Source organism: Ostrea edulis, chromosome 5 (assembly GCF_947568905.1).
Source record: "Ostrea edulis chromosome 5, xbOstEdul1.1, whole genome shotgun sequence".
NCBI classification, from domain to species: domain Eukaryota; kingdom Metazoa; phylum Mollusca; class Bivalvia; order Ostreida; family Ostreidae; genus Ostrea; species Ostrea edulis.
Genome location: NC_079168.1, coordinates 84,366,223 through 84,426,979, shown reverse-complemented (window position 1 = coordinate 84,426,979; position 60,757 = coordinate 84,366,223). Strand labels below are relative to the sequence as shown.

The 60,757-nt window shown below is 34.8% G+C and overlaps 1 protein-coding gene across 1 annotated transcript; it reads right to left on the bottom strand.

Moving 5' to 3' along the window:
• Positions 1-6,730: 6,730 nt before the first annotated feature.
• On the bottom strand, positions 6,731-41,590 carry LOC125651615 (collagen alpha-1(I) chain-like). The gene is made up of 13 exons (XM_048880300.2): positions 40,681-41,590; positions 17,877-17,928; positions 17,071-17,160; positions 15,321-15,428; positions 15,038-15,127; positions 14,640-14,720; positions 13,931-14,002; positions 12,532-12,558; positions 12,165-12,227; positions 11,772-11,828; positions 8,700-8,726; positions 8,204-8,315; positions 6,731-8,037 (listed from the first exon to the last, which is right to left on the bottom strand). The coding sequence occupies exons 1-12, from the start codon at positions 40,963-40,965 to the stop codon at positions 8,215-8,217; spliced, it is 1,053 nt and encodes a 350-aa protein (XP_048736257.1). The 5' UTR covers positions 40,966-41,590; the 3' UTR covers positions 6,731-8,037; positions 8,204-8,214.
• Positions 41,591-60,757: the final 19,167 nt, after the last annotated feature.

Here is a 60,757-nt window from a genome sequence, read left to right as displayed (position 1 = left end):
TGTACTTTATACATTTTTACATGCACAATATTTTAACGTTACTGTTTTGAAAACCCTGGTTTGAATGTATTCATAGAATTTTAAACAACAACAAGAGAATGTAAATGAAAAATAGATGACAAATACTGTCAAACAAAGACAAGCATCAATTCATTTAAACATGGTCGAGCGATATGTTCAATTCATCTAAAGTTAAAATATACATAACTTTTAAGGTAGACTTTAGAATTGCAAAATATTTAGAAAAAAATTATTTTTTAAAGAACTATTCTTAAATTTCGCACCACAAATCACCGCCTTCCTTAAAGACTGGCAGATGAATAGGTAGATTGTGTGTTTTGTGTCGAATGAAAAGTTGCAGACGAATTCAATTATATATTAGAATGCAGTGCTTTGTCAAATATTAGAAAAGAGTACCTACACAGTAGGTATTACACAAGACCTAATGTTATTAAATTTCATGAAATTATGTCAACCAGTAAGATTAAAACACTTTAAAAACTCTGTAAAAATCTATGAAGTTGTCTGCCCTCCTCAACATATTTTGTAAATAGGTTTTCACTACAAACTACATGGGGTCAGAGTATGTACAAATACACAATATACAGGATCAAATAAATGAACTTGAACTTGACAATATAACCAGTCTTGTATAAAGGTCTGTTTCTTTTGTTCACTTATTGGACAGTGTCGGGCAAGTTATAAAGGGTATCTTGTGCTGCGGGATTTTTATATTCACTCACTCTATAATACTGAGCCATATCAACATGTCTTCCTCTGGTGGGGAGAGCATTTTCAATAAGTTGACAATTGCTGTCCATTATTTTTGGTAATAGGCAGTACCTGTCCTTTATTAAAAATAATGGATAGTAATTGTCAACTTATTGGACATCTACATGTAACTTTTTTTAAAAATACAAGTGTATCTAAAAACCTAAAGTAACAAAGGATTACATAACACAAATGTTTTAAATGGTTCAACCTTGACGCTTTGACATCAATTAAGATTAAGAATTTGAGTGGGATGTTATAATATCTCAGATTCAAAACTTAAGAAAAATATAAAAGCTCGCAATCCCTATAACCCATGCTTTCGAGATTAAAACTGTCGCCATAGAGAGTTACACTCGTACATAGAAGAAAAAATATTATGCCTCGTTCACACGAAGAATTTAATTCGCATTAAACGTAAGTTAATGCGAATTAAATCTGAACCGCGTTCACACGGAGATTTTAATGCGCATTAGTTTACTACGAATTAAAATTGACGTCGCGATTTAATGCGAATTAAATTTACTTCGCATTAGCTCCGTGTGAACGCTAAGCGAAGCTAATTCGAATTAAATGTAGACGCATGCGTAATGGCAAATTTGGGTCACATGCATCATACCCATGGCCAGCTTTATATATTAATGTTAGTTTTGTACGAAAAACGAAGCAAAATGATAATAATCACTAAAAACATGTACAAACAGCATGTCATTAGATAATGTCAGACGTAAATCTGTGCTCTGCATAGGCATACTGAGTAATACATGTGGAAGGAATTGTTTTTAAATACGACAACAATGTTTTAAAACAGTGATAATATGATTTTCTTTTTTACATTTTTTAAAACATATGCCGCTCATTGTTAATTTTTTTACCATATGACGTCATAGTAGACTTATAATACGTATTAGTAATTAAAAATTACGTCATAACAGTAGTCAGCGGAATGGTGAAAAAGACGTTCCGAACTTTTAAAATTGGGCCCATGAAGAAACAATATATTGTCTAGATTGAATGCTGGTTGTCGGAGGAAATAACAAGTAATTTCTTGGGAACATATAAATAAACCCGACAAAAAACTCCTTATGTGTAGATCAGAATTATGTATGCAGGCCTAAATTGTAAACATGTAGTATACTACATGTAGGCCTATATAGCGTTTTGAACAAAGAATTCTGTATAGATCTACACAATATTCATTAAAATATCTATAAAAATAATTTTCAATAACATAGTCTATTCTTTAATTTATTTCGCGCACCCTTTAATAGAGATGCATACGAATTTAATGCGCATTAGTTTACTTCGCATTAAATATTACCGCCGTGTGAACGCTATTTAATTCGAATTAATTTAATGCGCATTATTTTACTTCGCATCAAATTTGATGCGAAGTAAAATTTAATGCGCATCCGTGTGAACGAGACATTAGAAAAATATGTTCTCAAGAACGCCAAATTGAAACAAACATGTATTGTAGATTCAAGGTTGTTCACATCGTGGTGCCAGGGAGGGGCTTTAATATAGGTTAACGATTTACATTGGAAAATTTAAAAATTCTATAAATTCTATAAAGACTTTTCTTTCAAGATCCGCAATGGCATGATTTGTCACAATAATAAATAATCACTATATAGCGTACATTCAGATTGTTAAACCTTGACCTCTTGGAACGAGGGGGATGGGGTGGCCACAATTGATTGATGTTTTCCGCCACACTCAACAATTTTTCAGTTATCTGGTGGCGCCCAGTTTTTATTGGTGGAAGAGAGAACCCAGATACAATGTACCTGGGAAGAGACCACCGACCTTCCGAAAGTAAACTGGGAAACTTTCTCACTTACCCGCGCGAGCGGGATTCGAACCCGCGCCGACAGAGCTGAGAGGCCGTGTGATTTGAGCGCGATGCTCTAATCACTTGGTCACGGAGGCCCCTGGGTGGCCACAATAAAGTTTTACATGGTGAACATATAAACTGCTTTCATGAACGATGTAGCCTATTGTATTGTATTGTTTACTACCAAGAACCATACAGTTCATTTGTTTAACGTTTTTACATAGAATAAACAAACATAAACAAAAGTTATACATAAAGTGAATACAGAGCAGGTTAGGTAAATGGACACGATTCATTCAATATATAGATAGCTGATGTCTGTGAGATAGTAAATATACTCTGTAACATAATGAATATGAAATATAATATGGATAAAAAAAAATAAGGATAACCCCAGCATTATGTACGCATTTCCGTACTTATACTTGAACATTTATATAAATATTTTCCTAATTTAAAAAATTCTGTGACATTTTCTGTTGATAAGAGCTGAACTAGTTTGTAAGTAGAGGGTTTTTTGTAATAATATTTCTTAATATACATTTTCCTGAAACTATCATAAAATGGACAGACTAACAAATAGTGAAATTCATCTTCTATTTTTGCTTTGAACACATTTTAGAAATTCTTTCATTTCTTAAAACATCGTGATGACATACAATATTTACAGATATATTGTACATATGTATTTGGAATTGCGTTTATTAAATACAACTGTAACTTAAATTCTTCATTTACACATTTTCATGAGTTTTCAAAAAATGCATTCATTTTTCGCAGAAACATGTTATTCAGCCTTTGTTTTACTTGCAATAAAAAGTGTTTTTCGTTAATATCATGGGAATCCCATATATTTCCAAATCCTAAGGAGAATATCAAACCTTTTACATCTGACAACCAACAGGTGAAAATTTTTGAATTACACATTTCTAACATTTCATAGTATATAATATTCGAAATGCAATTATCTTTTTTTTTTTTTATCAATTTCAACCAGTATTTAATAATTCATGGAAACAGTATTCTTCTTATAAATGCAAAAATCTAAATGAATATTCTCCAGTTCATTTGCTGGGTTTAAACCCCAGACTCCACAAACATAATTTGCTATACTACTTATATGTATGTGTCGAGCAATGACAATTTTGTAAAACATTTTTAAAGAGCAACATTTTCATTTTACTTAACAAACAACTTAGACTTTTTAGCTTGTCTCAAGTGAACTTTTCTGATCACCCATTGTCTGTCCGTCCGTCTGTCTGTAAACTTTCACATTTTCGACTTCTTCTCCAGAAACACTGGGCCAATTTCAACCAAACTTGGCACAAAATATCCTTAGGTAAAGGGAATTCAAGTTTGTTCAAATGAAGGGCCACACCCCTTTCCCTGGGGAGATAATAGCCAAAAAAGTGAAAATACATTGACGACTTTAAAATTCTTCTTCTCCAGACAATTTCAACCAAAATTGACACAAAGCAACCATGGATGAAGGGGATTCAAGTTTGTTCAGGTGAAGGGTCATGTCCCCTTCAAAGGAGAGATTTTCACAACATTGCAAAAATAGAGTGGGGTCATTTAAAAATCTTCTTCTGAAGAACCACCAGGCCAGAAGAGCTGAAGTTTACATGAAAGCTTCCTGATTCAAGTTTGTTAAATTTATGGTCCCCGGGGGGGTAGGTAGGTGTCACAATAGGAATCAAAATTTTACAAGCGAATATATAGGTAAAATCTTCTTTTCAAGAACCTCTGTGCCAAGAAAGTACAAATTTACATGAAAGCTTCCTGACATATTGCAGATTCCAGTTTGTTAAAATCACGGCCCGGGGGAAGGGGATAGGGCCACAATAGAGGATCAAAGTTTTACATACAAATAAATAGGGGGAATCTTTTTAAATCTTCTTCTCAAATTCCACTAGGCCTGGAAAGTACAAATTTACATGAAAGCTTCCTGACATAGTGCAAATTCAAGTTTGTTACAATCATGGCCCCTGGGGGTAGGATGGAGCCACAATTGGGGATCAAAGTTTTACATACAAATATATAGAGAAATTCTTTAAGAATCTTCTAAAAAATCTCTGGGCCAGAAAGGTTTACATTTACATGAAAGCTTCCTGACATAGTACAGATTCAAGTTTGTTAAAATTATGCCCCCTTCCCCCAAGGGGAAGGGTGGGGTCACAATAAGGGATCAAAGTTTTACATACAAATATTTAGGGAAAATCTTAAAAAAATATTCTTGTCAAGAACCATTGAGCCAAAGATTTTTACATTCTAACATAGTGCAGATTCAAGTTTGTAAAAACCATGCCCCCGGGAGGTATGTTGGGGCCGCAATAGGGATTAAAGATTTACATGCGAATATATAAGGAAAATCTTTAGATATGTTGGGCCATGGTAACTCAGGTGAGCGATGTGGCCCATGGGCCTCTTGTATAACACTGTGATACTAAAACACTTTGGGTTTTGTCAAATTTACCATTGAAACTCAGAGTAACACCAAGGAAGTGAAAATTGTCTACGATATCAATAATTTTACTATTATATTTCCAACAATAATTTTGTTTTAATCTACCACTATTTCTAAATACTACAATTTTAGTTTTATATACATTCACTGTTATATTCCACTTAGTTGTATATTGATACAGTTAAGCATATCCTGCAAGCCTTGTTCCGTCTCAGAAAATAGAACAGTATCATCAGCAGACATTATCAAAAATAAAGCTATTTCTCTAATTTCTATAGGTATTTTGAGCACAGCTGCGCAGGATGTTACAACTAAGTATTTACTGGTTCAATACTGATCCCATTGGTGCAAACACATTACACATTTATTACTGAACCCGGAAAAATGTGTCAATTCAAAGTTTGAAAGGGTTTTGCAGGGACTATATTTTGTGGCTGAAGGATTGATTTATCAAAAAGTTCTAAATCTGCGTGATATTACAGTTTCTGTTTCATCCAATATATCTTCTATTTTTACACTCCCATGCATGCATTTCAGTTTTATAATTTATGATGCAAGTAGTTGAGATTTGGAACTAGTTCAAATGTTGTAATTCATAAATGTGGTTGATATATATTCCCAAACAGAACACTGATTCTTAAAAGGGTTAAATCAATCTACTCGAAATTTTATATCAATATTCAGTAATTTCGCCAATAATTTAAAAATTTGGTTTAACCCCCACTTTTTTCCTTTTAGGAACACAAAAAAATGTTTAAAGCGTTACAGGGATTTTTTTAATGCATGTAACAATACCTACATGGATACAATTAATATTGTTAGACCATTACTTTGAAGAAGTTGCACTGAATATGTCATGATATAGATGTCTTGGTCGATGATTTTTGGTAAGCTGGAGATAAATGAAAATCTTTCGTGGGTTTTATTTGCATATTTTAACCGTGATTTGCTATAATTTCAATCATACCATTACGGTGTTGATACTGTAAGGACACCAGGTCTGACAGATCCTCGTCGTAGTTGTCTCCCATGCCTTGGACCTTTACTTGTTAGTAGAGGAATACAAGTAACTCAACGGGACTGTATTCAGGTAAACTTTAATAGAGATGCGAGTTTTCGGTTTGAAAAAGGGCTTTAGTAAAATGTTTGAAGGAATGTTTTAACATAAATGTAATGAGAAAATATGTTAGGACATTTTCTTTATATAAACAATTTGTGGCGGCGATGAAAAAATACAGCGATATACATGCAAGACCTGGGTCATTTGTACACAAAACATATGCTGTAAATAGAATATCATTGGTTGGATTTGCAATTTGATTAAAACCAGATCCTGAGATCCGCTCACCTAGATCGCTACACTAGTGTAGCGATCTAAGTGAGCGGATCTCAGGATCTGGTTTCAATCAGATTGGTGGGATTTGTAGGTCTATCCCAAATCTTGCCAGGAGAGCTATGATAGTTGTGCAGTTAACCAATAACAAGAGTAGTAACTATCATCTGAAACAGAACTTAGTAATAGAATACATGATTAGAAGCTTACACTTGCTTACGACTATAGACAAATGCCACCTGACCAAATCAAGGTCATTGAATGAAAATTGTTCAGGCAGAAACATCGTCTCTTCTGAAGACAGATAATTATACAGAAACACTTTTACGGTTAAAAATTTGTTTATTGCATCACCTCATGAAATCATACGACTTATCCTTTATGTAATACAGCATAGATAAAGTACATGTTATTCTTTTATAACACCTAGATAACAAATAACACAAGCAGAGATGTATGCCATAATAACAATAAAAAAATAACATTGGTATTTCTGTCATTAATTGCAATTACCCAGGATACCATCCATCTTTACCTCAACTGTCCGTCAGTAATGAAAAATTTTAAGCCTTAAATTTTGAATATATCTTTGAAGCCAATGGATACATCAGAGATATTGTGTATACACGTACATATTAAAAATCATTTACACACAAGAGTTAACTAACAGAGAGACACGGTAACAGACACTCAATCATTTCTTTAAACATGATTTCCCAGATTTTGCAATTCTTATGCAAATCAATGAGAAAGATTGTGTTGTAAAATTATATATCAAATTAAAAAATCAAATATCAAAATTATATAAAATATCATGTGTTACACAGCTATGAATTTCATACATCAGCGTATTCTCCTATGTATGTAGAGTCGTTTAATATTTAAACATTGTATCTTTTTATTTTGCAGCTTAGATGAATCGGAGAGATCAGGTTGAATCTCATATTTGATGTCATATGTCAGTGTATTCCTGTGTACATTGTATTTGATGTCACGTGTCAGTGTATTCCTGTGTACATTGTATTTGATGTCACGTGTCAGTGTATTCCTGTGTACATTGTATTTGATGTCACGTGTCAGTGTATTCCTGTGTACATTGTATTTGATGTCATGTGTCAGTTTATTCCTGTGTACATTGTATTTGATGCCATATGTCAGTGCGATGATCATGACGTTGTGTTTTTCACGCACTGGACCAAGTACCTGGACATTAATTCCTTGTGCACCCCTGGATGTGAATAATCTACGCTTTGGAATAGTGCGTACAAAACACAAACACGACAGACCGAAATCTATCATTATTAATCGAACACTAATTCACTATTTCAGTAAAGAATATTTCTGATGATTTCTAACATGATTCAAATTCATGACCATGGATTGATTATGAGATTAGGAAATGTAGACGTTCGTTGAAAAGAAAACTTCAATCATAGCACATATATACATGTATATAAGATAAACAAGAGACAGTTTTTACACGATGTTGGATTCAGCTTGTTGACCTATTCGTACTTGGTTGCGCATTTATTCCGTGTCGCGGACTGTAACAGGTGCTCGTTCGTCTCGAAAAGCCTTATTAAGACCATCTACATGTACATACAATGCCCGTTTTTATCTTCGTGTAACCTGTAAAAAGGAATACATTCAAAATATCATTTTATATGACTTCCACCTATCAAATTAACTGATTTATAACTTCAACCGACATCTTGTAAACCCACATTAGTTCTTTTGGACCTATTTACACAAATTTTGATCCTGTTGCTTGTAATTATATTTTACACGTACTTACAGCAAATAGCATCAGCAGATTGCATAGGCGATAATCACTGCAAACATCAAAGGGCTGTAACTCTTCATGGAATTTGTGCTGCTTTTCATATTTTTACCGCTTGGATCTTCAACTAAAAAAAATCTTTAAAAGTTAACAAAAAGGTGAAGATAACGAACAGTGATCAATCTCATAACTCCTATAAGCAATACAAAATAGATAGTTGGGCAAACATGGACTCCTGGATACACCAGCGATGGGATCAGGTGCCTAGGAGGAGTAAGCATCCCATGTCGACCGATCACAAATGGTTTTATTTTCTACTGGGAAACATGTTTAACAGCTAGTAAATACGGGATTATATTGATATTTCAATTTATGAGCATACGTATATATAAAGAGATTTATAAATGATCAATTATTTCCATTCACAGACAATCACTTAATATTCATCAAAAGATATCATATTGATATGGTAAAACTTAGAGCAAAATATCATAGTAAAGTAATTTCTCACCAAATTTGTCTCTTTGGGGCGTGCGAACTAAAAGAAATGATAATAAAGAAATTAATACATTGGTGTATTGATGTCCACTAAACATATAACTCGTGCACGCTAGAGCAATGCAACTATGTATTTTTCAAATGAATTAATTATTGAACTATTATATTACTCAAAACAAATGTCATTACAAGCTTTCAAATATGAAACTGCGCTATGGTATGTATACATGTATACCTATTTTAGCACTTGGCATATTTTGTCATCTTGATACATAATATGACCTACGCCGACATATTGCACCAAATACTAGTATGCTCTAAAGTTTGAATATGCTAAATACATGTAAGTACACATACATTTGTCGCCTACACAGGTAATATATATAACATAAACTTAACGGTATTTCCGGTGGAAGTGATTAGTATGTTGGGGACTTGTAACATTGTAGGCTTTGGTATGACTTACTGTTATAAAATCAAATTTTCTTAAATCCTTTTACTTTTATTTTTAAGACATGTGCGTTGCTTTTACAAGGATTTCATTGAACTTCCATTTAATTTCCACCCCCCACCCCCCTAGAGTACATCATATATGACTTTTCTATATGCAGATTGATTCCCAATGGATTCCTAATAACGATCTGACTAATCGTAATATCTCAAAATGTTTCAAACTCGTATTACATCACGGGATAACTATAAGAAATGATGGATAGAACAAATTTGCTTATGCTCAAATTAATTGTTTCTTTGGTATAGAAAATAAAATAATGATTTGGATCTTTTAATACATTAATGAAATTAAGCAGGGACAAAACGCTTTTTCGTTGTTTTTCTTCTTTATTTTTGAGAAAAACATTGATGCACTTTGAAATTGCTTCCTACGAGCCTGTTTTCCAATTGCCTCATACTTCAGGACACGTGTAGAAAATGAGCACAGTGTATACAACTATAGCCTTTGATCCAAAGACATAATTTTCTCTTTAAACTTCCTCCAGGGAAAACACATTGTCGTCAATATATTGTTATCAGATTGAGACTATTCGAATAATCATGATCACCTCATCAAAAGACTGTACATTTAATAGTATTATAATATTCCTTTTGATGTAGAATAGGGAAAGCAGTTATACACTTTTCCAATGCTAAAATTTTAATAAGCTGCACATTCGAAAATCCTCACTTTAATCTCTCTTTATAATTCCCGACTATTTTTTTTGCGTAATACACAAATCGACCTCCACCCATTATCAATATATCACCCGCTCGCATCGATGTCGTTGTACCTCAAAAGCAACAGTCTATTAAATGATCTTCACCATTAAACTACTATTAAACGTCATGCATGTTTAATGACGAAACTGAAACTAAAAAAAAACCCCGTAAATATCCTCCATGTTTACAGAAACCGACAGGAGGCCGGATCAAAAGCACTTTTTACGTGTTGACATCGTAATGATGGCTTATCCTAGATTAAGTACAATACATCACATAATGTGGACAAGACTTCATTCAATATTGGTTATCTATCTGATGGGTGATTAAGTGTTTGAAGTGTTGGGAATATCGGGATTATGCAGACACCGTAAACATTGGAAGGTGTTATGGTTTTTGTAAATATTTGTACATGTATTCGGTTTATCAAGTATTTCAAGTGTTACCCTTTAAAAACGAAACTTCCATTCTTTCTAGTATACGTGGGAGACATGTCTTCCTGGCATTATTTGAAGACAAAAAAGCTTTATATACTCGTGTGTTTCGATGTTAGCGATTCCAGAAATATATCGATACATAAATGATAATTTTTATTTACATTCACTAATGTTTTATCACTATGATCACTATGAAACCTTCCGTCGTTTCTCGATAATAATATTGTGACGTATGAGTGATATTGTGACATACGAGTGACATTTGGGACGCACTTGAGTGACATAAAAAATCTCTAAAGATAAAGAGTAAATTTCTACTTTGTATTATGGGAGATGTGAAAAGAAAGACGACATCGAGAAATGAATAGATGAAGATAAGGAACGGTGATCAATCTCATGATTCCTATAAGGAATACAAAATTAAGATTCTCTTCCTTTGGAAGTAAAAAATATAGCTAATAGAGCTAGTTTTAAATCTGCTGTCAAGTTGCATCTTGCAGAAGAAGCTCGTAGGCGGGAAGAAAGCACTTATATATCATGTTTTTATGGTGTATAATGACACATTTTTAAAAATATTTTGTATCAATATATAATCAAACAATGTACATAATTTTACTTCATTTGGGCTAGGAAAGTCATCTAATGTTCAATCTTATTTTTGTCTAAGCTGTCTTAGTCATACCTAATATATAATTAACTTATAACATCTTAGGACCCCATTGGAAATAAGCAAGATTTATAAATTGCTTTCATGGGTTATCCTAGGCAAAGATTGATATAAAGTATATAATTTATATTGTCTGTGATAAGACCTGGTGCTGTGATAAGATTGTATCTTGATAATTAATGTTGTTGTTGATGGCTATAGCTGTGATAATATCTGGAGTGCTATTGCGTACATATGATATAAAATTCTTCTGTGATCCCTCATTGTCATTATTAATGTATTTTACAATGTATATGATTAAGATTTGAAATTTATCTGATGCTTTGCCTGAATAAACATAATAATAATAGGGCAAACACGGACCCCTGGATATATCAGAGGTGGCATCAGGTGCCTAGGAGGAGTAAACATCACCTGTTGACCAAAATTGGTATATAAGGGAACGGCCTAACAATTGGTATGAAACACGTCAAACAGCATCTGACCTAGCGGCAGGTTGTATTGGCAAACTAGTAATGAATATTTCTGCCTAATCGTCTTAGTCGATTTCCATCATTTTTTTTAAATCTCCCATAATTCAAACAAACAACATATTTAACCCTTATTTAATTATTTGGAAGATGATCTTGAAAGGGAAAGTCACTTGAAAAAGCTTTGAATTATCCCTACATGTAACTTTAAGGATAAAATCGTCCAGATAAGATTAACTAAATATGATAATGTTCCTACCAACATTCAACGTATGTCTCACATGCAATTAGTATACCTGGACGATTCGTGGCATCTCTTTCCATTTTCAGGTTTTCCATTTTGAAGGAAGAAGCTGCAAACAGAAAGAAATACAAAACTTTGTTATCAATTAATTAATTATTATTAAGCATTGCTATAATTAGTTTTCGTTTACTTAAATGTTTGTTCTATAAAGAAGTTTTTACTTTACAAACAAATCGTATAATCAAAAATGTGTTTTATAAACCCAAATACGAATTACGGTACCATGCATTGTAGCATTGAACATATCATTCGGTGAATCCTGTTTTCAAAACTAAACACATTCTGAAGAAGAAAATGGTCACCGTTGAACAGCACGGTCAATTGGTTAACAAATGAAGGAACAAATGTCACTTTCTAACATATAGCAGTTACTTATGTACGGTACCTTGGCATTCGCCTTTGTCCCCTTTAGGCCCCCTTGGTCCAGGCGCTCCACGATATCCGTATCCTATAACGCAATTCAAAAGATTTAAAAAATGAACTTTAATAGTAATGTCTGATTCTAATCCGATCGATTGTTTTGATTATGAAAAACTTATGTGCAATCATTTGGGGGAAAAGGCAACAAAAAGCTTTAATACGTGAATTTGTAATTAGGAATCTTCACAAGGTTTAGTGGTCCTTTTAATGTAAATCGATCCGGAAGTTACATTTAACGATGGACGTTAATACTTTATAAATCCATATACCAGCGTGTATTGATCTATAAGATAGAGAGACGTCTGAAATCAGATTAACAAAGAAATCTTCACCTCGCTCTCCTTTCTGTCCGGCATCGCCTGCAAGAAAGTAATGAATTTCTTAGGAAGATGCATTTCACACCTGAACAAATACGCATTATGGCAAACTACTAGAACTCAGTCGATGCTATTGACGAGATGGTGTTTGATTTGTATACTGAGTGGAGGAGGACAAAATTGAAGGGCATCTCACACATCGATAGGAGCCCTCAATATAGTAATCCACATGTAATATAAGTACATTACACGTTTACTGGGCCATTAAAGTACAATATACCTCAATATAGTAATCCACAAATAATATAAGTACATTACACGTTTACTGAGGCCATTAAAGTACAATATACCTCAATATAGGGCCACATGAGATCATGGTCTGAATGTCCCTTATATCATTATCCTAGTAGCATTTCAACAGATTGAAACTTAAAAAAACAAAACCAAGGAAAATAAAAACAATACCTGTTTAAATCCCGCAATTACTGTATTATCATTGTATTACTCATATAACTATCAATAAGTTAAAAGTACTTCATCATGTATGCATGTACTATTGGCATGGCTTATGTTTGAAATATCGCAGCAACCCTATTTTTTTCAATAAAGTTATCTAATTTACATTCAGCACTGATAATACATGAAAAAAAACCCAGCAATTGTACAAAGATAAGATTGGGTTTTGTCCGAATTTCTATGTAAATTCTGTCTCCAGTGTATAAAGATATTCAATGTTACATGCTTATGCATATATAAAAAATTGATACAGATGCATATTATGCACGTGCTATCTGATTATAACTATATGTATGGTCAAGAAAAACATGCATTTATGCCATCCTCGCAAACATGATAAAATCCTCAACACGAAAAATGTACCTGCGTATCTTTAGAATAAAGATTTGTACTAGAGATTGTTTTTATGAAAAACAAATGTCTCCCCAGCTCCCCAAATTGAAAGTGCTCCAAATTAAACCTCCCCTTAATGTACTGCATGGTATGGAGGAAGAAGCATGGACAGGAACATTATAAACTCTGATAAGCCATATAGAAGTGTTCACAAACTATTTTACACCCTTCACCCCTCACAGTCCGCTATACCTTTAAGGATAACAATTGGATCCTCCTGACCCTACAATATGCACATCTACAAATGGCAATGATGCATTGTTTCAAGTTTCAAGTCTATCCGATAAGCCATATAGGAGGAGAAGCGTTCACAATATTTTGTGACAGACAGACGGATGGACAGAAAGTGCAAAAAACAATATACTGTATCTCTCCCCCAGGATGAGGGGGGGGGGGGGGGTAATAAGATTTGTATATGCACACTATATAGCTAAGTGAAAATTAAGATGTAATCAAATGATTTCAAAGAAAAGGCATTTATTTCTTGATGTTTTAACTTTTTCACCTTTGTCTCCCTTGTGTCCTGTAAATCCGATAAGTCCGGTGTCCCCTTTGTTTCCTTGAAAGCCCCTGGGTCCTGTAATTATATATAATATCCTGATTTAGTTGTCCAAAAAGTTCTTATCAATCGTAACAACATCCAATAAAATACCACCAGACCATCACAGGGAATGACCTTGTCCTAATTATATCTTTTAAAATCAATTATATCTTCAGAAATCATCTTGGATTCTGAAATTGGTACCGTATAAGATTTACATTATGACCCCTGGGTCGAAGCCTCTGCTGGTGGACTGTTAGTCCCCGAGGGTCTCTACAGCCCAGTAGCTAAGTACTTCGTTACTAGCTTGAAAATACGGATGTATATTTAATTGCTGTGATAAAATTTAGGAATTCATTTCAAAATTAAGGATTATCTCCCTCATGCATAGCTTTTATCCTTAGACGAATTTGACTCCACTTTTTGGCACTCTGTTTTTCCCTTAAATAGCTCTAGCAAGTTTATTGTTATTTCGGATTTCAAACATTTCGGTTGAGCATCACTGAAGAGACATTATTTGTCGAAATGCGCATGTGGTGCTTCAAAATTGGTACCGTATAAGTTTTACATTCTCTGTCGTCATGGCTATCGTTAATTAAGATGCAATTATTAAAGTGGATTGGATTCTATGGGAAAAAGGATATTGTTTCCTGTGAAATTAGGTACCACTTACCCCGGGGCCCTGTGGGACCCACAGGACCGTAAGGTCCCGTGGGTCCACTCTCACCAGGCTCTCCCTTTTCACCAATAGGACCTAGGAAAGAAAAGAACGAACAATATAAGATATTGACGAGAATAAATGTCCTTTAATTGCTTAGCATGTCGAGAAATATCGCGTGCTGGTTGTGTAAGGCCCAGAATAGGTAACCAATTTACTTATTGTTATTGCAGAGAAATATCTTGATAAAAAGTGTGGTGCATAATTGCATCATAGCATTCTTCAAAGTTGAAAATTCGGGAGACCAACTCAACAAACAATTTAGAAACGGATGGGCCAGTTTGGGAAGCTCTAGAATGACTAGAGGAAAGTGTTTGAGCTTATTGGTGTCGCGAAACACATAAACTACATACCTTTAGGTCCATCAAATCCAGGAAACCCCAAAAGTCCCTGTTTTCCTCTGTCCCCTTTCGGCCCCGGTAATCCCGGTTCGCCGGGGATTCCTATAATCAACATAAAGTTAAGCGTGACACCATTAACTACGTTTGATTCAAACATTAGATATTTTCTTTCGTTTTCTTGAAACTGCACTTAACATACGATTAAAAAACGATTTCAAGATGGGGACACTAAACCTTAACTACAGAATATGTGTCAAAATATGAGGAATTTAAAATACTGATTAAAAATACGCACCTGGTATTCCGGGAAATCCCCGTTCGCCGGCCGAGCCCCGCAGACCCGGTAGTCCTACTTCTCCTTTCCGTCCCCTGGTTCCAATTGGTCCAATTGCCCCAACATCACCTGAATCAATATGCTACCAATGTCAACTGGCTTAAGCCCCCAAATATATCTTTTATGGACATTTGATAGAGACAAATAATGGATGCATGTGTTGATATATATGTTATTTTGGCTTTAATGAATACAGATCTTTAAAAATCCCAGGGGATTTGTAAATTTTCTATGATGCTAAAAAGTTTAATTATATTACCCCTTCACTATATAACTCTATCAACTTCCACTGTTTTCGACTTAATTGAGAAATCATGAGTATAAATTACATTTCATACGGTAAATTGTATTAATTTTACTCATAAAGACATGAATTTAGTTTCCATTTTTTTAAAAAAAAGTTTGTAGCAAGTATCGTTAAGATAAACTGGAAAGAGTAAAGGAGGCTGTACATGTACATGTGTGCCAGTCGTGACGTGTTGTTTTGTGAGGCCTTCTCGTCTAATTTTAATCCCGTCATTTTCTAAAGTCAATTTTGTTTAGCAACCATGAAATCATTCCTTTTAATAACGTCCCTTGATACATATATATCATGTTTTATTCAAAGATTTATTGTTATCCTTTATTCATAAATAATGTTACCCTACATAATTCTTCACATTAATCTATACACGATACCAAATGTAGTATAAGTTCATCAGTTCAGATGTTTCATAAAGAAATTTTGACGGGTACATCTGTCAAAGTGTCTTGATATCCACATGCACCTGGCCACTGGAACATTTTAACCCCTATTCTATACGATTCCCAACAAAATGCTCTTGGCGATTTACGATTTTTAATTCCTAATTCTAAATATGAACAAGTAGATATAACGAAAAGGGGTCAATCTCATAGATCCTATAAAAGATACAAAATTAAGAGGACAAACACGAACCCCTGGTCATACCAGAGGTGGGATCAGACAAACCCAAACCCCTGGTCATACCAGAGGTGGGATCAGACAAACACGAATCCCTGGTCATACCAGAGGTGGGATCAGGTGACTGGGATGAGTGAGCATCTCCTATTGACCGGTCACACAATTAGTGAACCCTATATCTTGATCATGTAAATGGAGTAATCCGTAGGGAAAATCAGTATGTAAAGGACGATCTAACGATTTGTAAGTAATATTTATGTCATTATATTCTATGGTTTACCTGATCCGTTTACCTGATCAAGATATAGGGCTCACAGCGGGTGTGACCGATTGACAGGGAATCCTTACTACTCCTAGATACCTGGTCCCACCTCTGGTGTGTCCAGGGGTCCGTGTTTGTCTGATCCCACCTCTGGTGTGTCCAGGGGTCCGTGTTTGTCTGATCCCACCTCTGGTGTGTCCAGGGATCCGTGTTTGCCCAACTATCTATTCTGTATTGCTTATAGGAGTTATGGGATTGATCACTGTTCTTTATTTTCACCTTTCATGGTTCAAATTTTGTAGTAGTTGTTTTTTAAAACACATTAAAAAAACTGATGTACTTTACTAATCTCACTAATCCCGTACCAGGAATGCTTACGTTCGAAATCCGACCCTGTATAACAGGATGAACGGTGTGATTAGAATATTAATCGACTGAAATTTAGTTGGCTAAACTCCTGAATCAGATGTCTAAGGAAACAAGTAGGTCTTCTTGGAGCCAACTGCATGAAATCACGTGACTAATACCTTTCGCTCCTTTGTGACCTGTCCGCCCTGTGGCCCCGGCTACACCGGTATATCCTCTCTCCCCTTTCTGGCCTTTTAGTAGGAATGATTCTGAAAAAAAAATAGAATTAACGTCATCACAAATTAGTAGATCACGAGATCTTTCGAATATTCCAAAAACAGCATTTGTGATATATTCTCAGATGACTTCAATAGAAACGTTTGAAAAAATATTATGGTTTTATATGAAGTAGATAGAGAAAATTTTCTTTGGGAACAAACTTTAGGCCAAGGGGTGTTGATGTACACTGATACGATTCTTAACATATTTCATGACTGTAAAGGCACTGCAATTGACACGTTTTGTGGAGGACCCACTTTAGTCTCTCTATTGTATTGTGAGATGACAAAGCGATTGTCTTCTATACCTAAAAAGCACATACATTATTTTTACATTAGAAAGTAGAATAAACACTTTCTCATGCAAAAATATTTTTGAAATCAATTAATACAGCTTTAGAAATGTCTTAAAATGAATTGATTTAACCTGAAAGTACCAAGTGAATTGAACATACTAAACGTGACGGGTCATATGACTTGCAAGAGGTCATGTCGGAATTGTCTGTACAGCGATCCATACAGTGTATGATGTAATGAAACAGACAGACAAAAATTCGATTTATCAATTTAAATTCTTTTGTCTTTTTTTTATATTCTGAATAAGTCTTACCTGCAAAGCATTATCAATATGAAAAAGAAACACAGTGCATGCAAAATGTGTTCACAAATAAAGACTTAAGTCACGTGATTGGTCTCGTCCTCCTTACCTTGGATCGTGTCTTTGCAATCTCGAATGAACACTTCACACCTAGAGGGCACCTGGAAAAGCAGCAGAAACAAAATATTTCAACAAAGAAATATGACTTTCCTGGAAATTTCTATCCTCTAAATGTTTGAAATAGTGTATGAAATAGATTTCTAGTTGAAAATTTGAACGATAGACGTTTGCATTTTGTACAAAATACATGTTTACTTTCTGAGGACAAGCTTATTGTCCCGCGGATAGATACGATTTCCTCGTACACAACCGATAGAAATAGTTGATGTCAAACCGGCCTACAACTTCTTATTGGCCGAATAGCCGGTAAATAAAATTACAAAATAAAAGTAGAAATATATGGAGGATGGAGTAGAAGTGGCTTTTAGCTGATGTTACCAAGCCCATTTTGATGACGCGGGAAAATCGCGACCGCGATCGAATAGTTTCAATACTTGTGGGATAGATGATATACATGTACTGGCAGCCGATTTCAACACGGAGAAAAATCTTTAGAGAACACATTTCATCAAATGCCTTATATATTTATGTAAAATATCTACCAAAGTCGCCTTTTTCTAAGCTGAAAATTTAATTTTCTGAAACCATCATTCCTGTAAAAAATGTAATGGTGTAAATGTATGCTCATTAGGTGTTTTATTTCTCGGTTTGATGGATCATTCCGTCCAGATGTCCCTGGCTTCTTCTCTCAATTATCTATGATTTCCGTGAAATAGATGAGGACGCTTTTGGTAAACGTCAGGATCCTGGAGGGTGCAGTGTGAGTTCCAGAGGAGAGGTCCGTAATCACACCGAGTTACGAGCTCCCAGCACGACAAGTCAGACGTAGCTGTATAATGTCGCCGTTCCGTGGGAACTGATAAATGTGTACTTAACCAATATCAAAGCTCTCAGATGGAACAACATGACAAGATAATGAAATTATCAATGTCCATTTAATTGTAAAGGAAAGGGTTTTAGGGGGGAGAGGATGACCTTGGGCATTGATTTGAAGAACGTAACATGGCGCAATTATTTAATCTAGTGCTAATAATTCCCCGCCAATCCTATCAAGGAACAGTCATTGGTTACTGGACAAACAAGCCGTCCATATTACCCCTTTGTCTGTGGATTGTGTTCCCAGCAAGGCGGAATTAATTTAAGCAAATGAAAGACGACTTACCAACTAAAGGCGGGGAACGTAGTATGATAGGATCAAAGCTTTTACATCAATTTAACTTTAGTATAACTGTTATCTCATTTATATAGACAGTTTGCAACGGGAAAGAGTTGCGGATTATTAATAATATTACAAGACGTAAGATGCAAATATTGATAAAAAGATTAACTATGCATAGTTTGGTTATTTAATCACATATTGAAATTGCGGGGAAATATCCACAAACATCATGTACCAGACAATTACACTATTCATTGACAGTTGCTACTCCTTAAATATTAATATATATTTTTTTAATTAATCACAGGATATTATCAAAGTTTGAACGATCAGTTCAAACAAAACTAGTTCTAATTGTAACGGGGACCGTTACAGATGTTCCCCAAACCTCCCCCAATTAAAAAGTGATGTCCTTGTGAATCTATAGCAAAAAATCATTTTATTTTAGCCTTTAATTACATGTAGTACGTTCAATATGGTCATTTCAGTACCAAGAAATGAAAGAAAGCGTTGCACGTGCATACACGCGCGTATGATTCCGAATTTTTGTTGATGTCGTTCAACAGGCATTTGTATCATATACCCACAGTATGAATTTCATAACGTTTCCACCAAATATAAGGAAGTTATAGCGATTTTAAAATCGTCCATTCAGAAATCAGCACACGTGCATGCACGTGATGAGCAGTAATTCTAACCACAGCAATTTGTAAGGAGTACCAAGATACATCTAAACCCCTAATATGAATAGAATTTGATGAAAAACAAAAACGTTATCGTCCTTTAAATATTGAACATTTAAAAAACGTTGCACGCGCATGCGCGTGTGCGTTGGCATTTTTTGTTACACCAACATATAGATACACATATTGTCTACATATGCTGTGAATATCATCTCATTCGCTTCATAAATAAGATAGTTACAAACGTTTTAGCATTATCCAATCAAAATGAAGCGCACGTGCATGCGCGTGCAAATTGGTAATTTTGACTATGTAAATCAGTTAAGGGTCTCAATATCTACCTATGATATGAATTTCAAGCCATTTCAATGAACAACAAAAAAGTTAGACTGATTCCAAAGTTAGCGTACAAATTTTGTAATGCGCGTGCACGCGCATGCGTGCGCGTGCTGGCAAAATAACTATTATTTTTCATATGTACAAATGATATACTATCATCCTATTTAGGTTTTATATCGCTTCCTTCAATATTCTGATTTTCCATTTTTTGTACCAAAATTGCAATGCACGTGCGCGCGCGTGCATGCACGTGCAAACAAAATGACTATCACTATGCACATCTACAAACGCTATACTATCATCCTGGAAAGTTTCATATCGATCCCTTTTGTAGTTTCTGAGAACACTACCGGACAAAAAAGTACCGGAGAAAAAGAATAATAATAATAACTAGATGCAATCTCGTTGCGAGCAACGAGTGGGTCTTCCGTCCAATTTTAGATGTGAGGAGATAAGAATTTGACTGAGATTTTCGTTTATAAATAATGATACAAATATATTGTCTAGACGTACAATTTAGCTTCGGTAATGTTTTACAAATATTGATCATTTAAGTGCTATGAATTAAAGAATCTCTGCCGCGCTCGGCCACTAATGAAAGGGGTCAGCCTTTTTTTCGACAAAAAAGTTAATAATGTTATTTACTGCGATACAAAGTCGACTGATCAGGCGAGTCATGTCGCCCGGAGGCCTTTTTTTATCATTCTAGATATACCTCGCAAAACTGAAAAAATTTTGTTCTACATGTTCTATTAAAATTTTCTTGAGAAAAAAGTTATTGATTGCGACATTTATCAGACTGTTAAGGCGAGTCATAAGGCCCGTGGGCCTTTTTCTTGATATCGTTTGAAAGATCTTGCAAAACTGAACAACTTTTGTTCTACATGTCTTATCAATTTTCATCAGACTGTTAAGGCGAGTCATAAGGCCCGTGGGCCTTTTTCTTGATATCGTTTGAAAGATCTTGCAAAACTGAACAACTTTTGTTCTACATGTCTTATCAAAAGTTTTTCGAGAAAAAAGTTATTGATTGTGACACTAATCAAACTGTTCAGGCGAGCCATGAGGCCCGTTCGCCTTTTTCATGATGTTGTTCGAAAGATCTTGCAAAACTGAACAACTTTTGTTCTAGATGTCTTATTAAAAGTTTCTTGACAAAAATGTTATAGCTTGCAACAATAACCCAACTGTTCAGGTGAGCCATGAGACCTGCAGGCCTATTTCTTAACATCGTTAGTTAACGCTTGCGAAACTGAACAACTTTTGTTCTACATGTCTTGTCAAAAGTTTCTCGAGAAAAAAGTTATTAATGTTATTAATTGTGATACAAATTCGACTGTTCAGGCGAGCCATGACGCCCTGAGGCCTATTTTTTGATATCATTAGATAGATCTTGCAAAACTGAACAACTTTTATTCTACATGTCTTATCAAAAGTTTCGTGAGAAAAAAGTTAATCATTGTAACAGAAATGCAATGGTTCAGGGGAGCCATGAGGCCTATGGGCCCATTTCTTGATATGACACGAAAGATCTCAATAAACTGTACAACTTTTGTTATATATGTCTAAGCAAAATATTTACGAGTAAAAAGTTATGATTTAAAACGTGGAAAAAAAATGGACACTTTTTAAAACTCCATATTCGACCCCTACCGAGCTTCCATACTAGGCACTTCCGGAAATTTTCAAAACCGATGTGCACAACTACAACATGTCGTCTAACATCACTGAAAATTTCAGCACTCTAGCTTTTATCGTTTTTGAGATTTTGGCTGGACAAAATGGTCATCTGAAAATCGATAAAAGGGGGATAACTTCCAACCGGAAGTGAATTTTCAAAAATTCAAAAAAAGATATAAACTTCAAATAGCAATGCATCAACCCTGAAAATTTGAAGTAAATCGGTCAAGCCATCTCTGAGAAATCCTCTGCACAAAATCGGTAAGGGGAAAAAAAAAAGAATAATAATAATAACTAGACACGATCTCGTTGCGAGCAACGAGTAGGTCTTCCGTCCGATTTGTTGATGCACTCGGAGTTAAAAAAAAAAGAAAAAAAAAAGACAAATGAGTCCCAATTTAGTTTCCGACTTTAAGACACTTTAGATATAATCAATTTTTCATATCATAAGCTTCTGAAGCAAAGTTGCGGTGAAATTCGTTTGAAATTCGACTCTCCAGGCGAGCCATAAGGCCCACGGGCCTATTTCTTGATGTCATTTGTTAGCCCTCTATAGACTCAACAACTTTAGTTCTATATGTCTTTACAAAATATTTACCTGTAAAAAGTTATTGAGATCGACCGATATCGACAAAAAATCGACTCTACAGGCGAGCCATTAGGACCATAGGCCTATTTCTTGATATCAATCGATAGATCTCGATAAACTGAACAACTTTTGTTCAAGATGTCCTTACAAAATATTTACCAGTTACAAGTTTTTGAAATCGACTGATATCGACAAAAATCGACTCTACAGGCGAGCCATGAGGCCCACAGACCCATTTTTTGATATTGATCGATAGGTTATGACACATTGAACAACTTTTGTTCAATAATGCTTTTCAAAATATTTGTCGTTTTCAAGATATGAGGCGTCAAATACTTACGATTTTGGCCCTTAAAATCCCTTATTACGTAACATATGACCTACTTTTTGATTTGATAAGAACAAGCTCGTTTAGATGAACATTTCCGCTTCAATGACTTATTACAAAATATTAATAGTTTCTGAGATATTCTCATCAACCTTTGGACCCTTCTGGGCCCCTAATTTAAAGGGTCAGCCCCTTTTGCTTGATATCGTAAGAAAGGTCATGACATTTCAAACATTTTTTGTTCAACAAGTATTTAGAAATTCTTTACCGTTCTCGAGTTATTTCTAGAAGTAATTTTTAGGGGCCAAACTGTAGCTCCCTAACGGGGCCACATAGGGTAAAAACGAAATATGCATATTGTTCAAATCATCATTCTGAACAACTTTTGTTCTTTATTGCTTTTCAAAATATTTGTCGTTTTCGAGATACAAGGGGTAAAAAATTTATGGTTTTGGCCCTTAAAATCCCTTATTACGTAACATATGACCTACTTTTTGATTTGATAAGAACAAGCTCGTTTAGATGAACATTTCCGCTTCAATGACTTATTACAAAATATTAATAGTTTCTGAGATATTCTCATCAACCTTTGGACCCTTCTGGGCCCCTAATTTAAAGAGTCAGCCCCTTTTGCTTGATATCGTAAGAAAGGTCATGACATTTCAAACATTTTTTGTTCAACAAGTATTTAGAAATTCTTTACCGTTCTCGAGTTATTTCTAGAAGTAATTTTTAGGGGCCAAACTGTAGCTCCCTAACGGGGCCACATAGGGTAAAAACGAAATATGCATATTGTTCAAATCATCATTCTGAACAACTTTTGTTCTTTATTGCTTTTCAAAATATTTGTCGTTTTCGAGATACAAGGGGTAAAAAATTTATGGTTTTGGCCCTTAAAATCCCTTATTACGTAACATATGACCTAAATTTTTATATGAATAGATTTGGATTGTTGAGATGAACATTTTTTGTTCTTTGACTTATACCAAAATATTAACGATTTTTGAGATATTTCATCTAGACTTTGAGCCCTTCTAGATCCCTAATTTAAGGGCCTAGCCCCTAAATCTTGATATTTTCGAAAAGATCTCGTAAATGTGCACAACTTTTGTTCTACATGTCTTAACAAAATATTTGCAAGAAAAAAGATATTGGAGATCAAAGGTCAAAAATCGCCGAAATCGGCGAAAAATTTTGGCATCCATTTTTTCAGGTCCAGGCGAGCGTTTAGGCAAATCGCCTCCGGTAAAATCGAATCCCCCACAAATCTTCTAAAATGTTTACTCTATCTTGTGTAGAAATTTCAAGACTCTAGCTTCAAAACTAACGGAGGAGATGTGTGGACAACAAGGCCCTTCAAAAAGTCACTAAAAGAGAGATAACTCCTGACCGGAAGTGACGTCAAGCACGAAATTTTGCAAGCAAAGTCTCGTCACCAAAAGACATCTTTCCTGAAAATTTCGTGAAAATCGATCGAGAAATGGCTGAGAAAAACGCGTGTACTACCAAGGAAAATAATAATAATAATAACTAGACACGATCTCGTTGCGAGCAACGAGTAGGTCTTCCGTCCGATTTGTTGAAGTACTCGGAGTTAAAAAAAAAAAAAAAAAAAAAGACAAATGAGTCCCAATTTAGTTTCCGACTTTAAGACACTTTAGATATAATCAATTTTTCATATCATAAGCTTCTGAAGCAAAGTTGCGGTGAAATTCGTTTGAAATTCGACTCTCCAGGCGAGCCATAAAGCCCGCGGGCCTATTTCTTGATGTCATTTGTTAGCCCTCTATAGACTCAACAACTTTAGTTCTATATGTCTTTACAAAATATTTACCTGTAAAAAGTTATTGAGATCGACCGATATCGACAAAAAATCGACTCTACAGGCGAGCCATTAGGACCATAGGCCTATTTCTTGATATCAATCGATAGATCTCGATAAACTGAACAACTTTTGTTCAATATGTCCTTACAAAATATTTACCAGTTACAAGTTTTTGAAATCGACTGATATCGACAAAAATCAACTCTACAGGCGAGCCATGAGGCCCACAGACCCATTTTTTTTATATTGATCGATAGGTTATGACACATTGAACAACTTTTGTTCAATAATGCTTTTCAAAAAATATGTCGTTTTAAAGATATGAGGCGTCAAATATTTACGATTTTGGCCCTTAAAATCTCTAATTACGTAACATATTACCTACTTTTTGATTTGATAAGATCAAGCTCGTTGAGATGAACATTTCCGCTTCTACAACTTATTATAAAATATTAATAGTTTCTGAGATATTCTCAAAAACATTTGGACCCTTCTGAACCCCTAATTTAAAGGGCCAGCCCGCTTTGCTTGATATCGTAAGAAAGGCCTTGTCATTTTAAACATTTTTTGCTCAACAAGTATTTAGAAATTCTTTACCGTTCTCGAGTTATCTCTACAAGAAATATTTAGGGGCCAAACTGTAGCTCCCTAACGGGGCCACATAGGGAAAAAACGAAATGTACATATTGTTTAGATTATCATTCTGAACAACTTTTGTTCAATAATGCTTTTCAAAATATTTGTCGTTTTCAAGATATGAGGCGTCAATTATTTATGATTTTGGCCCTTAAAATCCCTTATTACGTAACATATGACCTACTTTTTGATTTGATAAGAACAAGCTCGTTTAGATGAACATTTCCGCTTCAATGACTTATTACAAAATATTAATAGTTTCTGAGATATTCTCAAAAACCTTTGGACCCTTCTGGGCCCCTAATTTAAAGAGTCAGCCCCTTTTGCTTGATATCGTAAGAAAGGTCATGACATTTCAAACATTTTTTGTTCAACAAGTATTTAGAAATTCTTTACCGTTCTCGAGTTATTTCTAGAAGTAATTTTTAGGGGCCAAACTGTAGCTCCCTAACGGGGCCACATAGGGTAAAAACGAAATATACATATTGTTCAGATCATCATTCTGAACAACTTTTGTTCTTTATTGCTTTTCAAAATATTTGTCGTTTTCGAGATACAAGGGGTAAAAAATTTATGGTTTTGGCCCTTAAAATCCCTTATTACGTAACATATGACCTAAATTTTTATATGAATTGATTTGGATTGTTGAGATGAACATTTTTTGTTCTTTGACTTATACCAAAATATTAACGATTTTTGAGATATTTGATGTAGACTTTGAGCCCTTCTAGATCCCTAATTGAAGGGGCTAGCCCCTAAATCTTGATATTTTCGAGAAGATCTCGTAAATGTGCACAACTTTTGTTCTACATGTCTTAACAAAATATTTGCAAGAAAAAAGATATTGGAGATCAAAGGTCAAAAATCGCCGAAATCGGCGAAAAATTTTGGCATCCATTTTTTCAGGTCCAGGCGAGCGTTTAGGCAAATCGCCTCCGGTAAAATCGAATCCCCCACAAATCTTCTAAAATGTTTACTCTATCTTGTGTAGAAATTTCAAGACTCTAGCTTCAAAACTAACGGAGGAGATGTGTGGACAACAAGGCCCTTCAAAAAGTCACTAAAAGAGAGATAACTCCTGACCGGAAGTGACGTCAAGCACGAAATTTTGCAAGCAAAGTCTCGTCACCAAAAGACATCTTTCCTGAAAATTTCGTGAAAATCGATCGAGAAATGGCTGAGAAAAACGCGTGTACTACCAAGGAAAATAATAATAATAATGAAGAAGAAGAACACGAACAATAATAGTAAGGTCTTCCGCAGGAGACGGAAGACCTTAATGAAGAAGAAGAACGCGAACAATAATAGTAAGGTCTTCCGCAGGAGACGGAAGACCTTAACTAGACACGATCTCGTTGCGAGCAACGAGTAGGTCTTCCGTCCGATTTGTTGATGTACTCGGAGTTAAAAAAAAAAAAAGAAGACAAATGAGTCCCAATTTAGTTTCCGACTTTAAGACACTTTAGATATAATCAATTTTTCATATCATAAGCTTCTGAAGCAAAGTTGCGGTGAAATTCGTTTGAAATTCGACTCTCCAGGCGAGCCATAAGGCCCGCGGGCCTATCTCTTGATGTTATTTGTTAGCCCTCTATAGACTCAACAACTTTAGTTCTATATGTCTTTACAAAATATTTACCTGTAAAAAGTTATTGAGATCGACTGATATCGACAAAAAATCGACTCTACAGGCGAGCCATTAGGACCATAGGCCTATTTCTTGATATCAATCGATAGATCTCGATAAACTGAACAACTTTTGTTCAATATGTCCTTACAAAATATTTACCATTTACAAGTTTTTGAAATCGACTGATATCGACAAAAATCGACTCTACAGGCGAGCCATGAGGCCCACAGACCCAGTTTTTGATATTGATCGATAGGTTATGACACATTGAACAACTTTTGTTCAATAATGCTTTTCAAAAAATATGTCGTTTTAAAGATATGAGGCGTCAAATATTTACGATTTTGGCCCTTAAAATCTCTAATTACGTAACATATGACCTACTTTTTGATTTGATAAGATCAAGCTCGTTGAGATGAACATTTCCGCTTCTACAACTTATTATAAAATATTAATAGTTTCTGAGATATTCTCAAAAACATTTGGACCCTTCTGAACCCCTAATTTAAAGGGCCAGCCCGCTTTGCTTGATATCGTAAGAAAGGCCTTGTCATTTTAAACATTTTTTGCTCAACAAGTATTTAGAAATTCTTTACCGTTCTCGAGTTATCTCTACAAGAAATATTTAGGGGCCAAACTGTAGCTCCCTAACGGGGCCACATAGGGAAAAAACGAAATGTACATATTGTTTAGATTATCATTCTGAACAACTTTTGTTCAATAATGCTTTTCAAAATATTTGTTGTTTTGAAGATATGAGGAGTCAATTATTTATGATTTTGGCCCTTAAAATCCCTTATTACGTAACATATGACCTACTTTTTGATTTGATAAGAACAAGCTCGTTTAGATGAACATTTCCGCTTCAATGACTTATTACAAAATATTAATAGTTTCTGAGATATTCTCATCAACCTTTGGACCCTTCTGGGCCCCTAATTTAAAGGGTCAGCCCCTTTTGCTTGATATCGTAAGAAAGGTCATGACATTTCAAACATTTTTTGTTCAACAAGTATTTAGAAATTCTTTACCGTTCTCGAGTTATTTCTAGAAGTAATTTTTAGGGGCCAAACTGTAGCTCCCTAACGGGGCCACATAGGGTAAAAACGAAATATGCATATTGTTCAGATCATCATTCTGAACAACTTTTGTTCTTTATTGCTTTTCAAAATATTTGTCGTTTTCGAGATACAAGGGGTAAAAATTTTATGGTTTTGGCCCTTAAAATCCCTTATTACGTAACATATGACCTAAATTTTTATATGAATAGATTTGGATTGTTGAGATGAACATTTTTTGTTCTTTGACTTATACCAAAATATTAACGATTTTTGAGATATTTGATGTAGACTTTGAGCCCTTCTAGATCCCTAATTGAAGGGGCTAGCCCCTAAATCTTGATATTTTCGAGAAGATCTCGTAAATGTGCACAACTTTTGTTCTACATGTCTTAACAAAATATTTGCAAGAAAAAAGATATTGGAGATCAAAGGTCAAAAATCGCCGAAATCGGCGAAAAATTTTGGCATCCATTTTTTCAGGTCCAGGCGAGCGTTTAGGCAAATCGCCTCCGGTAAAATCGAATCCCCCACAAATCTTCTAAAATGTTTACTCTATCTTGTGTAGAAATTTCAAGACTCTAGCTTCAAAACTAACGGAGGAGATGTGTGGACAACAAGGCCCTTCAAAAAGTCACTAAAAGAGAGATAACTCCTGACCGGAAGTGACTTCAAGCACAAAATTTTGCAAGCAAAGTCTCGTCACCAAAAGACATCTTTCCTGAAAATTTCGTGAAAATCGATCGAGAAATGGCTGAGAAAAACGCGTGTACTACCAAGGAAAATAATAATAATAATAATGAAGAAGAAGAACGCGAACAATAATAGTAAGGTCTTCCGCAGGAGACGGAAGACCTTAATAGTAAGGTCTTCCGCAGGAGACGGAAGACCTTAATAATAATAAGAAAAGTGAAAAATCAACAATAGAATAATAGAAGGTTCTTCCGCTGAAGACGGAAGACCCTAATAATAATAATAATAATAAGAAACAGAGTAAAAACAATATGTTCCCAAACTTTGTTTGGGGAACATAATTATACATTTTAAATTCATTTGTAAATCATACAGTTGGGCATATATATATATATATATATATATATATATATATATATATATATATATATATATATATATATATATTCATCTGTGGACATAATAGAAATTGTGCATGTAAACTGCACTGGCAACTTCTATCTGATATGGCAGTGTTCTAACATTTTAAGATGGGGGAGGTTTTTGGAATTGAACTGACTGTGTTTTGTCGAAAACCATTTATATTTTTCGTACATTTCAAATTGAGGTAAATATCAGACCATCTACAATGTATATTTAATTTGTTCGACGAGACAAAGTAGATACTTTGGTTCGCAAAACTATCAATGGAAAATCGTCTGAAATTCCATAGCTGATTTTGTTGTATATTTGCTTTTCGTTGATTTTATCAGATAAATAGCATTATATCGTAATTTCTACGTTTACACAACAGTTCCAAGGTGATATACACATTAAGATAATTGATGAAATATTGACATATTGACGGAGAGTATATAAAGACCAATATACTTTTAGTAAATGACATGGGGAACCTCTTTAGGGATGATCCGACTGAAAGTAATTTGAGACGGGGGGATAATTTGCAGACGTTGTAGCCGTCCTTGAATAACAGCAAATATTTCGCTGTTAAAAAGTGACAATAGAGTTTTGTTCCATTATCAGTGGCCAATTAGTGAAGTAATCTAGTGAATTAAGAGGAGTAATTTGTTTACTTAGCAGACAATGCCACCTTGATCAAATTAAAAAATAAAATTCTCTGGTATCACCTGCATTATGCAAATGATTGATAGCGTAATACTAGCTGTGATGAGATCATTTTTCATCGATTATACGATGATTCTAGAAAAAGTGATCTTTGAATGGCAGTATGCTGATACCATTTTATTACAACACCTGGAAACCTACGTAGAATGTTCTTTTTGCTATGCATATTTTGTTATGACTTCAAGTCCATTAGTGTGATGTAAAACGTTAATATATTTCTCTAGTTTTTATACTGTACATGTACATCACCAATGTATAACGAATTGACTACGTACGTTGGGCATTTTGAGAAGGTCGTCAAAGAAGTAATCAAGGCAAATGGCCATTAGTATAAATTTTGACACAAAAGTAATCAATATCGTTTTTGAAAGGTCGCTGTTCGCCGTCGTCTTCGCCTTATGCGCGGCAGCACGCACGAGACCACCAGACAACAAGGTTTGAGCCACCAATTGGACTGGGCAATAATCTTATTTCATTGAGATTTTACGATTGTAAATTACCGGAGTTTATTGCATTTCAATATGCAGCTACAGCAAAGTGAGATTTCCGTCTAGAGTATAAATGATATAAATGCAGTTCATTAGATAAAATAAAAGGTGTAAAAGCTGATTTATATCATCTCTTTATTACAGAGTACAAGCTAAAAATCCGATTTCTATCCATTTGAAGATATCTGACTTAATCTCCGGCGATGGGACATTAGTGCTGTTTAATCAAACGTATATATACTCTAATTGTACAGTAGATTTAAGGATTCTGTCGCGTGGCCTCGGAAGGTTTTCTAAAAAACTAGTTTGCTTTGTAGAGTTTTTTCCTAATAATAGTCTATAGCCTAGTTCTGGATCCTAGAAATTATACATAAATGCACTCTCCTCATCAATGTTTAAGCAGTCTTAAAAGAGAAGATCAATCAATGTACTATATTAATAATAAAAGAAATGTTCAAAATACAGATCTTAATGCAATTTGATCCATAAAACATTTTCTTTATTAATGAAAATCTTAGATGGATATATTTACGTTTCGCGAGAGATGAGAACAGCTGGCGCCAACTGACACATACGAATGTCATTAAATGTGGCAAAGAAGCTTTTTTTGGAAAATAAAGAGAATTTATGTCGTTGATAGACATGCAAGAAACGCGTTGGGTGCATTTCAATATCACTGCATGATTAACGCAATCTAAAAGTCAAACGGAAACCGATACAAGAGTGCATGGCTGTCAGTGTAGTTATTCATGAAAAAGGTGTTACAATTTCCTTTAATATCAATTAATTCATTTCTTGATATGAGATATTTCATGACCTTTTTCTACACGTGGTCCGTTGGCTAACGATGATCCTGCCCGACTTTAATTACATGTGATATGTTGGCTTCTGTGTGCATGTATTTCTGATTATGGGAGGAGGTACATTTATAGGCTGGGTATCGCTATACAGCCCCATTGCATTGTTTATTACCAAAATGCAATACTGCTTATAGGTCATAAACCCTTGTGAGAAGTTTGCTTGAATATGGTCCAGTGGTTCTGGAGAAGAGGTCGAAAATGTAAATGGTCAACAGACAGACGACAGACGAACTTTGATTAGAATACCTCTCTGGAACAGCTCAGGTGAGCTAAAATCATTTCAAATATAAAAAAGAAACCCATTTACGTTATTGCAAAAATAAAAATGCTTCCCTCATTTAAAAACGATACCAGCACCATGATGTGAATGTGCACATGAAGCAGCTATTAGAAATGTGCTATAGAATCGGACACAGAGAGTGGTCGTCATTGTTACGTCATCAATGTTTATAATAGTAAATCTCAGTCATAACTCTCTATATTAAAAAAATCGTGAAAAGACAAAACCTACCGCAATATGAACGTCAGTTTTTTATGCTCCATGCCAGAGACCAGTGACTTTTAGTTCACTTAAAGAAAATCTGGCAAATGAGCATCAAGTCTCTATCATTTACTCTCAGGTTGGACATGACCGACATTGTACGTACTAAACTACAAAAATCATTTAGTTATTCTAAACACCGTGTTTCATCTTTATGAAACGACATGAAGGAACCAACGTCCGAATGATAAGTAAGGAAAACCCTGACAGATACGAACTCCCTCTGATTTCTGACAGATACGAACTCCCTCTGATTTCTGACAGATACGAACTCCCTCTGATTTCTGCTATCATTGTTGTTGTTTTGCTCACTTCTCCCCCTTTTGTGATAGAGAGTATAAATCGTACACAAATACATTAAATATATTTATGGAAACTCAGATTAAACGACAATTTAGTGATCACATGCTTAGTTTGGCTAAGCCCAATTCCCACTATCTGCATTAGAAGTCAAAAGATGATTGCCTTCATCAGCTATTGATTTCTCTCAATCTCCTGATGAAGGGCGGCGTTCGATTAGACTAATTGAGACCAAGCGGTACCTAGGAACTAGCTATACCCAAACCTCAGTACAATAAACACATATCGGGGGGTCGTGGAATGTATGAAGACCAACAACTTTTAATCCCATCAAGCGCTCTTAATTACAAAACAATCAATGAATAGAACAAACATATAAATGGCACCAGGAACAATCTTTCAGGCACGTTTAGCAAATTGATAAATTACATTAGCCATATCGATCTATCAACATGTACAGTCAGTGATCAAAGTGGGGCTACTTTCTATACGTTAAACAGCAAACACAAAAACTAAGTATGTCGATGAAACTTTGTGGAAAGGTGATGTCTGTTATACCGGGACCGCTTTCTCACCCAACAAATACGTCAACTACATCTTTAATGCACTCGCTAAATAAGAATAAAGAAGATATTTACATGTGGGTAAAATATTCATATACAAAATATGTATAAATGAAATAAAATTACATTGGTCCCAACAAAATTCGATATTATCATTTTCAAATCATTAAGGACATCAAAAATGCACATTCTACGTTATAATTTTTCTAAATTAAGTGGAAATATATGGGCGGGAATTCAAATTCTTGTGAGTTTACATGTTTATTATTTTTTAAATTTGTTGTTGTTGTTAAAAGACTAATACATGCTTAAAATTTTTTTTCCAGCATGGATCATTTTTACTTGAACAGAAACAGAAGAGAGGAAAAACATGGTGAAAAAATTCGTTGTTTGGATTACTACAATGGAGAGACATTTTGCGTATTTACGATATAAAAATGTTATTACACATGTAACAGAAGCGAAAAAAGAGACACCTCTTTCCGGTGACGTCAATAACTGAGCTGTTCGAACACAGCTCGATAGGAAGGTGTAAGAAAAAGCATATTCTTCTGGTTTCCCGATAAACCGTGTCTTTGCACGTCTCTCATGGGTTTATAAACCATTAATACTTTAAGGAACAACCATGGAACTCACTTTTTTCAGTAACTCTTACTCGCCTTATCGATCTCGTAGTTAAGTTCGAACCCATCTATAAAGATGTGAGAAGTTCGGTCCTTGGTGGCATGCATTAATTATGTATGGTTTAGCACACAATCTTCGCAACTAGAATTTAATTGAGATCTTGACAGACCCATTCCCACAAAGAGTTTCTTGCATTTGCCCACTGTTCTATGTCAAGCGTTTTCCTCTCAAGCATTATTAAATTACTTTTCACAAAAGACAATAAATTTCTATTTTGAAAGACACAAGTGATGTTGTTTTGGAAGAAAAATGAGATAATAGCGTAACACGTTGATCAGATCCTAAACGGAGTCTCTGGGGAATTTTTTACTCAGAAAAAAAAGAAGTAAATTTCTTTTTCCAAATAGCTTTTTCCGAAAAGTCCCTTCGTAGCAAAATAAGCTTTTCACTCTTCAAAATAAGTACACACGGCCGCCTTGAATATCTTTCATAACAATTTTAAACCATTGTACCAAAATTTGTTATATAAACAATCAAACAATATTTTATTATTTAACTCTGGAAAACTCAATTTTTATAGCAGAAGTTTTAAACCAAGATGAATGCACTTTAAAAGATTGCCGATAATTTCTATTGAATAACTGTGAGAGATTATAGCTGACTAAATCATGAATTGGTGCACACTAATTATTTATTGAAATAGGCAGGTATTGTTAAGAAATAATGCCGTGTGTCTCCTGATATTAAAGATGAACATCCGGTTGTACTTCACTGTCCTATTCCCGATAAATTGCTATTTTAAAAATATGTTGATGTTTACAAATCATGCTACATGTATGATACTGGTCCAACAAAATCCAGTATTAAGGAGGAATAACCCACCAGAGAAATAATCTGATATGGGAAGAGGAGGATATGTACTATAATATTTTGAAATTGATAACCTTCAAATTTACTATATTTAATCGAAAAATGCAGCTTTAGTAGAAAGTAATCTGGAAAAAAAAATTAAAACCCCTGCTAGACTCGAACACCCAAACTACACATCAGTAGTCGACACGTTTTTTTTTTTTTTTTTTTTTTTTTTATCTTTTATTGATCAACATACAATTTACACAGTCATCACAATGAATATCACAGTTTCAGATTTGGTTTAACATTTTACAATAAAACCATGTTAAAAGATAAACAGTAATATCCCATCTGTAGTCGACACGTAAACCTACTGAGCTCCCCAGCTACGCAATTAGATATGAAAGAAATATATACGTATTTCTTATATTCATATTTCCATTCAAGTTTCAAAAGGGGAAGTCAGCCATTATGACGTTACATTTTTCCACCTTAATTAATTAAAGCCCCAACTTTAAGTTAACGCCCCCAAATTTTACCTGTGTCGTGATCAATGATAAGCCGCTGGTCAATCAAACTTTTAACAATAGAGCTTAGGTTAATTGACGTTTGCAGAGACCGTGGTCTACAGCTACCCAAGGAAGATGTTTTGATAACAATCATGGCTAATGATGACCGGCAGTCTTCAGATCTTGAGGAAAGCCCCAGTATACCTGAGTTTTGATAGCATTGACTCGCACCTAGAATATTTTAATTTCTAACGTCCCCTATACAATGCAATTTATCATCGTATTTTCTCTTTCCATCTTTATACATGTATTATTAAACAATCAGAAATCAAACAATAATAATAAAAACCAAACCAAACAAACACAAGTTATTCTTTATTGGCGCAGCACATCAACATGTATAATGGTTATATTGCCTATGCGTAAAACTGTTACAGTAGTTTTAAAAAATGCTTATGTTTGAGATACCACATGGATTATAAATTACACAATCAGAAAGCAAACAATAGTAAAAAAGCATAAATAAGTTATTGAGATATTTCTATTTATAATTTATCACGGCTTTATATTTAGAGAGAGAGAGAGTTATTGAGATATTTCTATTTATAATTTAGCCCGGTTTTATATTTATAAAGAGAGAGAGAGAGAGAGAGAGAGAGAGAGGAGGGGAGGGGGTAGACTTGGTGTCAGCTTCTGTTTGGGATACCACCATTACGCAAACACTACAGCTACAGAAACCCTACAGACGGCCCATATTGAGGGGTATCTTGATCATTCTTCATTTGGTTGTACATGTACACAGATCTACTTGGATTTATTCATTCTCTCGAAACATGGATATTTTACCTACTACACCCACGACACCGCGAACTCCCAGGACACCAGAAAGTGCCCGGAAACACCGGGTAATATTATATTTAGGAAATTATTTATATACGATATATAACAATTTAATTAGAAGTTTTAAAAAGCAAAGGTTTAGAAATGGGCTAAACCTGTCATTTGCAATACATAAATATGACCAAGTTTGAAGGTTTACGGGAAATAGAAATGCGGTATGCATGTAGGTAGAAATTTTAAATTTTTTTTGTTGTTGCACAAATCAAGACACTAAGCATAATTTGTAATAACCTGAGAAAGTTCCTGTGTATATCATAAAAATATACACAACAACCGATCTCTTGGCCAGGTAAATAACATTGACCATGGATAAGCTCCGCCCACATTCAGTGATCCGTGGAGCAACCGTACGGTGTTTTTTTGGGGTCTTTAAGTATTAGTCCAGGAGATTTCAAATTTGGAAAAATATGAGTGTCCACACATAGGAAACTAAATCTATTTTCATACATTTTAAGACGTGATGCTGTGGTTGTTGATAACTTGAATGTTTTAAGACATGATGATGTGGTTGTTGATAACTTGAATGTTTTAAGACGTGATAATGTGGTTGTTGATAACTTGAATGTTTTAAGACGTGATGATGTGGTTGTTGATAACTTGAATGTTTTAAGACGTGATGATGTGGTTGTTGATAACTTGAATGTTTTAAGACGTGATGATGTGGTTGTTGATAACTTGAATGTTTTTCATTTGATAATTCATGGTTGTATACCTACATGGTGATGTCAATAAAATTGAATTTTTTTTTACTCCATCGATTAATGGAACCATATCTACAAAACAATATTGACAGATTAGATCAGGTTTGAAGGAAAATGTCATGTACATGATGAAATGGAAATCTCACGACATTATCATTCATGTAGGATGTCAAATTCCATTTGGTTAATCCCCTGTTTTAACCTGACAAGTGGATCTGTTGTTTGAACTCTGCATTGCAATCATTACGTCATTTAATTAGTACTACTCTCTCTCACTCCCCGATATCGCCGATTCGAATAGTGATAACAGCTATTAGATTATGGATTAAGTTGATTACATCACTTATTCAAATAGGTGACATCGTCTACTGGAATTATTGATATTACAAATTCAAAACTAGACCTTTCTCTTAGTCTCTGTGAAAAGTAAAAAAAAAAAAATGACTGAGTCCATAAAATTGGGGAAAATGCTTGTAAAATATGAAAAATTGACCAATCGTGATGAAAATGCCAGGTGCACATCTTTATATGGCAACAGGTCACCCAAGTGATTCAGGTGACCTGAAAATACTGTAAGTGCAGGAAGGGCATCTTCCAGGGTTCCATTGTCCCAGCTGTTAGTGGCTATAACCTTAGTAGTAACATCTTTGTCACATACACAACCAATAAACAAACTTGAAACATGGATCCACGGTCAACTGCCTTTCATTGCATTATCTGAATAAGATCTGCAAACTACGTTAATACACATTAATTATGAATACATCAAATGGTATAAAATTCTACTCTGTATTCTAATATATTCATACTTAATCAATCTACATTACCACCAAAATTCATCCCGAAATTCCGTATACTTCCCAAGATATGCAGAAATGAATTCGGGAAAATGCCTATTATTTTTCGGTTTATTGTTTTTACATATATCTCGACTTCTCCACCTTTACTCTTTAATAGTAAATTCGAACTCAAGCGATATAATTGCCAGTGATACAAATCGAAACTCCTGTTCAACATGGTGTATAAAACAACGAATGATATATTTATAAATAAACTTTTTAATCATTTACTTCAATTTACAAACCTCATAACTCAACATATTTAAAATCGAGCTTAGTCTTTATTAACTTTTTTGCTTGTAAGATAAACAATGCGCTTCCCTCATTATGTATTCTTTGCACTTGCAATAATTCAATTCACTCTTTTTCCCTGGCCTTCATACGCTACATGCATTTTACAACTAATCAATGCCAATTTCAATGCTGAACAGATTTATTACTACTTTAGTTTTCTAAGATGCTAGCTCTGTCTTCGGTGGTCTACGTATTTTTAGATTAAGTAATAATATGCCCCAGCCTTAACAGAACAGAAGGAGTATAAGTGTCGACAGAAGGAAACACATACCGGTAATCTGGCATCCTCATGTGACATTAATGCGCATCATTTGTTATCACCCCTTTTCTAAATATTAATTAAGGTTTATCCTTCAGTTAATCGCCTTCCCATCCCAGCTTCTTCTACCCCATATCTCACATTCACGTTCCATGATAATCCTACATTATACATCTGTTTTCACTGATATTTTTTTTCTGTTACGGCTATTTATAAATAAACCGACGAATAAAGTTTTATTTCATACAGAGGTGTTTACTGATATCATTTATATATTCTAGCCCCATTATTATACACACCACAGAGTCTTCCACAACTGTATTTTTCCTATTTGGATATTTTATTGAACATAAGACGTTAACGACAAATCAACAACTCAACTTTATGAAAACCTGGACGACTTAAATTTCTCCCTCGTGAACTTCCTATATTTATGAAGCAATACCACCTGTATATGATGCTTACGTTTCTCAACTGATTCATAACACGAGAGCATGTTCTGCGTATGATCATTCTTTAAATCGATGCAGGGTACTGACGAATAAGTTGATTTTACAAGGATTTCAACCGTCTCGTTTAAAATCAACATATCGCAAAGTCTATGGTCGTTATGCAAGGTGAAGATAACGAACAGTGATCAATCTCATAACTCCTACAAGCAATACAAAATAGATAGTTGGGCAAACACGGACCCTTGGACACACCAGAGGTGGGATCAGGTTATGATGATCTATTTTGCAAATACAACCTGTCTGACGTGTTTCATACAAGTTGGTGCTGATTTTGACTACGGATTATTCCGTTTACCTGATCAAGATATAAGGCTCACGACAGATGTGAACGGTCAACAGGGCGTGCTTACTCCTCCTAGGCACTTGATCCCACCTCCAGTGGTCCGTGTTTGCCTTTCTCTAAATTTTATAATTTGTATAGAATTTATGAGATTGATCACTTTTCGTTATTTTTACTTGTTCATTAAGGGTACCAAGTCGTTCGTGGGAGGGGGCTGTAATGTTCATTACAACTATGGCTTCAATTTGTCTGCTACGTGTGACGGAGTAAAGAAGATTTTCTTTCCCAACCCTTGAAAATGGTACATAGTAATTTTGGTCACAATTGATTAATTACTTGGCTTCTAAGAAGATTAACATTTTCGAAGTATGTCCAACACGACGGACAAGCATGATCTCCAGGTCTGTCATGACTTTGATGACCTAAGAAGTACTGTAAGAAACTGCTTTGATAACACTTTCAAAGGACATCTAGAGTTATACGCACATTCCAGAATTGCGGCAGTGTACACTGAAATATCTTTAAAGTTTTGTTGAAAATTTGGTTAAAGTTCTTTCTGCTAAATACATGTATTCATACGGAGAGTGCACACAGAATGCTTAATATTCAGACCGAGGCTGCATGTGGAAAAAACCCATGTTCACGTAATTGTATAATATATCAGAAGGTATTATGTGCATGTCTTTCATTTAAATTTTTCATTGGTATTTACGAAATTCAACAAGCTCGGGTAATGTTCAACTGTGCATTGGATCAAAAATGGCTTTCGCATGTGTACAGCGTAAGTTCCTGAGGACAACATTGAGGTGAAAATAATGCAACTTGTTTGTTTGAAGATTTCATAAAATGAAATTTGAGTCAGACAAACATATTCTAGTTTTCAATTCATAATATCAGAAATTGATTCAAGTGTACTTTCATACCAAGTATAGCAAGTGCATTTGATGCTGACACACCACGTGAAATCCGATAATGTTATCCACGTTCACGTAAATGAAAATATGAATGAAAATCTGATAAGACAGTGTCAAATTGTTCATCTTCGTTTTCTGAAACCATAAATAAAAGTCACCCGTCAGAATTTGCTGCCATACAATTTATTTTCCTAATGCTTAGTATTCGTCACCACAAAGGTGTTATACAAGGTACGAATGCAAGAAACATTTTCTTAATACATCAAAGGACATTTTTGTCATATTTTGTGAAAGTTTAAGAATATGAGTGAACAACATGTAATACACAAAGAAGACCAATGAAAAATTGAGACATCTTTTGTTAACTCCTATATTATTCTCATAAGATGTGTTTATGTCAAGAGCAAATCCAAAAACACTTCTGGAAAGACTCAATACATGTCAAAGTAGTTTGCTAACAGACAGACAGACCAAAGCCATATACCTCAGGTCTTGGAACGTCATCCAAAAACACAAGGTGAATGTTGATGGAATCCTTATAATAAATAGTGTGAGCTGCATTAACACTTTTCAATGTCGATATAACATCTCTTATAACGATGTGAACATCCGTGAGCAATAAGCTACACCAAACGATGAAATCCCTTTGTCTGCCTTTGTACTCACTTTGTCCGACATCTCTGTTTAATGAACATATGAAGGTAACGAACAGTGGTCAATCTCACGAATCACGTAAAGAATACAAAATTATGAGAAGGGCAGACATGGACCACTTGACACACCAGAGGTGGGATCAGGTGCCTAGGAGGGGTAAGCATCCCCTGTTGATATGAAGGACACGACACAGAGACGAGGACAGTGACAGATAGAGAAATAAACCTCATAAAACCTAATACAAATTCCTAATAAAAACCTAATAAAAAGGGCTAGTCTACATAAATTTCGGCAAAATCAAATTCTTTTATTCTATCTTATAATTAAAAACATTTTGTGTATTGATATCAGCTTTGTGTGATTTGATAAACCAAACCGTGATATAAAAATGTTGGATTTATCTATATTCCTATCGCTGACTTTATATCTAAATATATTAATTTGTCCGACGTGAAACATTGAAGGTTAGTTTAAAAAATCGTTAAAAGTTCTATGTACTAGTATTTGTTTAAATGTGCCCCTTAATCTACTAATTTCAGTCTTATTTGGAAAAAAATCTCAAAACCACTTTAATCATTATTTCCAGTTGAAATTCATTTGATGTTAGATAAAGCCTGTGAATCAATTCCCGAGGAAATTCTCAGGAGAACTAGGAATATTTTATTAAGTCTGGTCAATTTTTCAGCTTTGAGGAAACAAAACAAGTTGAAATAACACGATGTTTTGGATGTTTTATATTAATTCAAAAATAAGTTTGTTTTACAACACTTGAGAATTTTTCACCGATATCAAGACTTCATCAGCTGTAGGTGTAGTAATTTTGAAAAACAATAATGAAAATGATATTCTGTTTGACATTCAAAACTTTATCTGAATCTCTGATGACGGCAGACAAGATAATATTTTCTATTCCTGAAAAGCTACAAATTACAATGCACTATGAAGCGTGAATACTCACAGTGGCGCTGTAGGACCTTCGGATCCTTTTGGTAAATTCTGATTCATCGTCTTCATCCTGTGTGAGGTTTTTGTGAGACGGTATGGTATTTCGAGCATCCTGTATATTTTGTTGGCCCTCTAACACATTATCGCATCGACCTTGACCCTTGACATGACTGGTATACCACATGATAACTGTAAGTAATGTAGCCGAGCAATTGATGAGTAAAATTCCATATAAAATCTTCAAATGGAGAGATATCTTGAGTGCTTCCTTTTCTTCACGCGTACGATATTTTTCCATATTGACATTTTAAATTCAACTATCCAAATAAGCAATGTTCGACTGCCATGGCGCCTTATATCGCTAATTAATTTATATACAAAATTATTTTACAGACAGGAAACAAACTTTGCAACCGTGTTGTTGTTGACGCTAACCACGGGTGTAATGGGTCGGTACTTCCTGCACGCCCTAGGAAGTGCATTACACCGCACGCACATGAAAACGTTAAGGGGAACGTGTTCATTCACTACTCCGATACACCGTAGAGAGCAGAGAGATCTGACTTCTGAAACTGTTCACTGCAAACGGTACGCGATAAATCAACTCGCACGATGCGTGAACACCCAATCAATAGCTATGTGATTACTCTGTAGACTTTGAAAATTAAAGACTCCGCACGACCATCTAATGTCCAACTTAAAGAAAACTACGTAACACATTTACTTACTGCAAATATAACTAGTACAAGTCTGTTATAGCTCTTAAAAGTATGTAGTGTGGAGTGAAGATAACGAACAGTGATAAATCTCATCACACTTTCTATAAATTATATTTCTATAAAATTAAGAGTAGAGCAAACACGGACCCCTGGACATACCAGAGGTATGAATAAGCATCCCTTTTTGACCGGTCGCACGTGATTCCGGCGGGCACGTTTGATTGGGGAGACTCGGGTAACTCTAGAGTGATGTCTGTGCATGCGCAGAGGCTAGACTCCTTGAATGTAAATAAAACATCTGTTGCTCCAGTGTTGTTTTGCAAAAATGGCGTTTGATATAATTATCGCATCAATGACAATTTATTCATATGCGGTAGTTCATTTTGATACCTAGCATTATTTAATTCCTATTGCAAGAATATACACGTACATACAGTACTAAAATAGTGTAAATATCATCAACATTAAACCAAACGTAGACCATTTATGATAAACCCCCCAGAATTGACCTTATCTACAATATATTGAAATCAAAACATACACCTAGCAAGATACTTACAAATATGTATATCAATTATTAAAAAACAAAACATCAGTTCATTAAACTTTAGTTTTATTTACAACTCTAGCAACCCGTATAACTCGAGTTGTTCAATCAAACGTGCTCGGAGAAATCCGTCGTCAAAATGAGTATGTATAGAACGGCCTAACAGATGGTATAAAACACGTCAGAGAATCAAATACATATGTACATCAGTCTGCAGGCGAATTAATCTTTTGGTATTAAACATTTTCATTTCACCTACATCATACAAGATAACAAATATCCTGTAGATCTTACATGTATTACAAAATTGAAATACTATTTTGCAGTTCAGCATTCGTAACACCTGGATTTTATACAGAAGATGTACTTTTTCACGTGAGAAAATGCACATGAATATGCAAAATTGTATACAGCCAAAAAATATAAATAAATAAAAAAAAGTTTTAAAAAATCTGAAAATATTCAAGGCATGTGTCGATTCTTCAGAGTTTACAGAATTTTCAATTTCTATTCAAACTGTTAATCATAATGTCTTATTATTTTTTTAAAAGCACATTGCCCAAACTGTGTAGATATCATTCGAAAAGGGTTCATATAAAACCACACCATGCTTACTGGATTTAAGATCGAATATATCTTTAGGAAATAAAATAAATCAAGGAGAAGAATAGATGGCAAGAGATAATGAATCGTAGAAACCATTATTGAAATATTTCTCTTGACAGAATATGGAGCGGTCTGCGACTTAAATAAAATGAACGCCGTTCACAGGCCATTATTGGATATGACGATACAAGGTACATATTCATTAACTAGAAATGAGTAGATGATGACAGGTTTTGCACTAGCGGTTTAATTCGCTAGAATAATGATTGGTGATATCGATAAGCATGTGGTTGTCAATCAGGTTTTGTTTTGAGACGAAACATCTAGTACCAATATCTACACCCGGACACAATGGTCCGCAAAAAGCGATATTGAAAATCTTTACGTTGTAGCAGTTTCAATTTGAATTTTAAAAGGTTTTCATCTTTAAACTTTCCCTTTGTGATTTTTTTCATTTCCGGATGACTTGGTTGGTGTATTGTAGATCAAACAAAAGACCATAAAATTCCCACAGAGATTCATAAATGGGTTATTATATTGGAATAATTAGAATTGTTCTCATAGTAAAAACGAAATAAAATACCTCAGATAAAAACCTATTAATATTCAAAAACAATTCTTCATTGCAGATTGTAAATTGTATGTGTAATCCTTTTACATGAATCAGAACGAACAGCGTATAACTATCTAGCTAATGTCTTTGACAATAATATTATTTTCAGAGTATGTTGAAATCCAGTTTAGCTGCTCTCTAGGGGATTTTTGCATTACAAATTCATGGCCGAAGGACTTTTAAAGACATGACGATAATAATGATGCGCTTTTTAAAAAAAAATGGCTTTGTTTGCTGATACCGTTTATTGAGCATAAAATTGCTGTGGAAATGAGTTTTTCTGATCAAAGTTTTTTCTTCTCCCGTTTCAATGACGAGCCAAATCTTTACTGAACTTTGGGCACTAGATTACTGAACTGCGGGGCACTAGATTACTGCACTTTGGGGCACTAGATTACTGAACTTTGGACACTAGATTACTGCACTGTGGGGCACTAGATTACTGCACTTTGGGGCACTAGATTACTGAACTGTGGGGCACTAGATTGCTGTTACTGGGTTGTTCACCCCTTTCATCTGTGAAAATCTCTTGCGTTTGATGATTTCAGCTTCTCCATCGTCAACTTCCCATATTTATGTAGCAATATTCCATTATCACCTTCATATGGTGTTTATATCTCTCAACCGATTCGATACGCAAGAGCTTGTTCTGCGTATGGTCAGTTTTTAAATCGAGGCAAGCTACCGACAAACAAGTTTATGGTACAGGGGTTTCAACAGTCTTGATTGAAGTCAACATTTCGCAAATTTTATGGTCGTTATAACGATCGAACTCTAGTTCGTCAATACAACCTATCATTGGGTAAAATGTTGTCTGACGTGTTTCATACCGATTGTAAGACCGTTCTTGGCACACTGGTTCTGACTAAGGATAACTCCGTTTGCCTGATCGTGATATGGGGTTCACGGCGGGTGTGACCGGTCGACAGGGGATGCTTGCTCCTCCTGGGCACCTGATCCCACCTCTGGTGTGTCCGGGGGTACGAGTTTACCAACTCTCTATTTTGTATTGCTTATAAGAGTTATAAGATTGAACCCTGTTCGTTATCTTCACTCATCTAGTGAGAGAAAGATAGAGGAAGCACTAATTCGACAATTTCATAACCCCCCCCCCCCCGTCCTTGGTCATTTTCATATATATATATATATATATATATATATATATATATATATATATATATATATATATGGAACCAAAGCCCCTACCCCTGAAATTATATTAAATGTTTTACACAATTTGCGAAATATTGTCCAGCCCTGGAGTCAGGATCTCTACCCTGTGATCATAATACGTCCTTTGATAGAAGCCATCTTGCTTTACAAGACTATACATTTAGTTTTTCCTGCAGATGTACGGTTGTATTGAAGGGTTTTGAATTTGTTTTTTTTTCAATTTTTGGCAGGTTTGGTCCCGCCAATAAAGCCTAAGGGGTGCAAGAGTCCTGAACAATTTATGTCACCCTTGCCCCAAAGATGTGAATTTTCATTTCATTTTATTCAGGTGTAGAATATCACAGAATGTCATGATTATAGATTTAGAATGATAAATTGAAACCTGACATAATCTATAGCACTATGCAATTATAACAATTATAGGATAAATAACACGATAATATGACATATAGTGATATGATAACCCTACAGGATGATCCATAAAAGCTGAAATAGCTGAATTCTGATGAGGTCGTTACAACTAAATAATAAATATGACAAACAGACAAAACAATACAAGACTGGCATTGGAATTGTGGCAGGTTTTGATAGATAGTTGCATTGAAAAATGAAATGTTTCGGACATATTGTATAAAGAAAGGCTAGATTTTATTAACAAAAAAACTGGACATGATGAGCTGTCATATCCATTGTCGTACTGGCTAATAGAGACTTTAAAGTGTTTTTTTTAAATTTTGCTTTGTTGTCAAATGTTTAGTTTCTAAAGACAAAGCATTAAAATCCTTAATGACATTATAAACAAGACATGTTTGTAAAACATATATGCCCCCCCCCCCCCCTTGGTGCAAAATTGAAAATGGTTATGCACATGCATAATTTGATTGATAGTAGTATCACCAATTCGAAATATTGAGCAGACAATATCTTCCTATGTCAGGAGTGGATTGATCAATTGACCTAAAAATCAAAGGGGCCATTTACTCCTTATACTGTACCAGGTTTGGTGTCAATGAAGCAAATAAAGGAGACAGTATATTACCATGTCCAGTTCAACCCTTAACCTTTAATCATGTGACCTCAAAATCAATAGGGATCATCTTCCCCTGAAGATGTACCAGTGTACCAAGTTTGAAGTCTGTCAAGCAAGGGTTCTCTAGACATTGAGTGGTCAGTACATTCCTATGTCCAGTTTGACCTTTGACCTCAAAATCAATAGGGGTCATCTACTCCTTAGGATGTACCAGTGTACGAAGTTCGATGTCTGTCAAGCAAAAGGTTCTCAAGATATTGAGCGGACAAGGTCTTTCTATGTCCAGAGTAGATTGACCCTTGACCTTTTGACCTAAAAAAACAATAGGGGTCCTCTTCTTCTCATAACCAACACACATATGAAATATCATTACGATCAAGTGATTGGTTCTTAAGATATTGAGCGGACAACATGTGGTCTACCGACAGACAGACCGACCGACCTACAGGTGCAAACCAATATGCCTCTCCTCTTCGAGGGGGGGGGGGGGGCATAAAAAACACTAAATGATTCTTATTGGTGGCCATTCTAGTATTATTATTTAGTACAAAATGATCACAGCGATGATTTGGTGCGTTACAATGAAATATGTTAAAACATTGTTCACTATTAAATGATATTAAATGAGTAGCTCTGTCACCAACTCTTAACATGCCGAAAGAGTCTAAAATGTTACAAGAGCTACTCTCTTTAGGACCTATATGAAAGGTGAAGATAACGAACAGTGATCAATCTCATAACTCCTATAAAGGTGAAGATAACGAACAGTGATCAATCTCAACTCCTATAAAGGTGAAGATAACGAACAGTGATCAATCTCATAACTCCTATAAAGGTGAAGATAACGAACAGTGATCAATCTCATAACTCCCATATGCAATACAAAATAACGAGTGTCTAAAATAAATCTGACAGCTTTGTTTTGGTTTACTTGTTGTCTGACAGCTTTGTTTTGGTTTACTTGTTGTCTGACAGCTTTGTTTTGGTTTACTTGTTGTCTGACAGCTTTGTTTTGGTTTACTTGTTGTCTGACAGCTTTGTTTTGGTCTACTTGTTGTCTGACAGCTTTGTTTTGGTTTACTTGTCTGACAGCTTTGTTTTGGTTTACTTGTCTGACAGCTTTGTTTTGGTTTACTTGTCTGACAGCTTTGTTTTGGTTTACTTGTCTGACAGCTTTGTTTTGGTTTACTTGTTGTCTGACAGCTTTGTTTTGGTTTACTTGTTGTCTGACAGCTTTGTTTTGGTCTACTTGTTGTCTGACAGCTTTGTTTTGGCTTACTTGTTGTCTATGTTTAAATTGTATGCCAATACCACTATACCAGAATGAACATGCGTAATCAAAATAGCACTGTATTAAAGCATAACAAAGGTCTTTCTCGACTGCGAATTTAGGCAAGATACATTTCTATATGAAGAAATGAAGACTAGCATTCACCATTTGTACAATGGTTAAAACAATATTTTCACATCAGACGAACTTATCTACACATACGCCTAAATATTTCACACTATCAGATCCTTTGATATTTCATGACCATTACATAGACTTATAAAACTTGTAACATTTTTCAGTTTTCGAAGTGGACCAAATAAAATTGTTTCTGTTTTCCAAAGTAAAGAGACAGTCTATTATCTACAAGCCAAGAAGAGCATTTTCCAGAACATTTCCCACACATTTTACGTGCAAAGATACTAGACTTTTATGAACATAAAATATAGCACTATCATCAGCCTATAAAATCAACTTGCAGTCTTTGTCAATACATATCATTGACATAAAATAAGGATAGAAGAGGACCTAAATGCTCCCCTGAGGTACTCCACAATCTATTGAGTTAAAATTGGATGCTACATTATTGACATGAACTTGCTGCTGTCTACCAGATAGATAAAACATCAACCATTCAGTGGATAAAACTCCTAAAACCTCTAATTTGTCACATACATATTATAAGATTTTATGATTGACAGTGCCAAATGCTTTTTGTAAGTCCAACATTACCATACCAGTAAAAAGCCCTTTCGGGGTATTGCTTCTGATAAAATCTAAAAATGTATGAAATAGGTACCTGAAGAAAAATGGCTTCTAAAAGCTGATTGGTAAGAATAAAGCAAAGAAGGTGTTGCACGTCTCATGTTGATTTCCCTAAAGGTGTTGCATGAAAGATCGTAAAAATTAAATTATTCAAATATATGATAATACCAATTGGAACGCATGTCTTGATTCAATATTTTTTGAAAATAAGTTTAAAAGACGTGTATTGATAAAATTAGCAAGAACATTTCGAGTTTAAATCAAGCAATAAGCGATTTATATGATTTTTAGCGTTAAAATGGAGGGATATCCCCGAATTTCAGAAAAACTGCCTCTGTGAAACAAAATAAATTTAGCATGAACATGTTCCTCGAGCTTTCCTTTAAAAAACTGTCGCTTTGAATTTTGTTTCACGATGGCATTTTTTTGTTGTTGTAAATTTAAAAAAACCGAAACGACTTCACAGGTAATATTTTCAACTTCACCTGTACGTTAATTTTCCTTAGTAATATATGGTCTACTGATTGGTTCAGTGGGTAGGGTCGTTGACTCTTAAATAAAAGAGGGGGAAAAAGGTCGTCGACTCTTATATGTAAAGATGTTTTCTATTTTTAAAACGACCGGGTTCGACTCCCTCACGAACACATTTTTTTTTTTCATATAACGTTTTCCATCTAGATTTTGTTTTTTTAATTGAAACACGCTTCTCGTTTTTATAAATGTTTCATGTCAAATCTCTGTTTATTACCATGTGCCGAGTTTGAAATAAGCTTCCAACCTGGGCACTGTTTAGTTTGTGAATAGGACTCTCAACAAACACGCCGAATACAGCATGCAATACCTGTGTTTTAATAGTCAAGGTTGCAAACGAGAACTTATATGTTTTTCTGAATGAAAGTTGTTGACAACGGCATGGTGCCTTTTACGAAAATCCGTTGTGAACTATGTAAAGCTTTGGAATAAAAACTTTAAGGCCAAACAAGGTAAATAACCGTTAAACAGTTTGAGTTTATATGTATTCCAGTAGCAAATTGCTATGTTGAATCAATTTTTACAGGTGCATGTACTTCGAATAATGTTGAACTTTATAAATGCGTATTAAACTTCTTATATTTTGTTTTGTGGCCAGAGTCATGTACAGTTGGCAATGTTGGTTGTAGAAAATAATACATACGAGTATAAGAGCTTCTGGGCTTTAGCAGTATAGAACATTAAATATTTGATACACTCGTAACATGTAACTGTATACATTGTATCTGATACTCAGAAAAAAAGAAGACAATTTAATTTTCACGATTTCAAAAATGATCTTTAGACTACGTGTATAATGTATTGACACATAAAATGTATTAGGCTTGTCCCTAGTACTGGGGAATCCTTCAGGTATTTAAATGGCAAATACGCAATGAGTATAAATATGAATGAAGGTCAGTTCTACGTCACGAATGCTGGCACGGAGCTCTGATTAGGGAAAATTCCCGCTTCCATGCAATACCCTCTTATCACTGTTCAAAAAATGTGAAAGTTGTTCATGGGAACACTTTTCCAGTATCTTTGACACTATACATAGTATGCTAACTGGCCTATAATTGCCAGGTTCCACGGAACTTCTCTTTTTGAAAAGATGTTTGACCCTTGCTCTTTAATATTCATTTAGTACAGTACAACTCAAGATGGATTTATTTACAATATACATAATATGTTTTCAATGAAAAAAGCACCATCCATATCTGACGTGTTTCATACTGATTGTTGGGCCGTTCTTGACACACTGATTTTGACTACAAATTACTCCATTTACCTGATCAAGATATACGGCTCACGGCGGGTGTGACCGGTCGACAGGGGATGCTTACTACTCCTAGGCACCTGATCCCACCTCTGGTATATCCAAAAGGTCCGTGTTTGCCCAACTCTCTATTTTGTATTGCTTATAGAGGTTATGAGATTGATCACTGTTCGTTATAATCTTTTCATCTTTTAAAACTTTTACTGGGATATTGTCCAATCCAGTACTTTTGGTTGTATTTAGAATAATCTCTTCGATCACATGTTGGAGTACAAATGTTTTGTGTTCTGTATGCTTATCAAAATAAAACTGTCTAAATACGGTGGAAAGCGCATTATACATATTTATAGAACTAAGTAACTTGCTCACAAGTTTGGATACAATTGTAGTGAAAAAAACCGTAAAAATGGAAATGGAAATGTAGTTATTCAAAAGTTAAAAATGTTCAATTGTTAACGGACGACGGACGCACACCAACGCAATAGGTCTCCTAAAAATAGACTGAATAAAAAATCAAATCCGATTTTTAGTATTGTCAATGACGAACTTTGACAATGTCCCTGTATTTCCTAGCAATTCTATTGGAGGATATTTTTGAGAGACGATAGTTAATAATGAAATGGTGAAGATAACAAACAGTGGTCATTCTGATAACTTATAAAGAATGCAAAATTAAGAGTAAGGCGAACACGGACCCCTGGACATACCAGAGGTGGGATCAGGTGTCTAAGAGGAGTAAGCATCCCCTGTCGACCGGTCACACCCGCCGTGGGTCCGATATCTCGATCAGGTAAACAGAGAAATCCGTTGGCAAAATCAGTGTGTAAAATCGGTCTCAATTAGTATGAAACACGTCAGACAGTATTTTACCCAGTGACAGGTTGTACTAGTAAATTAGATCGTTATAAAGACCATACAATTTGCGAAATGCCTACTTACAACGAGACTGCTAAACAAAGTCTAGACAAAGATCATAACATTGTACAGAAGCATGTTTGTTTCATTAAACAGGAAGAAGATAGTGAAATATTTCCCCCAGAGGAATTAGTTGAGAGCATTGAGTTAGATAATCACCTTCAACCCCTTTGCAATCTGCAGACGTGTGTACAAGTTCCTCTGATAGCGCAGTGTTTTAAAACCACAAAGGAAAAGAAGGAGAACATGTACAATATAGTTTGTTTACTCACAAATAAATTTGTCTGGAGGAAATTCATAATTTATGTCGGCAAAGGAACTGCGAGAGATCCTGCATAGATATGTACAAATACAAACTTCTTACTTTCAAATATCATTTACTGTCTGAAAAGTCAAAAGAAACACACAAACACTTTCAACTGAAGTTTAAGTTAAAAGAAATGTGTGAAATCTGTTTCAGTATGGAATCTTTAAAAGAATTATTTGGAATTAATTCAAATGAGTATAATGACAGCAATAAACTCCTTCACCATTAATGAAAAATATTTATTTTAATATGAATCTGGTGGCGAAAAAGAATCAGAAAGATAAGACAGAAATTGGTGGGTAAATATTTTAGAAAAATTGACCGCATAAAACGATGTAAACACAGGGGGTAGTTAAAACGCACGCACGTACCCACCCACCTACATGCACACACACACAGAGGTATTTACCATTTTCATTTCCAACTTCTACAATTCCAAGCTCTAGTCAGATACTTTTAAGTATCAATGTGTCATTTTAATCTGTTACAGGGGAAAACACAGTCTGAGAAAAGGTTTCTTAAAGCAGCATCAGAAGAAAAAGAGTTGATTTTCTATCAGAATTAAAAATGACAAAAACTTGAAATAAAAATTAATCAGATTACATGATTTGTAAAAGGAGAAATCGAAAACAAAGATCTGATTGCCTCAAAGAAGGATACAGACATTGATAATAACTAACACACGTAAGAAAGATACAGACATTGATAATAACTAACACACGTAAGATACAGACATTGATAATTACTAACACACGTAAGATACAGACATTGATAATAACTAACACACGTAAGATACAGACATTGATAATAACTAACACACGTAAGTAAGATACAGATATTGATAATAACTAACACACGTAAGATACAGACATTGATAATAACTAACACACGTAAGTAAGATACAGACATTGATAATAACTAACACACGTAAGATACAGACATTGATAATAACTAACACACGTAAGATACAGACATTGATAATTACTAACACACGTAAGATACAGACATTGATAATAACTAACACACGTAAGATACAGACATTGATAATAACTAACACACGTAAGATACAGACATTGATAATAACTAACACACGTAAGATACAGACATTGATAATAACTAACACACGTAAGATACAGACATTGATAATAACTAACACACACGTAAGATACAGACATTGATAATAACTAACACACGTAAAAAAGATACAGACATTGATAATAACTAACACACACGTAAGATACAGACATTGATAATTACTAACACACGTAAGATACAGACATTGATAATAACTAACACACGTAAGATACAGACATTGATAATAACTAACACACGTAAGATACAGACATTGATAATAACTAACACACAAAAGATACAGACATTGATAATAACTAACACACACGTAAGATACAGACATTGATAATAACTAACACACACGTAAGATACAGACATTGATAATAACTAACACACGTAAAAAAGATACAGACATTGATAATAACTAACACACACGTAAGATACAGACATTGATAATAACTAACACACGTAAGATACAGACATTGATAATAACTAACACACGTAAGATACAGACATTGATAATAACTAACACACGTAAGATACAGACATTGATAATAACTAACACACGTAAGATACAGACATTGATAATTACTAACACACGTAAGATACAGACATTGATAATTACTAACACACGTAAGATACAGACATTGATAATAACTAACACACGTAAGATACAGACATTGATAATAACTAACACACGTAAGAAAGAACATAGGGACGAAGCTTTATGAAGTTACCATTTCGTAACTTAATCAATCTCCACTAGAGGAGGCTATTTAACGCTCAGTTTCACCTCTAGATTATTTTGCATATTCCTACACTTTCTTTGTCTTCTTTCATCTGGAGACGATAACAGAGGTAGAGCTTGCTGGCACCCTTTGTTAAAGGTTGGACATGAATGAAAGTTTTTATTGTTATTCGGGACTGTATTGGGGGTGTTAGTGATAAAGCTATTTATTTCGTAAATACACCTTATTGGTTCGTAAGGACGAGGCGTCATCCGTCAAAACGACTAGATATACCCATCTCATCCGTCAAAACGACTAGATATACCCATCTCACAATAATTACCTTTTTATTTCATAATTACGGATTATTTTGTCATAATTTTAAGTTCGTTTAACAACTTTTTGTTTTCCTTACAATAGCCTTTGATTTGATTTTATATTTTGGCTTACATAGGTACATTGGATAGGCATGGTTATTGCCGAGAAAACATTATCAACTGTAAATATGTTGTGTCATGGTGGGTACTTATTCCTTTGACTTTAGCCTTGCTTTAAATCAGACCGAAAACCTTTGGCAGAATTTCAACATACAAACTTCTACGGGCGGAGATTAGCTGAACTATAACTTCCACGGTAGCGTACTACAACTTCCAAACCATGAATATAGAAAAGCAACAAGTTTGTGACATTTCTTCAATGATAAAAACATGAGAAATGCAATATATAAATAAATCAAACATAATTAATGTATTCAATTAACACATCAATATAAATGCATGTAATGATTATCAACTACAAAAAAGCATGTGTTGAATGTACATAGGTAAATTTTGCAAAATACTTTTGTATCCATGCACCCCCCCCCCCCCCCCCCGTTCCATCAGCTGCGATAATTTTATTGCTAGCGCCCTCGGGTGATAACATGTAGTACGTTAGTGTTTTTGCAGCTACATGTAACCAGGGCCGTAAATTAACCTTCAATTTGGAGGAGGCAGGAAATTAGGCGGGGGTCTGTGGGCCGCCCAGGCCCCCAGACGCTGAGCACATTTTGTGCACACTGAACACGTTTCGTGCAAAATCCTTGATTCTAGGGCCTTCTAAGATGTTACTTGACTAACTCATTCTAAAAGAAAGATTTGGAATGCTTTTTAAGGGAGGTATCATGTTCTTAGTTATTGGAAACAACATAAATTCTAATGAACTTTAAATTTTAATTTTTTTTGGCTCAAAAGTTGGAGGAGGCAGCTGCCTCCTCCGCCTCCATGTAATTTACGGCCCTGGTAACGAACATCCTTGGGCGCCATAGTGTGGCATTCTGGGAGTTATATAGAGCAGTGAGTCTCGAATTTTTGAAACAATTTACAGGTAGCTATCTGATTTTTATTTTGCGGGCTAATTATATAGTACACGGGTTCCACGTATTGATATTGTCACATGTAGTCTGGTCCCTACGGAAGCCGATAGGTGCCGGGGTATAGAATTAATATTTATTTAACTGGCGGCCGCCACTTAATTTATGTGGCAGCCGCCACTCAATTTAACTGGCGGCCGCCACTTATTATCTGGCGACCGCCATTTATTATCTGGCGGCCGCCAGTTAATTTATCTGTCGACCGCCAGTTAATTATATGGCGGCCGCCAGTTAATTTAAATAATTTATATGGCTGTCACCAGTTATTCAACTCCTCTCTCTTTCTCTATCTATCTCTCAAAATGAAAGGGGTGCAATTCCTCCCCAATGCATAGTAATATATATATGATATATACATGTACAATCAAGAGCATTAAATTATTGTTTTTCGATTGTACTGTTAAATACGTAGAAGCACGGGGCTGACCCTCCATTTTTTTGACAACGTTCAATTTCTGTTATTTTCACATACAAACTAAATTATTTTCACATGTGAAATAAAATTAATTGGCGGATTGCCCCCCCCCCCCCTTACTCTTTTGGTGGTAGTAATGAATGGTAAAAATGTGATGATGAATTAACTGATCAATTGTAGGATGAACGGAGCCACTTCCCTCCAATTTAGGAGTACGAAGTTTGGACAAAAGAGACATTTTAGGTTCCTTTTCTGCTTGTCAACAATTGTAGAAGACAATTTCTCCTCCGACTGTCCCTTTACACTTTGAAAAACGATGCTGCGTGTTTGCGTACTATTCTAAATCTTTCCAAAATAATCACTCAGCGATACGAATTACATTGTTTTTGCAATTGGCAGCCGCCATATATAAATTAAGTGGCGGCCGCCAGTTAAATAAATATTAATTCTATACCCTGGCACCTATCGGCTTCCGTAGACCTGTCCCCGCCCCCTCCGCTTATTGATCACCCATTTTGTGGTCCCCAAAACGAGTGATCATATATGGGGTTCTGCATTTGTATACAGGCGGTGTTACAAGTAGATTAAAATATCTTTATTTGTTTTACATGATGAAAATAATCATTATTAAAGCTTGCAATTGTATAGGTTTTTTAAATACTACGCTGGCCATTTGTATATTAGGAAACGGGTCGGACACTAAGAACCGGGTCAAAGATTTGAAACGCCGTTTTGGGCGAACTCCCCGTCGAGGCCTCATCTACGTAGGTTTGTGAGCAAACGTACCCTGGCGGAAGTCTGCCGTTTTGGGATAAATAAATATTTTTAACCGGGAGATGGCGGACATGGGACCTAACTTGCGCGATGTGTTGATACGTGTACTGCAATGCAAACCAACAGATGCATTAAATTCCTAAACATTACTTGCAGAAAATAAAGTCTTTAAAAATCTTTGAATTCTAAGTAATTTGAGTTACTATCATAGAAATTTTATGATTAATCAAACATTTCTTACGACCTCTACTTGCATAGTAAATAATAGATATGGCGCTAGCAATTTAATCTTCTTCTTTTTTAAGATAAGCTTGTTATTAAAGGACATATCTCGTGTTTTCAAAGTATGCAATATTACATGCATTTTGTCTTCTTTATGCTTATAGTAATTGATTCTAATAGTTCGTTCGCCGAAATTTTGCGATAATTAACCACAATACAGACTTAAATCTAAGCCCCGATTTCAAAAAGTCAAGTTAATTAGGTAGGTAGTCACGAGGTACAGTGACGTCACATGCGCCCTTCGGATTGTGAAAGTACTACGAGATATTATTAAAAACTCAACTTTTAGGGGCCTAATTAATTTACCATGGGCAACATTTAAATCGATGTTGATAAATTGTCCGAGTTTTATATGTGTTCGCCACCAGTGCACACATATAACGATGTAAATACCCAAATATAGCGAGTAAAGCGTGTATGAAATCGGCAAAATTATGAGTAAATAATGTTTATATGGGTCGCTGTCTACAAACTGTTTGGGGATGTTAATCCTTTATACATCTGTAATTGGCGCTGTTTTTCTAAAATAAACAGTTCAATCATTATTTATTTTTGGATTAGACAAATTATGATACGTTAAATTGTTGACAACTAGGCCCTATGCCAAGCTATTGTCACGCGTGCATTTCGGAAAGAAAGAAAAAGACAACACACACACAAATCAATAAAAATATTCAAATTTAAAGTGGTAATCACATTATTTTATTTTGATAAAGCAATCTTATTACTATTTTTGAATTGTGATCTGCACGTCTTTAGGAAGTACGAAGTGGGAGCACATCGTTATAGCCTACTGACGCACTCAAGATGCTACGAGTTCAATAAAGAAATAATTTTATAATTCAATTTAAAGTTAGGAAATACAATATTCTATTATTTGTATAATTTAAAGTTCAATTATTTTGTATCTTTATTTTTTGTTGTAAATCTACCAGTTGGCAGAAGTTACATTGTATCGTCGATATATGTTGTTACAAGGTGAAGGTCAGTTGATCCGAGTGTGTATTGAATTTGAAGAGCAAAACAGAATGTATGCTATAGGCCTACCAGTGCTTATAGCTTCGATATATCCATTTTCTCGCAGTTTATCAGGGTCTCTGTCCAAGCGATGTTTGAAAAGGTGACTGGGTGTGTTTTTTAAGGTAAAGTTCTTCCTCCAACAAAAAAATTATCCACGTCTTTTTTCTCGTACCTTCCTTCGAAAAATTGAAAAATACTGTCTAAATCCTTTCTACCGACAACTAGTACACCTGAGCACGGCACAAAACATCTTAATGCATTATTATTTACAAGCCGTTAACGTGACAATTGGTTTTTTGTCGATTAAATCTAATCTGTTTATGAAATGGCTAATAGATGTTTTCAAACCCGAGGGCGCATATGACGTCACACAAAATGGCGCGTAAACTAGCGAAAGAAAATATGCATATCGCAAGATTTGGATTTCATCGCTTTCAAACTCGAAAACTACGCAAAATATTTCATTTAAAACACATTTAAAGTAGTTTTAGGCATAAAAAGAGTTAATTTTGCTGAAAAAATGAAAAAGTTTAGAAACATGCGTTGTGTCCTTTAATTACTATGCATATTGAAATGACGTAATATCATCCAAATTATCTAAATTATTTTCCGCGACAGACCTACGTCGTTAAAACAGGTAGTGACAGTTCCATTGCCAAACGCTCGGCATTAGGTGTGAATGTCACGGGTCCTCGGAGATGACCTTAAAAACGGATGTCCCATGTCGCAGTAGATGTGGCATGCTAAAGACCCCTCACTGCTCAAAGGCCGTAAGCGCCGAGCATAGGCCTAAATTTGAAGCTCTTCACGGGTGTTGGTGACGTCTCCACATGAGTGAAAAATTATCGAGGGAGACGTTAACCAAGATACAATCAATTAATCCAAATTATTTTGAAACTCTAAAAATATCAATGTCACCGATCTCCGTGTCAAATATAGCGATTTTCCTTCCTATTTCTAAACATTTGACAACAATAGATTTATGACGTCACATCGCGTGTTATGATGAATATTCATGGCACGGGGCATATACAGGTACTGTCGTTTGTATAAACTCGATTGTCACGCCCCTCTGTATAATAAATTCCATATAAACGAAAGAAAATATTGTAAATATAATTTGTAAACACTGTTTTTTGTATTTAATAAAAACGGGTTTAAGGTATCTGTATTTTTTTTTGTTTTAATAATTTCATATCGGATAGTGTTTTTGATTATATCGTATTGGACCCGTGCATTTCATAGCATCGAAGTCAAAAATGCAGTTTGACAAAGCAGATTGCCAGCCCCCAAGAGAGTTTGTTATCCATTTGATAGAAGACAGAAAGGATTCTTTTCATCTTCCGTAGACTCCTAAGTAGGAATGGATAAATTGATTGTGTAAATGCGAATTCTCGACGGACGGGGCTGTCAACGCGAAGAAAAATTGTGTCTGTATTGTTCTGTCGGAAAATTATTTACGTTTCAGGAGATGAGGGAAATTTTCTCTTTTTTTATTTACTAGAAACGTGTACTTGGGCGCAAAATTTTACATTAATTTCCAACATCAGAACTATTCTTTAATGATTCCCAGAAAACAATTTTTCTATTCTGATATGATTTTGAAGTTGATGATGCATTTAGCTGTTGATAAAAACTGTATCGTCGATTTCAGAATCATTCAGATTATTCCGGCGTTCATAAGAGATAATTGACTTTCATCTTGCCAACTTTTGATATCATGTCAGTGCACTTTGGGGAAAAAAAATCATTCGTTGAATTGCTCTATCGATACAATACTGCAATCAATATCTGGGTAAATTTAAATTCACTGCAAAGCAAGTTAATAGCCATGTAAAAATACTTGGTAATTACATGCTGTTACTCAGTTTCCTAAAAGTAGGTATCACAAGTCTTGTGAACAAAAACGAATTTCAACGGAACGGTGCCTCAGTTTCAGTCCTGGAATAAACCACAAAGTATTGATGTGGAATAGTATTCCAGTGGGCCTTAGAATGCAGTCATCTAAATATGCAACCAGGACTGTTAGGGCTTAGTAGAAGTGTACGCTATTGACAAAGCATTTCATTATAAAACTGTAGGTAAACTAGTCCACGGAAATACATATGTAATCATTTAACACACGGCAAATATCTATTATAATTATATATCCCAATGAACTCGAAATAAAAGACACTACAGAGTCTTTCACATCTGTTTCGTACTTACATGTCTAGATATTTTATTGAACATATATAGATATATAGATATAACGGCAAACTAACAACTCAACATCATGATAAACGGGATGACTTCTCCAGCGTCAACTTCCCATATCTATATAGCAATATTCCATTATCACCTGCATATGGTGTTCATATCTCTCAACTGATTCGATACGCAAGAGCTTGTTCTGTGTATGATCAGTTTTTAAATCTAGACAGGCTAATGACAAACAAGATGATGTTACAGGAGGTTCGTTTAAAGTCAGCATTTCGCAAATTATATGGTTGCTATCTGTCTAGTTTGCCAATACAACAATGCTGTCTGCCGTGTTTCAAAACCAATTGTTAGGCCGTTCTTCACACACAGATTTAACTACGGATTACTCCGTTTACATGATTAAGATATAGCGCTCACGGCGGGTGTGACTGATTGACAGGTGATGCTTACTCGTTTTAGACACCTGATCCCATCTTTGGTATAAACAGCGGTCCGTGTTTGCCGTACTCTTAAGTTTGTATTATTTATGGGAATTATGAGATATTGATCTTCATCATAATGATCTCTTTGTAGAAACTTTTTTCTCAGTTGCTATATAGTTACTACAGAATGAACATGAAGACCAGAACTAACAATTCCATTAAAAGAAAATGAAAAGATGAAGGTTCCTTTCTACAGCTTACATCACGATTACACGTATCATTTAGGACGACACTGTATCTGATTGTACATATAAAGTTGACACTGTCTGTCTGATGTTACGTATAAAGTTGTCACTGTCTGTCTGATGTTACGTATAAAGTTGACACTGTCTGTCTGATGTTACGTATAAAGTTGACACTGTGTCTGATGTTACGTATAAAGTTGACACTGTGTCTGATGTTACGTATAAAGTTGACACTGTCTGTCTGATGTTACGTATAAAGTTGACACTGTCTGATGTTACGTATAAAGTTGACACTGTCTGTCTGATGTTACGTATAAAGTTGACACTGTCTGTCTGATGTTACGTATAAAGTTGACACTGTCTGTCTGATGTTACGTATAAAGTTGTCACTGTCTGTCTGATGTTACGTATAAAGTTGACACTGTCTGTCTGATGTTACGTATAAAGTTGACACTGTGTCTGATGTTACGTATAAAGTTGACACTGTGTCTGATGTTACGTATAAAGTTGACACTGTCTGTCTGATGTTACGTATAAAGTTGACACTGTCTGATGTTACGTATAAAGTTGACACTGTCTGTCTGATGTTACGTATAAAGTTGACACTGTCTGTCTGATGTTACGTATAAAGTTGACACTGTATCTGATTGTACATATAAAGTTGACACTGTCTTTCTGATGTTACGTATAAAGTTGACACTGTGTCTGATGTTACGTATAAAGTTGACACTATGTCTGATGTTACGTATAAAGTTGACACTGTGTCTGATGTTACGTATAAAGTTGTCACTGTCTGTCTGATGTTACGTATAAAGTTGACACTGTCTGTCTGATGTTACGTATAAAGTTGTCTGTAATAAGTATATTTTGTGGGATTATCTAACCTCAAACATTTTAAATCATTCTATAATTTTCAAGTCGTAAAACTTGTTTACAAATCCTTTTGCTACTATGATAACGATTTTTATATTTATATAATTAAGTGATTACAATGCAATACAAGAGGCCCACAGGCCTTATCGGTCACCTGAATACTAGTGAAAATTTTAAGTATTACTACTTCCATGGGCTATGAAATCCAGGGGTGCAGGAATACTGAAATTTACACTTTATGTTCCCTTTGTTCCAAATATGTTTCATACCAAATTTGAAAAGAATTGAAATGATAGTTATCAAGAAGAAGTTAAAAATGTCTATTGTTCACACATTTAATAACTGACCATTTTTGGCCCACCCCGATATCAAAACCCCTACCCCTGCGATCATCAAATTTACAATTTTTGTAAAGGACTAGTACTACCTCTTCTTTCTTAAATATCTATTTACTTTCAATTCAGTACCAATAGCATTAAAGAAGATGTAATTTAAGTGAAGTGTTTTACACATAAACACTATATAACTAGTTTGGCCACGCCCTGGGGTCAGAACCCGCACTCCAGGGATCATGAAATTTACAATTTTGGTAGAGGCTTTCCTCCTCTACATCACTATGTATTTAGTTTTTCTTACATGTTTGTGGTTCTTGAGAAGAAGATTTTTGAAAATTGGTCAATTTTGGGCAGTTTTTGCCCCACCCTTAGGGCACCAGGGGTGCTAGAGTCCTGAAATTTACAATTTATGTCCGCCTTGTCCAAATGATGCTTCATACCAAATTTGAAAAAAAATTGGACTGGTAGTTAAAGAAGAAGTTAAAAATGTTCAATTGTTAACGCATGACGGACGACTGACGAAAACCAATTGTAATAGGTCACCTGAGTTTACTCAGGTGACATAAAAAAAGAAAGAA

Bases quoted from the DNA above. Each gene is read 5' to 3' on its own strand.
- LOC125651615 (XM_048880300.2), bottom strand. From the start codon at position 40,965: ATGGAAAAATATCGTACGCGTGAAGAAAAGGAAGCACTCAAGATATCT. The intron at 12,228-12,531 runs GTGAAGATTTCT...ATTGCGTTATAG, and splicing joins CGGACAGAAAGGAGAGCGAG to GATACGGATATCGTGGAGCG. The intron at 8,316-8,699 runs GTGAGAAATTAC...GATTTTTTTTAG, and splicing joins GCCCCAAAGAGACAAATTTG to TTGAAGATCCAAGCGGTAAA.